This window comes from Muntiacus reevesi, chromosome 14 (assembly GCF_963930625.1).
Source record: "Muntiacus reevesi chromosome 14, mMunRee1.1, whole genome shotgun sequence".
NCBI lineage: Eukaryota > Metazoa > Chordata > Mammalia > Artiodactyla > Cervidae > Muntiacus > Muntiacus reevesi.
Genome location: NC_089262.1, coordinates 11,089,278 through 11,161,366, shown reverse-complemented (window position 1 = coordinate 11,161,366; position 72,089 = coordinate 11,089,278).

The following is a 72,089-nucleotide window of genomic DNA, read 5'->3' as shown; positions in this document are numbered from 1 at the left end:
TATGAGGGGTTAAGCCTGATGGATGCATATGCAGGGTGAGTGAATGGAGAAGATGTTATTAATTGAGGACTTGATAGAGGCAAGGGGTTGCAGAAAAAAAAAAAAGAGGAACACATGGAATTCTGAGTAAAAAAATATAAAATTAATTTTAGGTTGCTGATTGTATCATGATGCACCCTGAATCTCTGTCACTTCAAAAGTTCAATAAAAATTCTTTGCATAAATAAGTAGTGTTTCCACAAAACATTGTGAAAAATTCCTAAGTCAGTGAAGTCAATCCTGTAGCAGAATTCAATGGCAACAAAATTTATAGTAATAATAATGAGTGTAATTCTTCTGGGGATGCTTTTGAATAACAAATGATTTAAAACTGAGTTATTATATTTGGACTTTAAAAGGAATGTTTCACTAAAACAGACTTCTATAGGCACCAAAATCTTGGGTAACTTATGTGCACACATATATAATAGCATATTTCCATATATGTTATTGAATAACATATCTACCACACTCACTGCCGTAGTAAAAAGGACTTTAATAAAGATGTACCTGAGTTTTTAATACAAAGAAATGGTCTTAGGAAAGAATGTTGTTGCTATGCTTTCGCTAAATCCTGTCTGACTCTTTGTGATCTCATGGACTGCAGCACGCCACGTTCCTCTGGCCTCCACTATCTCGCAGAGTTTGCTTAGATTCATGTCAGACTCATTGAGTCAGTGATGCTACCTAACCATCTCATCCTCTGACACCCTCTTCTCTTTTGCCTTCAACCTTTCCCAGAATCAGGGTCTTTTCCAAACAGTTGGCCCTTTGCATCAGTCCTTCCAATGAATATTCAGGGTTGATTTCCTGTAGATTGGTTTGTTTGATCTCATTGCTGTCCAGGGGACTCTCAAGAGTCTTCTCCAGTACCACAGTTCAAAAGCATCAGTTCTGCACTCAGCCTTCTTAATGGACCAACTCTCACATCTATACATGACTACTAGAAAAACTGTATCTTTAACTATATGGACCTTTGTCAGCAAAGTGATGCAGTGTAGGATTGTCATAGTTTTCTTTACAAGGAGTAAGTGTCTTTTAAGTGTCTTTAAGGGTGGTTTTTGAAGTAAAAAAAAAAAAAAAAAAATAGAATCTGTCACTGTTTTCACTTCTTTCCCTTCTATTTGACATGAAGTGATGGGACCAGACAACCTGATCTTAGCTTTTTGAATGTTGAGTTTTAAGCCAGTTTTTTCATTTTCTTCACCCACCTCCTTCAAATCCTCTTCACTTTCAACCATGAGAATGGTATCATTTGTATATCTGAGGTTGTTGATATTCCTCCTGGCAACTTTATCCAGCTTGTGATTCATCCAGCCTGGCATTTCATATAATGTACTCTTCATATAAGTTTAATAAATAGGGTGACGATATACAGCTTTCTCTTACCCAATTTGGAGTCAGTTGTTCCATGTCCAGTTCTAACTATTGCTTCTTGACCTGCATACAACATTCTCAGATGACAGGTAAGGTGGTCTGGTACTTCCATCTCTTTAAGAATTTTCCAGAACTTGTTATGATCCACACAAAGGGTTCAGAGTAGTCAGTGAAGCAGAAGTAGATGTTTTTCCTGAAGCTCCCTTGCTTTCTCCAGAGTAGGAAAAATTAATTATTGCTCCTCTGGAACCTTGTAACTTAAAGTGTGGTCTGTAGAACAGAATCACTGACATCAACTGGAAGCTTGTATAAAATGTAAAATCTCCAGTCCTGGTGCCATATCACTGAAACATAATCTGGAATTTGTCAGTATAGCCAGGAGACTCAAATGGAAATTGAAGTTCCAAAAGAACAATTCATTTCAGCTGCCAGTGGTTGGTGTAATAAGTCATTCCAATGTTTAATGGCTTAATCTAAGATAATTTACATTACATTACTCCTTATGTTCTTTTTATTAGTAGTTTTATTGCAGTATAGTTACTTTACAATGTTATATTAGTTTCTTACTCTACAGCAAAGTGATTCAGTCATATTATACATATGTCCACTCTTTTTTAGATTATTTTCCCATATATGTCATTACTTAGTATTGAATAGAGTTCCCTGTGCTATACGGTAGGTTTTCATTTATTTTACACATAGCAGTGTATACATGTCAATCCCAATCTCTGAAGTCAGTGCACTCTCTTCCCCCAGCCCCTTGGTGACCATGATTGTTCTCCACATCTGTGACTCTATTTCTGCTTTGCAAATAAGTTCATCTCTATCAATTTTCTAGATTCTACATATAAGTGATATTATACAATGTTTGCTTTTCTCTTTCTGACTTACTTCACTCTGTATGATAGTCTCTAGGTCTATCCATGTCTCTGCAATGGCACTATTTCATTCCTTTTTATGATTGAGTAATATTCCATTACACACACACATACATACATACATATATACATATATATATATGTACACATATATATACACATATATACATGCCATCTTCTTTTGTCCTTTACTATGCCAATGAACTTTATTTATTTTGCCTTGATTGGTCCTCCTGCCAGACTTTTCAGTGTCTTTTGTGCCACTGCAGTCAGGTAAAGGCTGATCCTCGAACATGCAATATGGGTCTCACTGATGAGTCTGTACTTTAGTGGGAACAACTGGAAGCCTGAAGTGACTCCCTGCCTCTCTTCGTCCCTTCCTGTGGTTCATTTGGCTTATTTTTTAAAATAGTTCAATCCTAAGGACATTCTAGAGGAGAAAAAGTCCCAATGTAAATACAAGTGTGAAATTCTTACCAAGTTTCCACATATACCATGTTTATTTTTCATTGCTCAAAGTCAATCATAAGACTAAGGTCAGAGTCCTTGTAGGAGGCAGAAGTTTTTGAATTTCAATGTCATGGTTCATTAAGAAAAACTAAATTGCAGTCCACCCCACTGCTCTGAAGAATTTCAATTCACAAGTTCCCTTGCTCACTTATGATGCCAAGCAGAAGTAATGATGGCATATGCCCATTACAGACCCTCCTTTTAGTTAAGTCTGGAATACCAAGCAAATGAAATATCTGTACTGACCAAATCCTAAATGACCACAAGTAATTTTGAGGGCTAGCCCTACTTTCTTATGCAACTTACAAATCTAACTCCAAACAAAAAACACAAACAATAAAAATAAATGGAGTCACTGGGATAAGTAAATATCAAGCTTTGTGTCACTGCTTCATCAAATTAGTGAGCTAGTCTCCTTGATTTCACTCTGCTGATTATTGCTAGATCATAGCCAACCAGGTGGCAATACTTGAAAGAGGAAGGTGTATTGGCTAAAATATTAATTTTCAATTAATACATGGTATGTTTCATGAAAATAGTATTCTTAGTGCTAAAGTGCATGTATCAATTTTCTAAATGATGGATGTTGACCTTTGGCAATCAAAGTAATGGGAATATGAAAATCCATGCTTTCTCAAGGCAAGGAGATATGATTGAGACTCAAAGAAGGCTGTGTATAAACACATTCAAGAAAGTGGAGAAGTCTTTTGTCCTTTTAGCAAGTAAATAAATCTGAGTTTGACTGGAAAATTTAAAGCATTCTGAAACAAACACAGCTAGTTGAGATAAAATTAATTATGCATTCTAGATACTCATTTGGTCTGCAAATGTAAAATAGATAAGATAAACAGAGCTCTCCACAATTATTGATCACAGAGTCTAATAAGTAAAGGGAAATAGTATGGCATTCTTTAACAGAATTTGACTTCCACATAAGGAAGTCATTAGATTGAGTTGCCTCTAAGTCCAAGCAGTGAGAACATGAAATCGTCGATGACCCAGCAATAATTTTGCATTAATGTCTATAAGTAATTTGGCAAGGCTGTCTGAGCACTAGTTTCAGCTAATATAAGTCACAACCATAATATACTTTTGGAAACTTTAATACTTTGTAATCAGATCTGAGAACACTAATGGGCCAGTGGTGAGAAGCCTCAGTTATTGGCATATTCATTGTTCCATGACCAGAGATAACACATTAAAATTTATATACATGGGATAAGAACAGATTCATCCATCTCTGTAGTGGTAAAATTTAGTTAACAAACAACATTCCTCCACAGAAATATCTCTGGGAGATTAGCCAGTTTTGCATTCTTCTTATAACCTGAATATATGGTTGTATCTCTGTACATTTGCATCACAAAATAAGAAATCAAATACTCTAAATGTTATAATTTCTCAAACAATGGGTATTTCAGATCTCTCAGAAGCTGAAGTGCAATGTATGCCATTCAAAGATGCAGAATAAGAATAGAACTTGTAAAGATGCCAAGGTCATACAGAAAATTGATAGAAAATGCTCAGATATTGAGATAAAGGAGATAGAGTTTTAGTTCTGTGGAGCCAAGGGAAGTCCTTCAATGTGAAAAAAATTTACATTTGCCATTTTACAGCTAGTCTATCTAAGGATCTAGTATGACTTTAACAATGCTTTGAGGGTTCTGGGGAAGAGGGACACTGAAATTAACATGCTATAATATGTCTGTAGGACTGTCCTGAAAAGTTTATACATTTGTTTGCTTGATGTAATTGACCACTGTGAAATTTACAAAAGAAAAACTAGAAAATCTAAGATGATGTATATGATATATAACAAGTAAAGGGAACACATTATTATTATTATTTTTAGTTGCAACAGAGAAATTCCCAGCCAGGTGGCTTCACTAGTGAATTATGCCAAGTGTTTAAACATGAATTAACATCAATGTTTTAGAAGTTGTTCTGAAAAATTGAAATGCAGACAGTACTTTTAAACTCATTCAATGAAGCCAGTATTACCTGGATACCAAGCCAAATGAACATATCACAGCTCATCACAGGATTTTATCTTGTGGCTCTTTCTCCAAATTTGGTAACTCCTTCCCATAATATGGGCTTCCCTGGTGGCTCAGACAGTTAATAATCCACCTGCAATGCGGGAGAGTTGGATTCAATCCCTGGGTTGGGAAGATCCCCTGGAGAAGAAAATGGCAACCTGCTCCAGTATTCTTGCCTGGAGAATTCCATAGACAGAGAAGCCTGTTGGGCTACAGTCCATGGGGTCCTAAAGAGTCAGACATGACTCAGCAACTAACACTTCCACACTTTCACTTCACTTTTCCATAATATAGATCAATTCTCAGTCAAAGAGTCTAAGGGTCTCCTGTAGAGATCTCTGTTGTTTTTACCTCTATGGCTTGATCCTCTCTACTCTGGGTTGAAAACTAAGACAATCTGACCCTTCTGGACTTGGACTATGAAATCTTTATTCAAATCAGCAAGACCACAAGCCTCTTTTGATTTACTCTCTGCATTGAAATCAAGAAGCTCTTTTTAAATAAGAGTCTAGAACTCTCAGCAATCAACATGCTGTGCTTTTGTTCGTGCAATGTCTGAAAGCCATCATTTTTTAGATTTCATTTGGTTTTCTAGTTGTTTGAAGAAAAAGGGTAAATCTAGTTTCTACTATCTCTTTGTTGATATAAAAGGAAATCTGTCCAAATTTCTCAAATTTTTGTCCTCTTGTTCTTCAGAGAGGGTAGTTTCTTTCAACCAGTCTTCAAAGTTACACTTAAAAAAAAAAAAATCCCTAATCATCTATAAGCATAAATAGCTTTTTAAAAAATTTTTATTTGTTCTACTTTGTTTTCCTTTAATGTTAAAACTACTGCAAAATTGCACTCACCTAACACACTAGCAAAGTAATGCTCAAAATTCTCCAAAGCAGGGTTCAACAGTACATGAACTAAGAACTTCCAGATGTTCAAGCTGGATTTAGAAAAGGGAGAGGAGCCAGAGATCAAATTGCCAACATTAGTTGGATCATAGAAAAAGCAAGATAATTAAAAAAAAAAAAATCTACTTCTGCAAAAGACTTTGTGTAGATCACAACAAACTGTGGAAAATTCTTAAAGAGATGGGAATATCAGACCACCTCTTCTGCCTCCTGAGAAGCCTTATGCAGATCAAGAAGCAACATTTAGAACCGCACATGGAACAACAGACTGGTTCCAAATAGGGAAAGGAGTACGTCAAGATTGTATATTGTCACCCTGCTTATTTAACTTATATGCAGAGTACATCATGCAAAATGCCAGACTGGATGAAGCGCAAGCTGGAATCAAGTTTGTCGGGAGAAATATCAATACACAGATATGCAAAGGTCACTACCCTTATGACAGAAAGTGAAGAACCAAGGAGCCTCTTGTTGAAAGTGAAAGAGGAGAGTGAAAACGTTGGCCTAAAGCTTAATATTCAGAAAACTAAGATCATGGCATCCAGTTCCATCACTTCATGGCAAATAGATGGGGAAACAATGGACACAGTGACAGACTTTCTTTTCGTGGACTCCAAAATCAGCACAGATGGTGACTGCAGCCATGAAATTAAAAGACACTTGCACCTTGGAAGAAAAGCTGTGACCAACCTAGACAGCATATTAAAAAGCAGAGACATTTTTTGCCAACAAATGTCCATCTAGTCAAAGCTATGGTTTTTTCAGTAGTCATGTACAGATGTAACAGGTGGACTACAAAGAAAGCTGAGCACCAAAGAATTGATGCTTTTGAACTATGGTGTTGGAGAAGACTCTTGAGAGTCCCTTGGATAGCAAGGAGATCCAACCAGTTCATCCTAAAGGTAATGGAGTTCTGAATACTCATTAGAAGGACTGATGCTGAGGCTGAAACTCCAATACTCGGGCCACCTGATATGAAGAACTGACTCATCAAAAAAGACCCTGATGCTGGGAAAGATTGAAGGCGAGAGGAGAAGGGGATGACAGAGTATGAGATGGTTGGATGGCATCACTGATTCGATGGACTTGAGTTTGAGTAAGCTCTGGGAGTTGGTGATGGACAGGGAAGCCTGGAGTGTTGCAGTCCATGGGGTCGCGAAGAGTTGGACATGACTCGGTGACTGAACTGGACTGAAGTGATTTTCCTTTATTTTAAAATATATTTTCCTTTAATTATTTAAACATATGCATAATAGCTATTTTGAAGTCTTTGTTAAATCCAATGTCTGTATCAATATGGTCTGTTTTCCTTTTCTCTTTTTGTCAATGTATGATTCATCTTTCTATTTCTTTACGTGGCTAATAATTTCAGTTGAAAATTGGACATTATTGAACATCACTTTAACAACTGCCATTCTAGATGGAAATTATCATTTTCCTGGGCTCTAATAGTAAAATCTTTCTTCCCTTCATTTCACAGAAACGGATCTATACGGTTTCGCACTATTTCTATTCATCCCAATACGCTGGGTTTCTCCCCCCTTTCTGTGTTCTTTACACCACTCTATGAGCTTCAGATTGTCATCTTACATTATAAAATCAGACGGCTTCTGCTTTCTGAGCTACAGACTTTGGGAATGCATTCAGAGAAGCAAAATCTCTCTGATCTCACCCCACATGGCTCTGTTTTTCAAGCTTCCAGACTCTTCCTACATATTCTGCTGGGCCATAGGTCTCACTAATGTGTGTAATTCATATAATATCAAGAGATTTATGAAAGCTATCTGCTCAAAATCTGTGGTGTTCTCCGGTGATATGCATGCTACCAGAATTTTCTCTTTAAATTCTCCACTGTAAACACCTTTTTCTGGCACCTTGAATGTCTGATGCTATTGTTTCCAACGTTATTTTTCATAGTCTTAGGGAAAGGGAAATGACAAGGGCTCTTGGGCTGGAAGGCCTCAAAATTCTCTTTCCTTTCCAGCTGTATTTTTATGAAAGTAAACTCATGCTGACTTCTGCCTGCTATTGGATGCTACCTAGGGCCTGTTTTTCTTTAACTTCTTTTTTTTAAAGAAGCCACATAGCTTATTTCATCCAATTCCCAACCTTACTAGAATACTACAGAAAAATAAATTTAATTCGAGTATGCCAGTCTCATCCTAATGCAAAAGAAGCGACTTGTTATGAGAACTAAAAAGGAAGGCTTGTGTTAGAAATCTAGAAAAAGCAGAACAATGGAAAGGAAACTAAGATGAGGGAATTACTAGAAACAATAGTGAAATTAATGAATCCCCACAGAAATGGTAGACTAGACAAGTAATGACCCATTACTTTGAAAAAACCAATTATTTATTAGAAAAATTGCTGACGACCCCAATATAAGAATGCAAAAACATGCAGGAATACACATGTTGAAAGAGATCAACCACAAATGCACGAGTATCACTACTAATTATTACTATCCAATCCCATGGTGATATGTTGGAAACTTGAAAATACACTTTGTAAAATATAAATTACTATGAAGAATCCTCTGTACTATATGGCATTTTACAACAACAACAAAAAAAAAAAATCAGAAAGATTTAGCATGCTAAACTATACCTAAGAGTTGGACACAACACCTGGTGACTCAATGGCAAATTTGCCTGCCAAGCAGAAGACACAGGTTTGATCCCTCGATCAGGAAGATCCCGTGAAAAAGAAAATGGCAACCTACTTTAGTGTTCTTGCCTGAAAAATCCCATAGACAGATGAGTCTGGCAAGCTACAGTCCATGGGGCCCCAAACGACTTAGCGACTAAACAGCAACAGCAAACATGCCCCTGGACCAGAGAACTTCACAACAAACTTAATTGGAATTTTAAGAAGCAAGCAATTGAAAATTCTCCAGTTTGTACCCAAAGTTAGGAGTCTCCTCAGTCAATTTTATAATGTTAAAGCAGTTTTAAAAGTATGATAGATAAAGTAGCTTAAGCAGGGGTCATAAAGACATGAATTTTATCCTCCCATTTTATTGACAAAACTGAACCTCAGGAATGGTTATCCCACCTCACTGGTCCAGCTCTTTCAGCTTGACAGAAAAATCTTGAAGCTCAAGAGAGACTCAAGGACCTTAAACCTAGGGGACATGTCAATTAGTGGAAGAAATAGGAGAAGGGAAGAATTTCCAACCTGGTTCTACAGCACAGGCACTTCTGCTTCCACTGAGGCTTGGTTATCAGCTGGAAAGAAAGAATGGACAAGATGCTCCCATCATTCTGAATTAATCATCTCCATAGCAGCAAGAAGCTATAGGTATCTTCTTGATAGACGATACAGGGAATTCCCCAAACTTGTGCATGATATCACCCATTTAAAAAGCAATTTCCTCAATGTGTATCAGGCTCTTACCAAACGTCATACCTAGCCCTACATTTAATGTGCATAATTTAAGGGGAAAACAGACTGAGTATAAGAGAAAGATCAAATGTGTTCCTTCTAATAAACCAGTATTTGGGAATTAAGTGCTTGCCTCTCTGCTAAGGCAGGAATGTGTGTCTGTGTTTAGTCGCTCAGTTGTGTCCAACTCTTTGGGATTCCAGGGATTGCAGCCCACCAGGCTCTTCTGTCCTTGGGATTTCCCAAGCAAGAACACTGGAGTGGGTTGCCATTTTCTTTTCCAGGGGAACTCTCTGACCCAGGAATCTAACTCACATCTCCTGCATTAGAATGTGGATTCTTTAGCACTTCACCACCTGGGAAGCTCCAAGGCAGGGATATTGAACAGGAAAAAACAACTAAGCAAAATAGTACCTAGTCCAAATATATAATTAACCTTACAGTGCAATTGAGTTACTCTTTTGGTTGGTTAAAGTGAATATTGTTTACTTTTTTCTCAGAGTTGGACATTTAAATTCACAATGGGATGTCCTATATTAACAAAATTTACATGTATTGTTAAATAAATTTGGTACTTTACTACTCAAATTAGTATTGCAATATTTCAGAGATTTATTTGACATCACCTAGAAAGATGTTTCACCCTTTGAAACTAATTTATGAGCACATGAAAAGCACACCTTGTATTTCTTATCACATATTCAGCTCCCCTCTGAACAGAAGATCTTTTTTTGAATGAAATACTGTGGAATTGTTCTTATAACTACTCAAAAACCAGAACAGCTGTGCATGATTAATGTTATTATAATAAATATTATAAGAATGTATAACAAGTTGTCAACTGCCATTATCTGTGACCAAAATAGTTTATTGGTTTTTAATTTCTTAATTCATAATGTATAATTACCAACCTAATTAATCCCTCATAAGATTACTCAGTTCATTAGCAGATTTGTTTGGTTCATTGGTCAGGCCCCAATATGTATATAAAAGCTATATTTTAAGTTTTTTCCTTTGCAACAATGGGCTTTTGACTTAATATGTTATTCATGTAAATATTTTATGTCTATTCTTTTGAATCTTAATTAACCTTATTGAGATCTACAAATAAAAATTAACAATATCTTTATCCTAATATATCCGATAAGTGGGCATTACAGAAACTTTTATCCAGAATGCCAACAGGGTATTTCATTCATTTTCTAATCTTTTTTTACCTTCCAATGATATAGACAAAGTGCAATTTTTTCTAGTTTATGTGAAGAGTGGTAGTTGAAAGAAAGCTAGCTGCCCTGTTGTTTACTTTTTTGAGACATTATATTATCATTTAACTACCATAATTCAATGTCAAAATTTAAACATTTATAATATATACTAGGGTAAAATATTTTATTTATTTATTTTTTGCTACTTTATTTGTTTTAATTGAAGGATAATTTCTTTACATAATTTTGTGGTTTCCTATTATACATCAAGAATCAGTCATAGGAGAACCCATGTCCCCTCCCTTCCAAAACTCCCTCGCATCTTTCTCCTTCTTCCTCACAAATAATATATGGTATGGATCACATATTTTTTTTCTTCTGCATTCCCCAAAGATATATATACATATACCAAAACTAGATGTTTTCTCTGAGGCTTTTATGAGTTAAAAAAAAAAAATGGAATCAAATGCAGCCATTAATACAAATATGTACAAAATAGAAGTATAGAAAAAAAATCATAGAATTTTTGATAATATCTCTACAAAATTGCCACAGAGTGTGAAGTAATTATGTAAAACAAGAAAAGAATGTTAAGCAGTTCTCTATTTATGTACAAAACATTTGACTTTTTGTGTAAATTTCCTAACATTTAAATATGATCCTAAGATCTTCCAAGTGGTGCTAGTGTAAAAAATCTGCCTGCAATGCAGGAAATTTAAGAGACATGGGTTTGATCCCTGGATAAGAAAGATTCCCTGGAGAAGGAAATGGCAACCCACTCCAGTATTCTTGCCTGAAGAATCCCAAGGACAAAGCAGCCTGGAAGGCTACAATCCATAGTGACGCAAAGATTCGGACACAACCAAAGTTACTGAGCAAGCATGCATCATGCAAATATCTTATTTACCCTGGACATCAAATTTCTGACAAAAACTCTGTTCTGTGATTGCATCATGTAATTATCTGCCTCTACATGACACAGTTTGAGGATGTCCAACTGATACTTGGTATTAACTATATCAAGTAATTGGACTATAGGCTTTTCTGATAGCTCAGTTGCTAAAGAAACTGCATGCAATGTGGGAGACCTGGGTTCATTCTCTGGATTGGGAAGATCCCCTGGAGAAGGAAAAAGCTACTCACTCCAGTATTCTTGCATAGAGAATGCCATGGGCTATGTAGTCCATGGGATTGCAAAGAGTTGGACATGACTGAGAGAATTTAAAAAGAAAAAAAAAAGGCTATATGATTTTCCATATAGTCTAATTATTTCCTATAATTATGTATTATGTACATAATTATGTACTATGGTTTTCCAGTAGTCATGTATGGATGTGAGAGTTGGACCATCAAGAAGACTGAGCAGCAAAGATGTGATGCTTTTGAACTGTGGTCCTGGAGAGGCTCTTAAGAGTCCCTTGGACAGTAAGGCGATCAAATCAGTCAATCCTAAAGGGAATCAATCCCGGAGATTCATTGGAGGACTGATACTGAAACTAAAGCTCTGAAACTTTGGCCACTGATGTGAATAGCCCATGCACCAAAAAAGACCCTGATGTTGGGAAAGATTGAGGGCAGGAGGAGAAGGGGACTGCAGAGCTTGAGATGGTTGGATGGCGTCACTGACTCGATTGTCATGAATTTGAGAAAACTCTGGGAGATGGTGAAGGATAGGGAAGCCTGGTGTGCTGCAGTCAATGGGGTGGCAAAGAGTCGGACATGTTCAGTCAGACTGAGAAACAACAAATTGTACTATATATAAACTTGTAACTCCCAGGTTGGCAAACTGTGGGGCTTTCCACAATTCACTAAACCACATCTCTACTCTTTCATTTAACTTTTCCAACACAATATTTGTGTAGTTACAAAATAGCAAACTGTTTGATCCCATTGCACATAACATGCTGATAGGCTGATGCTATAGCAGGAAATCCCCAATATTAGAGTTGGGCCAGAACTCTTCATCTGTTAACACACCCCAGCATGGTGTTGGATAGCTGGAAAGATGTAGGGGTAGTGTGGGGTGTAATCACTGCTCTTTTCCTTTCCACTGTGTTCAATTAATACTATACTCCTCAGAAATTGGGTAAGAATATGAAATGATACATGAACCATGAACTTCCAGATATTCAAGCTGGATTTAGAAAAAGCAGAGGAACCAGAGGTCAAATTGCCAATATCCATTGGATCATAGCAAAAGCAAGAGAGTTCCAGAAAAATATCTACACCTGCTTCATTGACTATGCCAAAGCCTTTGACTGTGTATATCACAATAAACTGTGGAAAATTCTTAAAGAGATGTGACTACCAGACCGCCTGACCTGCCTCCTGACAAATCTGTACGTAGGTCAGGAAGAAACAGAATTGGACATGAAACAACAGACTGGTTCCAAATAGGGACAGGAGTAGGTCAAGACTGTATATTGTCACTCTGCTTATTTAACTTACATGCAGAGTACATCATGAGAAACGCTGGACTGGAAGAAGCACAAGCTGGAATCAAGAGTGCTGGGAGAAATATCAATAATGTCAGATATGCAGGTGACACCACCCTTATGACAGAAAGTGAAGAAGAACTAAAGAGCTTCTGGATGGAAGTGAAAGAGGAGAATGAAAAAGTTGACTTAAAATCTAACATTCAGAAAACTAAGATCATGGCATCTGGTCCCATCACTCCATGGCAAATAGATGGGGAAACAGTGACAGACTGTATTTTTTTGGGTCTCCAAAGTCACTGCAGATGTTGATTGCAGCCATGAAATTAAAAGATGCTTACTCCTTGGAAGGAAAGTTATAACCAACCTTGACAGCATATTATAAAGCAGAGATATTACTTTGCCAGAGGTCTATGTAGTCAAGGCTATGGTTTTACCAGTTGTCATGTAAGGATGTAAGAGTTGGACTATAAAGAAAGCTGAGCACCAAAGTATTGATGCTTTTGAACTGTGGTACTGGAGAAGACTCTTGAGAGTCCCTTTGACTGGAAGAAGATCCAACCAGTCCATCCTAAAAGAGCTCAGTCCCGAGTGTTCATTGGAAGGACTGATGTTGAAGCTGAAACCCCAATACTTTGGCCACCAGAAGAGCTGACTCATTTGAAAAGACCCTGGTTCTGGGAAAGATTGAAAGCAGGAGGAGAAGGGGACAACAGAGGATGAGATGGTTGGATGGCATCACCGACTCAATGGAGATGAGTTTGAGTAAACTCTCGGAGTTGGTGATGGACAGGGAGGCCTGGCATGCTGCAGTCCATGCGGTCACAAAGAGTCAGACACAACTAAGTGACTGAACTGAACTGAACTGAACTGATGAAATGATCAGATGCAAAATGGCTTCCATTTGCTCTCATTCTGAATCCATGAATTTACTCAGATTGATGACAAAAATTAAATAAAATCTCTATTAGAGTTGACAAGAAATTTAGTGTTTGATCCTCATTAAAAGTTCTATTGAAATATCTGTATATAAGTAATTTTTGTGTATTATTTAACTTGCAGTATGATTTTATGACATTAAAAAATGCATGTTGTTTCTATTTGCTGCTGTTTATGTTCAAGTTAAAGTATCTATAAGCACTTCATTTCCCTGAATATATTATTAAAGTGAGATTAATGTTTCTCTCATTAATATGAAGATGAAGACATCTAGGATTTTTTTCTTTATATATTTGTCATTAAACAATAATTTAATATTCATGAGAAGCGTGAAAGAATTCCCCAGACACGACATAGTGTAATGTTGTGGAATTCCGGTTTAAAAGCATGATGTGCTTTAATGTTTTATGCTTACATGCACATATGTGATTCATTTCAGTTCAGTTCAGTCGCTCAGTCGTGTCTGAATCTTTGCGACCCCATTAATCGCAGCACGCCAGGCCTCCCTGTCCTTCACCAGCTCCCAGAGTTTACTCAAACTCATACCCATTGAGTCGGTGATGCCATCCAGCCATCTCATCCTCTGTCGTCCCCTTCTCCTCCTGCCCCCAATTCCTCCCAGCATCAGGGTCGTTTCCAATTAGTCAGCTCTTTGCATGAGGTGGCCAATGTATTGGAGTTTCAGCTTCAGCATCAGTCCTTCCAATGAGCACCCAGGACTGATTTCCTTTAGGATGGACTGGCTGGATCTCCTTGCAGTCCAAGGGACTCTCAAGAGTCTTCTCCAACAACACAGTTCAAAAGCATCAATATTTTGGCACTCAGCTTTCTTCACAGTCCAATTCTCACATCCATACATGACCACTGGAAAAACTATAGCCTTGACCAGACAGAACTTTGTCGGCAAAGTAATGTTTCTGCTTTTTAATATGCTATCTAAGTTGGTCATAACTTTCATTCCAAGGAGTAAGCGTCTTTTAATTTCATGGCTGCAATCACCATCTGCAGTGATTTGGGGGCCCAAAAAATTAAAGTTGGACACTGTTTCCACTGTCTCCCCATCTATTTCCCATGAGGTGATGGGACCAGATGCCATGATCTTAGTTTTCTGAATGTTAAGCTTTAAGCCAACTTTTTCACTCTTCTCTTTCACTTTCATCAAGAGGGTTTTTAGTTCTTCTTCACTCTCTGCCATAAGGGTGGTGTCATCTGCATATCTGAGGTAATTGATATTTCTTCCAGCACTCTTGATTCCAGCTTGTGCTTCTTCCAGCCCAGCGTTTCTCATGATTTACTCTGCATGTAAGTTGAATAAGCAGGGAGAAAATATACAGCCTTGATGTACTCCTGTTCCTATTTAGAACCAATCTGTTGTTCCATGCCCAGTTCTAACTGTTGCTTCCTGACCTGCATACAGGTTTCTCAAGAGGTAGGTCAGGTGGTCTGGTATTCCCATCTCCTTCAGAATTTTCCACAGTTTATTGTGATCCACACAGTCGAAGGCTTTGGCACAGTCAATAACGCAGATATAGATGTTTTTCTGGAACTCTCTTGCTTTTTCGATGATCCAGCGGATATTGGCAATTTGACCTCTGGTTCCTCTGACTTTTCTAAAACCACCTTGAACATCATTAGGATCATATAATTCATATGATACCAATTCATTTCATTTTATCAGATTTATTCTGAAATAAAGTTATTATGACCAAATATATCACTCTTTTTATAGTTTAAAAAAATTGAAATCAAAATTTAGTTGTAGTTCTGTGTCTGTGTGCGTGTATGATTGTGTTATGTAGCACAAGTCTTAGGAAATGCTTTCTGATCATTACCCAGGAATGGATAAATTAGCATTTCTTTCACTAATACTTTGCTATTATCAGTCCCAAAGTCATGTCTGACTCCTTATGACCCCTTGAAAAGCAGCATATTTTGCTTCCCTGTCCTTCACTATCTCCCGAGTTTGCTCAAACTCATATTCATTGAGTCGGTGATGCCACCCAAGTATCTCAACCTCTTGGCCCCTTCTCCTCCTCCTCAATATTTCCCAGAAACAGGGTCCTTTCCAACTAATTGGCTCTTGGCATCAGGTAGTCCTTCCAATGAATATTTAGGATTAATTTCCTTTAGGATTGACTGGTTTGATCTCCTTGCAGTCCAAGGGCCTCTCAAGTGTCTTCTCCCACACCACAGTTCAAAAGCATCAATTCTTCAGCACTCACCTTTCTTTATGACCTAACTCTGTACATGAGTACTGGAAACACCATAGCTTTGACTATACAGACCTTTGTTGGAAAAGTGATATCTGTTCTTTTTAATATGCTGTCTCTGTTTGTCATAGCTTTGACAAAATGAATTCATGAAATCACAAATCTCATTGCCCATGAATACTTGGCAACATTTTGAAATATCTGTTTCACTCAAGGGGTGCTTTCTATTTCATTTTTACTCCATATAATTTTTCTTGTAATCTCATGTATTTTTAGTTTAATTTTCTAATGTTATACAGAGAGAGGTGTTTAGTAGGAGCATATTCCCTCAGTTATAGGAAAATTTTAAATGCTGAATGGAGACAATAAAATCACTCTTCACATTTCCTGCAACTGTGCCCTTTAAGTGTATGTGGTTTTCTTTTCAGATCTGTACTCTGGAATTAGGATGTTGCCTTGCTTAAATGACATTTTAAAAATAGCATATAGGATATTTTCTCAGATGTTAAATTCTGACTTCATGGAAATAAAGTAATGACCAAACCATTTATTAGTATGTGTTTGGAGGACTTTCAAGGAGTTAAGGACAAGAAGAAAAACTTCATTTCTCAGAAAGTTTCATGACTATTCCAGTGATAAAACCATGCTGCAGTGAATTTGGTCAATAGGAATATACCAAAAATCTGGCCATAGATAGACACTATTTGCTGGACATTTTTGGCAATATATTTTTTACTCTTAGGAAAGACATTTGGGAAGTCAGAAATTCACTTCTTGTTTGATGCATGGTGAGTTGTTTTAGTTGTGTCTGACTCCTTGCCACCCTATGGACTCTAGCCCTCCAGACTCCTTTGTCTACAGGATCTGCCCAGTAAGAATACTGGAGTGGGTTGCCATGACATCTTCCAGGTCTTGCTAGATGAGAAAGCAGACGTTGTATGCCTTGATCACCACTGGTGACCATCCTACAAGCATCAGGTGAATTTATCTTATGATGAACTTGGAAAAGTGGCTGATAGTTCCAATAAGGGACAGCATGAATAAACAGAGGTAGTCATTGATCTTGAGAAAGTTATAATATCCTGCAGCTATTTGTCATGGTCAAACTCTAAAACCTAATTCTCAAAGTGAGCTTAACAATCCCTCTTAGGAGGTAATTAATTTAACTTAGTTCTAATTCTGCAAAGACTAACAAATATATTTCCATTGCCTTTCCAGAGAGATCCTTCTCAATTCAGTTCAGTTCATTTGACTCAGTCGTGTCCAACTCTTTGTGACTCCATGAACTGCAGCACGCCAGGCATCCCTGTCCATCACCAACTCCGAGTTTACCCAAACCCATATACATTGAGTCGGTGAAGCCATCGAACCATCTCATCCTCTGTCATCCCCTTCTCCTCCTGCCCTCAATCTTTCCCAGCATCAGGGTCTTTTCAAATGAGTCAGCTCTTCACATCAGGTGGCCAAAGTATTGGAATTTCAGCTTCAACATTAGTCCTACCAATGAACACCCAGGACTGATTTCCTTTAGGATGGACTGGTTGGATCTCCATGCAGTCCAAGGGACTCTCAAGAGTCTTCTCCAACATCACAGCTCAAAAGCATCAATTCTTTGGCTCTCAGCTTTCTTTATAGTCCAACTCTCACACCCATATGTGACTACTGGAAAAACCATAGCCTTGACTAGATGGACCTTTGTTGGCAAAGTAATGTCTCTGCTTTTTAATATGCTGTCTAGGTTGGCCATAACTTTCCTTCCAAGGAGTAAGCATCTTTCTTTCTATTATGCTTGGATTATTATTTTGTATTAGGAAAGCATATTGTCTGTCTAAAAATGGTTACTTTTTTTTCTTAGAAAAATGTAGGTTCAGTGGGAATAAAAGTTGAAAATCCATTTGTTTAAAAATGACTTTGCAGTGTCCCTTAGCTGTCTTTGTTTTATGTTATCCTCACCACCACAATTCTTAGCTGAGTCATCAACTCTTATTTAGCATTAAGGAAAATAAATTTCTCCAAGACATTTACTAAGTTGGTGGCATTAATACGGGATTTTAATGTATTTACATTTTTACCATATTTTCATAAAATAGCTCTCATCTCAATCACTGACCATGACCTACTCTCCTCTGACAATGAGAGTTGAAGAGAACCCTTTGCTTTGGGCATTCTGTGTTCTTTGGTTCTTATATTTCGGGATTTTCTTGAAATGGGTAGCTATTATTGAATTTCCATTAAACTTCACATAAGTCAATATCTCCATCTTATCATTTAGCTCTGTTTTAACTGTAAGTATTACTCATAATAAAAGGCATTGAAATAATAAAGTCAGGAATAGTGATGATGTAAAAAGAACAGAAAATGAAATTTTGTACATTATTTAGGAGTTTTTGATTGTAATGGAATTTATCATAAGTAGAAAATCATTCAATTGTTTAGATTTTTGCATTATTTATTGTGTGGTCTTGGAAACAAGTTAAGGGCATAGCCCTTAATATTAGTTGACTATATCACGATATAAACAAGCGTTCTAATATCATGTAGCATTCTGTAATACATGATTTTAAGGGCTTTGCTTAGTTTTTAAATGTCCTTTTCCTAAACAACAGTCTTTTTTTCCGCACACATCTCTCTGAAGATATAATGAAACTGGGACAGCATTTCCCTGGAGAATATTTTAAAGTATTGCAGTGGCTAGAAATTAGGTATAATTGCCAGTACCAATGACTTCTGATGCAAAAGTAAATACACCACACTCTCTAGTGGAAGACATATCACTGCAGCAGCCACAGCAGAGTCATTAATGTCTTCATTTATTTATGCAACAAAAATAACCAAGAGCTGAATATACATCGGAAACTATTTTCAGAATTAGTGATGGTGAAAAACAAGGTGAAGTCCATAACCTCATAAAATATTCTGTGGTAGAGTTGACAGTATAAATGAATAAACAAATGTGTATTTATTGCAGGGTACCTGCAAGGGGTATAAATAAAAATAAATCTGGGTGAAAATTGAGAAACTAAGACATTGAGAGTGTTGGAAGATCTTTTTTTTTTGAGAAATTAGTCAAAAAATGAATTTCTGATTCTATGGAAATTGAGTAAAAACTATCTGAGGTAAAAAATTGATCAATGGCAATGTGTAAATATGTAAATATTTTAGTTCATTCTTTGGGATTGTTTTTGTTTCCCTATATACAGCCCCTCTATGAAAAGAAAAAATTCTATTTTGACCCCTGGACAAGGCACAATCTCATGCTTTCCTCTAGCTGGCAAATACTTTGTTTTCTAAAGTAAAAACTACTCTAGATGAAAAAGAAGTGTATATATTATTTCATGAGGAAGTAGAATGTGTTCAACACCAAGTCATATCTTTCCTGAGAGGTGAACTAGGTGTATATGTTGCTCATTTTGTTACTTAATAATGTTACTTCTATTTTGTTTTCTAAGAACACTTGTTTCATTGAAGAATTCTTTACTTACAAGTATTCCAGATTTATTTTCTACTGGCCTGCTGAATTTCTCTCCATTAGAACTTTCACAATGATTTTGGTGAGTTGATGAGTCACGTGTATAATCTGTTCAATAATTTGTCTCTATTCCTTAACCCCTCATTTTCTGGTAATTGCCACTTATTCTATATCAGTCACTCACTTCTATACAGCCTCCAAAATTCCTGACCTCAAAGTTCCACTCTCTCAACATCATCCCGTATCTTTACAAATAAATGTATGCACACAAACTTCATCATGCCTCAAGATTATCTGGACAATATGCTATTAATAAAAAGAGATTTCTGGACCTTTACGTCAAAGTTCAGTAGGTCTAGTGTAGAACTTAAGAATTTGTTTTCCAAAATGTATTTAGGTGATACTAATGCTTGTGATTCATAGACTATATTTTTTTTTAATTTATTTTTATATGGAGGATAATTGCTTTATGATATTGTGCTCTCTTCTGCCATATAACAACATGAATCAGCCATGTGTATGCATATGTCCCCTCCCTCTTAAACTTCTCCCTACTCTCCACCCCATTCCACCCCTCTAGGTTGTCACAGAGCACCACATGGAGCTTCCTGTGTTATACAATTTCCCATTAGCTATCTATCTTACACATGTCAATGTGTATGTTTAATGCTGTTCTCTAAATTCATCACACTTTCTACTTCCCCTGCTGTGTTCAAAGTTTGATCTTTATGTCTGCATTTCTATTCCTGCCCTGAAGATAGGTTCATCAGGACCATTTTTCTAGATTTCATTTATATGCATTAATATATGATATGTTTCTCTTTCTGACTTACTTCAATCCGTGTAACAGACTCTAAGTTTATCCATCTCACTAGAACTGACTCAAATATGTTCTCTTTATGACTGAGTAATATTCCATTGTATGCATGTACCATAACTTCTTTATCCACTCATCTGTTGATGGGCATCTGGATTGTTTCCATGCTGCAGCTATTGTAAATAATGCTCTTTATTGGAGAAATGCAAATCAAAGAGATATCACCTCACACTGGTCAGTATGGCCATCAAGAAAAAAATCTACAAACAATAAATCCTGACGAGGGTGTGGAGAAAAGGGAACTATCTTGCATTGTAGATGGAAATAAATTCATACAGCCAAAGAGTATGGAGAAGAAAATGGAAAAGATGAGCTATTTGGATAGCATCACTGACTCAATGGACATAAGTTTGAGCAAACTCTGGAGACAGTGAAGTACAAGGAAACCTGATGGGTTGCAGTCCACGGGGTAACAAAGAGTCAGAGGCTGCTGAGTGACTCAACAACAACAACATGGAGATTCCTTAAAAAAAGAAAAAAATAAAAAAAGGAATAAAACTACCATATGCCCCATCGATCCCACTACTGGACATGTACCCTGAGGAAACCATAATTGAAAAAGACACATGTACCTCAATGTTCATAGATCACATTTTGAGAACAATTGCTCTAGACATAGCCCCCTCTCACCCCATAAACACACACACTTCAGACATCCATCACCTGCTTTCCCATAAGTGCTTGGCACATCATCACTCCTACTGCTATGTGAATACCTGTGCTCTCTAAGCTTCACCTGAGCAGCACAAAATGACAAGTGAAACTGTCTGGTCCAGCCTCAGTTCAATTTTTTTCTACTCAACTCACTCATTTACTTTCCTAAAATATTGGTTTCTTTTCCTTTCTCAATCCCTTCCTTGAACTGCAAGTTGTTCCTGCAAAAATAAAATTATATTAAGATTGCTGCAACTTTGACATCTAAAGTATGGTTCAATCATAAAAAATGAGCATAGAGGCCTGGAAACTGCAGATCTCTGAGTAAAAAGATAAATGTAACATGGACCCCAAAACCACAGAGATTTTTCTTACTAAAGATCCTATGTAATGCTTCATTAGATACTCTGGGGAATTTCAAGTAACTTTCAAATCCTGGAAGCCTCTTTCAAATTGGGAGAAAACTGAATTAGGGAATGGATTTCTAACACAATTTAACTGCATTTGATTCTATCAAATAGCGGTTAATATTAACCTAAATATCTTAAGAAACTTTAGTAATGTCAAACTATCTAATCATTTCAAGTGATCTGATTAAAAAAAACCACTGATTTTTAGAAAAAGCTGGAATCCCCAAAATTGAGCAATGTGGATGAAAATTTGTCTTTATGTCATCATGAAATTTTATCTAACTTAAATTGGTATGTGCTTTGCCATTCAGTTGTGTCCAGCTCTTTGTGACCTCCTGGATTGTAGCCTGCCAGGCTACATGGGGTATCATCCAAGTAAGAATCCTGGAGTGGGTAGCCTATTCCTTCTCCAGGGCATTTTTCCAGCCCAGGAATTGAACTGGGGTCCCCTGCATCACAGGCAGATTCTTTACCAGCTGAGCTACCAGGGTAGCCCTAAATTGGTATACTTTTACATTAAAATATTACATCTTGATCTCTCAAGATGCATACCTGATGTATACAAGATGCGAAGCATTTGAAATACATTCAAGTTGCATTCAACATACAAATCAAAGTTAGTTACTGACATAAGAAAGTCATTAAACTGCAAGCATTAATTCAAACCATCATTTCAAAACTCACATGTGAACTTTGAGAATAGTGGATTTTAGAGTGAAGAAATACAGTATTGATTGCTTTCTCTGTCTCTTTTTATTTTTTACAGCACATTGAAATCATATAAAACCAGTGACTGTGATTTACATTTTAAAAAATGAATCAAGATGAGGAAGAAAATTATTGATAATTAACTTAAACATAATAAAATAGTGTGTGGAGTGACACGTAATCAGACATGCATGCATTCTCCTAATGGCGACTTTGTCGCTATACTTATCTCTGGTGTATCAATACACAAATGAATACTCTCTACATTCTAGTTTACAGAATCCTGTATCTCCAATTCTCTCTATAAGGACAATATATATCAAGTATTTTGCTCAAGTATTAATATTTACCACCACTGTACCAAGCATTGTACGTTCAGAGTCTCATCTCACTCTAATATTTTTCATGTGTATGTTAGTCGCTCAATCACGTCTGACTCTTTGCGACCCCAGGGATTGCAGCCCGCCAGGCTTCTTCTCTCTGTGAAATTCTTCTGGCAAGAATACTGGAGTAGCCATTCCCTTATGCAGGGGATCTTCCCCACCCAGAGATCGAACCTGGGTCTCCTGCATAGCAATAGGATTCTTTACTGTCTGAGACACCTAGGAAGTTTTTTCATGAACACAGTCTAATTTTTTCTGTCATACAGTATGACATTAATATCATAGAACCACAATCAAGTCATTAGATAAAAAAAAATTTTCTCCAAAACTTGGCTTTGCTTTTTCGTCTGAGACTATTTGTCAAGACTTTTCAACTCATTTTATGAGCCTCTCACCATAACTGTAGCTTTTTCCCATCTTCACAAAGGAGAGGATGACTGAACGATAGAACCCTAATTTTCTCCTCTTTCTCTTCTTTAGCTACTAAACTGAATGCTAATATAAAAATCATGATTTCACTCTTATCTTAGGAAAATTCAATAAATTAATGAAAGAGAAATCTTGCTTGAGTGTTACACAAAATCTGAGGTTGTTTTTGTAAAACCTACTATCATGTCAGACTTCTGACAGGTCCCAGGGTCACTTTTGCATTAAAATTTGTTTTTTTACATATTCATAAAATTTTCATAGTTTTATGGTTCTACAACATCCCTTTATTAGCAGGTTGACGTGTCAACAATTACATATTTGCATTCTGTCATATGTTAAGCCTGTTTACTTTTAAAGTGCATTACTATTTAAGTAAAAATTAGTGATACATAATGCTTTATTTCTTTGACTTTAAGATGACATTTAATATTTATCACTACCTGAAAAAAATACTTCCAATTAAAAATATATACAACTTGATGTCAGAAATGTTAACATGATGGACTTCTCTGGTGGTCCATTGATTTAAGATTCTGTGCTCCCAATGCAGGGTGCATGAGTTCGATCCTTAGTCGGGGAACTAAGATCATGCATGCTGCATGTTGTGGCCAAAAAAAAAAAAAAAAGGTTAACATGAATATATGTGTCATGAAACTGTTAAACTCTGATTCAGTTGTAATTAATATTCAAAAGATTAATCATATTCTGAAAATACAATTAAGAGCAGCAAACGAAAATTCAACACATTTTTTAAAATTTCAATGATTGAAATAACTAAGAAGTAAAGTTTCATTAAACAAATGTATTGTGATTAACTGAAAAGCACACTTCTTCTGAAGATTTTGCAAACTTGATAATAAGGTTTAGTGTAAATATTCTAAAATTTTCATATAAAAACCTCAATTAATCTTTTATTTCAAATCTGTGAACTGTATAGAAGCAGAAAGGCTAAACTATTTGCAGACTGGTTTCTAGTCTACCAATGACCTATAGTGAGTAGTCAGAAGTGGATCCTGAAATTGGGACCCTAGTAATCCAGCTGAGAAGACACCTACCTGTCCATTAAACTTATTTGCCAATCCCAGAAAATGCAGGTTTTAAAAAGGGATTATCCTTATGATCAAGAAGTTTAAGTCATGATAAGAACATTGGAAAAAGAGTGAATGGGTCTAGAGAATTTATTTCCTTAGAGTTATGGGTGTTTTAAGGCTGAGTAGCCATATGCCATCCACAGATCCAAACAGAAGAACCATGCACAAGGGTAAACCAATCTAAGAGATTTTGATACTTCATGTATAGTGAAATAAGATATTCAAAGAAATAAAAAAGCAAGTTTTATGTAGTATAGTTTGAAGAGATACAGAATAGGATTAGAAAGCTGAATGACTTAGGACTTTTATCTGTGAGTAGTGACAATCTTTTTTATATTAATCCTGGATGTCTTTTTTGCAGCCTCATGTCATTGAAATCAAAAGATAGTACAGTTAGCCCAAGAAATAATGACTCTATGTTGCCAACATGCCATAGGTGAGGTTGTTCTAGGTGACCTTATAAACCAAGTCAGAGATCCTTTCATACATCTGGTACTTGATTGTTAGTGTAAATATGCATGAGTATATAAAAGAAATATTTTATTTTTAATTTGCTATGATTTATTTCCATTAGCCATTTTATTTAGTTGATCTTAAATATTTTTTAGAAGTGTTTCTCATCTTCCCAACAGTTATATAAAAGTAAATGGAAGTGGTGCATTTTGTTATGCTCTTTTATCAGCATGCAAAATAGAGTTGAAATAATATTGGGGAGCAAGGGGAGATTTATAATAACTAAAAAGCTGAGTTGTACCAGGAAAATATTATAACTAAAACTTTCCTGGCCATTTTGATAGATTAATAAGTATTCCCATTTTCCATTCTGAAAAATAAATTGAAGTTTCACAATGAATTTGTGTATCAACAATTCCAAACTTGGCATTTGGGGAAAACATATGCTTAGAAAAGGGTTTGGCTGAAAGTCAAATGTAAGCTTTTCTGAGTTATTAGGGACTAGGGATCTGTTCTAACATATAAAGTGCTTATGGGGAAAAACATTAAAAATAAATACCCCAACAACTGTGGGAAGGTTAAATGAATCCATCCCAGGAGTACACCAGTCACAGTTTGTAGGACCTGCAAAGTATCAAGGAGAAATTAGAAAGCTGTGAGGAAATGAAGAAAAAGAACACTTTTAATCTCAATGTGAAGTCAAAGTTAGTCACAGTATAAAAATCAGTTGTGCATGAAGCATGAAATTATACATTTTTTAAAGCATCATGATGTATAAAAAGTATCGATTTTGTATGTTTGCTCACTTGCCAAGTAAAAACAGGCCAATTGTTTTAAAGGTAAAGAATTCTAATTTATGTACATTTCAAACTGAAAGAATGAGTTGTAGACTTCCAAAGATAGCAAATCTCAACTTTATAATACTATATATGAAATCTTTAATTAATATACTTTAGTCATAAATGTGCAAGACTATAACTTTAAAACTATTTTATATTAACATTTTTTTTCAACTTTTTGGAAAATGTATTTCAGACTGTTACACAGAATCACATGATCCTCAAAATTCAAGTTTACAACAGATCTTCACAAGAGCCTTATCCATATACACAATAGTTATTCAGAAGGAAAAATTCGATACAGTATTTTAGTAGTTACATAATTTGTAACCAATACTGAATTACTGAAAGCTGAAGAACTCTCAATGAATTACATATATTAACATTTTGGTTGCAGACACATTAATTACTAATTTCACTTTCATCTGCATTTATGAGTATAAGTGCTATCATCAATACTTAATTGAAAAAGTTCCTCATTTGTTATAATGAAGATATGTCTTTAAATCAAAAAAGTTAAAGGGTCAGTTAATTAGCTGATCAATAGTCTTTAATTTAAGACATTTAAATTCAGTTCAGTCGCTCAGTCGTGTCCGATTCTCTGTGGCCCCATGAGCTGCAGCACACCAGGCTTCTCTGTCCATCACCAAGTCCCCGAGTTTACTCAAACTCATCTCCATTGAGTCGGTGATGCCATTGAACCATCTCATCCTCCGTCGTCCCCTTCTTCTCCTGTTTCAATCTTTCCCCACATCAGGGTCTTTTCTAATGAGTCAACTCTGCATCAGGTGGTCAGAGGACTGGAGTTTCAGCTTCAGCATTAGTCCTTTCAATGAGCTCCCAGGACTGATCTCCTTTAGGATGGACTGGTTGGATCTCCTTGCAGTCCCAGGGACTCTCAAGAGTCTTCTCCAACACCACAGTTCAAAAGCATCAATTCTTCGGCACGCAGCTTTCTTTCTAGTCCACCTGTCACATCCATACATGGGCGCTGGAAAAACCTAGCCTTGACTAGACGGACCTTTGTTGGCAAAGTAATGTCTCTGCTTTTTAATATGCTGTCTAGGTTGGTCATAACTTTCCTTCCAAGGAGTAAGCGTCTTTTAATTTCATGGCTTCAATCACCATCTGCAGTGATTTTGGAGCCCAAAAAGGAGCCGCAAGCGGCGGCTGCGCAGCATAGGAGCTGCGAGCTGCAGAGAGCAGATACCCCACGTTCAAGGTAAGAGAAACCCAAGTAAGACTGTAGGTGCTGAGAGAGGGCACTGTGGCTGAGCGGCTAGTGGAGGTTGGACATCGCAGAAGCGGCAAGCATCAGAGAGGAGATACCCCACGTCCAAGGTCAGGAGCAGCGGCTCCGCTTTGCTGGAGCAACCTTGAAGAGATACCGCACATCCAAGGTAAGAGAAACCCAAGTAAGATGGTAGGCCCTGAGAGAGGGCATCAGAGGGCAGACAGACTGGAAACCACAATCACAGAAAACTAGCCAATCTGATCACACGGACCACAGCCTTGTCTAACTCAATGAAACTACGCCATGCCGTGTGTGGCCACCCAGGATGGACAGGTAACAGTGGAGAGGTCTGACAGAATGTGGTCCACTGGTGAAGGGAATGGCAAACCACTTCAGGATTCAATGAACATTTAAATTAGGTGAATATAATTTCAACTACATATATGAGTTGTACGAAATTTAGACTGAAATATCTTCTCTTTAATGACTTCATTATGAGTGTTGAAGAAATGTTGATAATTGATTTTTTAAAATATGTATTTATTTGGCCATGCCAGGTCTTAGTTGTGACTTGTGTGATCTAATTGTGATCTAGTTCCCTGACTAAAGGTTGAACCCAGATCTGCTGCATTGGAAATGTGAGGTCTTAGCCACTGGACAACAAGGGCAGTCCAAAGAATTGCTTTATATAGGGTCACATTGAAAAGAAAAAAACTTTAAAATTGTGCAGAAGATGAAGAGTCTCCTTCTGCTTCAACTGTAGGTAACAATGAGGAATATAGGAGATTTATCTCTAAAGGTTGCAAAGGATTCAAGTGTATTTTTTTGCATGTAGACTGATCTATTTGACAATGCCAAAATGACTGTGAACTTACAAGCACATGAATTACCTGAACACTCAGACTAGTCAATGGACACACTATTAAAATACACAAACCATCCCTCAGAGAAAGTATCAGGCATGCCCTCTTTTGCTACAGAAATAAGACCCTTAGAGAAATACCAGGTGAAGTATAAAATGACACACGCTGGGAAAACCAGAACCAAACACAATAGGTGTCATTTTTTTCTAGTTACATCTCCATTTGCCACGTTTTCTTACTTTAAGAGTTAAGTATGCATCACTGCATTTTTTTTAATACAGAGATGAATAGAAATTGGTAACTTGACTCACTGTCTTTACAGTCTAGTGTCCCGTAGTAAATTTAAAACATGCCTTCAAATTATTTGTCACTCTTCTCACTGAAGTTTTACCCTCAAATTTGGATGGATTTTTAATGAGCATAACCAATAGAGAATAAGGAAAACAGCACAATCAGATTCCCAAGGCCAGGTTAGAAAAGACTATGCTTTCTTCAATCTTGTTTATTTGAGTATTTGATCCAGAAGAAGCCAATTGCTATATCAGGAGGAATCTGACTCTCCAGTTTGAGAACCCATGTGCTTCCATTACATCTTTCAGATGTTGCATGTTGGGTAAGTCTTCCTGGGTATCCGTTTTCCAGCCAAACCTTCAGATAAATGCAAAGAGCTGACATCTGCCTGCATCACTCAGACAGGTTCTTCCCTTTATGTGCTTCCCTGACAGTAATTCTTGACTGTCAGAGAGAGAATTCTAAAATGCTTCCTAAGTACATCCACTCTGGAGTTCACACACTTTAAATTCCACTCCTCCTGAGTGTAGGCAAGAATTGTGAACATGACAGGATATTAATTCCCATGATTATGCCACATTATGGAAGACAAAGGTAATAAGGCAGTGACTCTTGTGATTATCTTACATTTCACAAGATTCTGTGGTAGTATAGCAGAGAGAAGTCTTCTACTGGCTTGGAAGGTGGAAGCTGTCTTGTGTGACCCTGAGCAGAGTCCAGCTATTTTTCATGATCAGACTCCACACACACAGAACTCTGTGATAATAAACGACTGCTGTTTTAAGCTCCTATGTTTCTGGTAATTGCTCAGTAATCAAAATGACTATACTGGTCCACAAAATTATGAGAAACATAAACTAGTTGTTTTAGGCTGTTAACTTTTTGCAATTTGTTACAATCATCAGTAAACAGATTGAACTTGGGATGATTTGTTATGCAGCAATAGTAAAGAGGAGAGTTTCTTTTGTTACAACTTTCTTCCACTGAGAAAAGTAGAAATATCATTCACCAGTGCCTCCAACACTAAGGAAAAATGGGATAAATTGGAGTATTACTTTAAGATTTAGATTGGTTCATGGAACTGTAGCATAAAGATTAAGACACGAGGAAATGCTGGTCACATATTGTCTATGAGTGTTGACTTAAAACATGCACAATGTGAGAGTTGCAAGCTAAATTTTATTTGGGGCACAATGAGGACTGTAGTCTGGGAGACAGCACCTCAGATAGCTCTGAGAATCCGTTCCAAAGAGGTAGGACAGGAAGATCAATGTAGATGTGATTTTGGTTAAGGAGGAAAAGTGCAATCAAGCACATATTTTCTCAGAAGGTTTCTACTAATTTCGCGAAACTTTGCTAGTCAGTCATCACCATGAAGGATTTTAATGTTTTTCTAGATATGAGGAGATAAAATAATTGGGCTTATAAAATCAACTCCTAAACATATCTAAATATCCAAAGACCGTCCTGCCAGGTTTTCAGAGCAGAGTGTCTCACTTCTGCTCTCCACCCTGAACTCCTTTCAGGTGTAGTTGAAAATCAGCAGCTGCAAACAGCGTGTGAGTTAATTCTTGTAGAGGTAGATGGCAAGTGTCTATTTGTAGTTGACATGTATTTGCCATGGAAATTTTTGAAAATACCTTCTTTAAGTTTATCACAGGGAAGGCACTGAGTTCCTTAATTCAAGGACTTATGCCCTCTAGCTCCATCAATACTTCCAAGTGTTTCTTGCACTGCTGTACACACAGTGACAATCTCTATGAGGATGTACATGTCCTGGTGGTTTTCTTCATCTCCCATTTCTAATATAATCTCATCACTTTTCCTCTGAACTTGCCCAAGTAGGCTGCTTCCACACCTTCTGTGCTCTGAGTGACCTTGCTTTTATCTTAATGACCTCAAAAGTGTTTGATTATCAAGCAAAGTATCACCAGGGTTTAAGTCAATATCTATTCAACAAATGGGCTAATAATATGTGGGACATATATATATAATCTCTGTGGTTTCTATAGATAAAATTATAGGGTATTTAAAAAAATACTTGCATTGTATTAACATATTAGAATTTGTTGTCACATTCTTTCTCTATGGCAGTTGTGACAAATTACAAGCTGAATGGTTTGAAACAAAATAAATTTATTATCTCACATTTCATGCACTGTACCAATGCTAGAAGTTTCAAATCAAATGTCAGAGCCTGGCTCTCTCTTTAAAGTTTCCAGAAGAGCATCTATTTCATGTCTTTCTCTCAGCTTCTGCTATTTTTGGCAATTGTCTGTAGATACATCATTCCCGTCCTGCCTCCACTGTACACTGACATTCTCCCCATGTGTTCACATTGTCTTCCCTCTGTGTCTCTGTGCTCCTGTCTTTTTAAACCCCTTCTCCTCTTCTCATAAAGACAATAATATTATGGATTAAGGGCCCAGTATGACCAGTATGGGCTTCCCTGTTGACTCAGACAGTAAAGAATCTGCCCACAATGCGGGAGACCCAGACTGAATTCCTGGCTGAGGAAGATCCCCTGGAGAAGGGAATGACTGGTATATGACAAGTATGACCTCATCTTAATTAATATCTTAAATACACCTGCAAAGACCCTGTTTCCAAAAAAACTTAATACTCACAAGTACCAAAGGCAAGAATTTTGACGTATCTTTTGATGGGGTATAATTGATTCTATGAACTTTCCTGGTGGCTCAGTGGTAAAAAATCCACCTGAAATGCAGGAGAGGCATGTTCAATCCTCCAGGTAGGAAAGATCCCTGAAGAAAGGAATGGCTACTCACTCCAGTATTCTTGCCTGGAGAAGTCAATGGACAGAGGAGCCTGGTGGGCTACCATCCATAGGGTAGGAAAGAGTTGGAAATGGCTGAAGCAACTGAGCACGTATGCGAGTAGTTCATTCTGCAGCGTGACCGTTAGATATGTAGCTGGTTGAAGGATAGTGTTAAGACTTAGGCAATACTGTGAATAAATTGTCTGCACCTTCAGTGAAGGGGAAACTTGATAAGTGGAGGATAAAGGACACCAGCAGCATTTTAATTTAATCAGTACTACCCTCTATCAAAGACACCTCTCCCCTGGGAGCGCTCTCTGTTCGTCCTTAGTCTGCCTCATAAGGTCATTTGTGTAGTATTAAATTTCATTCTTATTACTAGTATCCTAAGAAGCCAAGCATAACTTCTGATTATAATCTCTTGAATATACTTTTGAAATTTCTACAATAAAGTAGGAGAAAGGCAGTAGAATGAGTAGTAAAATGGGCAAAAACAGTAGCAGCCACTTCAAAACAAATGCTGTCACAGTGATAAACATATGGGCTTCCCAGGTGGCTCGGATGGTAAGGGATCCACCTGCAATGTGGGAGACCTGGGTTCCACCCCTGGGTGGGGAAGATCCCCTGGGGGAGGGCATGGCAACCCACTCCAGTATTCTTGCCTGGAGAATTCCAGGAACAGAGGACCCTGGTTGACTATGGTCCATGGGGTCACTAAGAGCTGGGCATGACTGAATCGATTTATCATGCATGCATGTGCAATAACTTATACAAAAATGCATTTTGGGTTATTTGTTTATTTTGGGTACTATACTGAAGGAAACACATATTTTTATTAATAAAGAAAGCTGTACTCACTTTAGTAGATATGAATTTTAATCCTTGTAATTATTCCCATCATGATTAGTTCAAACTCTTTATTTTGAAAGAAAATATTTTAATTCATGAGCATGGTATGTATACAGAAACATGTCATCATTATTTCTTACTTTATGCATTTTGTCTTAAATATTCTGATGTTAGATTATTGGAAACTGTGGAAAGTATGATACATGAGATCACTGGATAAGTCAGCTTCCTTATGATGAAGCTTGACAAGTCAAACTGCTCTTTCTGATCCAAAGGCGGGGGCGGGGGCGGGTGGGGGAGGACATGGAGAAACAGTGAACACTAAATTCTAACACTGGGTATTTGGATATATCCTGGACCTTATGTGTTTCAGCACCAAAGACTTCAGTAGTTTGGGGTTAGAGTAATTTCATTTTATAGAAATACCCCTGCTTGCCTGAGGAAGCCTTGGCAAATGTATAGCCTGATGCTCCCTAATTCTGGATGCGAAATGTTTTCATACCGAAGGAGAGGTTTGCTGCTTGATGTCTGTTTATTTAAAGTGGATATGCAGAAATACATAATTTAAGCTGACTGGGATGTTTGTGTGCCCATAAATATTTGAGAGGAAACTGTCTTCCCATCCATATGCACATAATATACACACAAAAGCACAATATGTAAATTACTTGCCAGAGTAGTTGCCATCTTTATGTTATTGCTAATCTTTTCAGGCCATTGTTTTCCTGGTGCCAAAGTTTATCTTGACTTTGCAGCTTTCGCAGGTGTTCCGTCTGCCACCTTGCATTATTGTTATTTGAAAGCTGCAATCATAATTGTTTCTGAAGCACCTTCTCCCATGAAATCTGTGATGGAAAAACAAATTGTATTTACTTCAATTGTATTCTCGTCTATTAACATTTCAAGCTGTTAAATCTTTGATAGAGCTCAACTTTTAGAACCCACTGAAAGCAGTAGTTAAAAAACATAGCTTTTCCCTTCCAAACTGCTGCTATAGTATATTAAAGAACTAAACTCATTTTCAGATAATTGAACTTTAAATGTTAGATGGAGCCATTATTTTTTTCTAGAAGGAAATGCTAACTTTTCTCCTTTTTCTTCTTTCATAATGATTACTGCCTCATCTTTGCACAATTAATGAGGTTTTTACTCTGTGGCTGTTATGTGTATTGATTTAAAAATCTTTAATTGCTTCCTGTAAAGAACAACTAAGGTGAAATTGCTTTTCTCTTTTTCCATGTTTTCTTGTCTTGAATAACAATTTCAAGCAAGGAGAAGGGTGATTCTAAAATATACTAAGTATTATAAAAGGTGGCATTTTGTCACTATAGATTACCTCCTTACTAATATAAGAACTGTGTAATGTGACTATCTCAAACAAAAACAAGGATCCAGGGTCAGTTATAGAACAAGTTGTATTCAATGTTTGATTAGAAACTATTCTTCTTACCTGCCTCCACAGAATGAATTTTTCATGCTAAGATTTTAACTTTGCTTTTTCATTTTCTTACTTTTATAATGACAGCATAAATATCTTATGGATTTATTATAAATGGGAAAATCAAACTTTAGTAATATATTTTATTTTGCATTTCACTTGTTTGGTGGAATGGAGGTGGGAAGACAGAAACTAAAATCTGTAAATTTTCTTTCAGGTGTATTAGAGGGAGAAAAACTATCAAATTTCCTTTATTATCCTGATCGGATCATATTTGACTTTTTAACCCGTGTCATACCCTGTCAGTTATTCATCCTCCTTAGCATTGGAGAGGCTTCATTCTATAGTTTAGATAATTGCAAGGCCAACTGAAGTGGAGAGATAAGTATATTGATCACAGACCTATCTGTACTTTTCATTTTTTTTAAGCTTACATTTATTCATTTATTTATTGAATGATGATTTGCAAGGAGGTCCACATAATATTTTTTCTAATTTTGAAATTAACAATATATTTAATTTTTTGGTAATTAATTTTTTAATTGAAAGAATTGGGCTTGCTTCTCCTGAATTAAGAAGTGTTTGGGGGCTAATTTCAATGATCCAGTTTTCTATTTATTTATTTATGTTGAAGTATGGTTGATTTACAATGTCATGTTAGTTTCAGGTGTACAATGTAGCAATTCAGTTATATATATATATATATATATATATATATATATACACACACACACATATTTTATATATATATATATGATATATGTATAATATGTGTGTGGGTTGTTTTTGTTGCTCAATTGCTAAGTCGTGTCCAACTCTTTGCAACCCCATGGACTGCAGCATGCCAGGCTTCCCTGTCCTTCACTATCTCCCAGAGTTTGCTCAGATTTACATCCATTGAGTTGGTAATGTTATCTAAGCATTTCATCCTTTACTGCCCTCTTCTCCTCCTACTTTCAATCTTTTCCAGCATCAGAGGCTTTTCCAGTGAGTTGGCTCTTTGTATGAGGTGGCAAAAGTACTGGAGCTCCAGCATCATCCTTTCAATGAATATTCAGGGTTCATTTCCTTTAGGATTGACTGCTTTGATCTCCTCGCAGGAGACCCAGGTTCGATACTTTGGTTGGGAAAATCCCCTGGAGAAGGGAATGGCAACCCACTCCAGTATTCTTGCCTGGAGAATCCCGTGAGCAGGAGAGCCTGGCGGGGTACAGTTCATGGGGTTGCAAAGAGTCAGACACGACTGAGCATGTAATGCTTTCACCTTCAGCTTTCTTTATGGTCCAGCTCTCACATCTGTGCATAACTATTTGGAAAACCACAAGCTTTGACTATATGGACCTTTGTAGGTAAAGTGATGTCCTTGCTTCTTAATACACGGTCCAGGAATATAAGTATATATAGATGTGTGTGTGTGTGTGTGTGTGTGTGTGTGTGTGTGTGTTTTAGGTTCTTTTACTTACAGTATAAAAGGGAACAGTCAAAATTGACTCTTCCATACTAGATCTGTTTCTTTGACTTTAATGCTTTTTTCTTCCGCTTTTGTTATTATAGTCACACATAGTAGCCTGCCTAAGGGGATCCTGCCCCTCTGTCTAACTGTTAAGCCAAAGCACCTTTGTTCAGGACCCTGTCCACATATGGATGGCAGGAAAAAGAAATTAACACACTCCTTTCCTAAGGGTTGCCATTCTAGGAGATATTTGCCGGTTAATGGGCTATTTTACGTTGTTTGCTCATCTCCCTCACCGCATCTCTGATCCATAGAAGAATCTGAAATGCAGACTCTGACAAGATGGTTAGTCTACCATCTTCTCCATCAGCCAGCTTTCTGAATAAAGTCGTATTCCCTGCCTCAACACCTTGTCTTTGGATTCATTGGCCTATTGTGCAGGGAGCAGAGCAAGCCTGGTGTGAAAAACAATAGGCTATTACAAAATATTGAGTGTAACTGCCTAGGTTATACAATAGGTCCCTTTTATCTATTTTATATATAGTAGTGTGTAGCTATTAATATCAGCCTCTTAATTTATCCCTCCCTTTTCATTGCCCTTTTGGTAACCGTAAGTTTGTTTTCTATGTCTGTGAGTTCTTTCTGTTTTGTAAATAAGTTCAGTTGTATATATATTTTTAGATCATTATTAATGAGCATTTGGTTTTCTCACTTGGAGCTACCATAAATAAAGCTGCTGTGAATATTTATTGTGGATGTATATGCAAACTTTTTCATAAAAATGTAAGATAAAATTTCTGAGCTACTATTGTCAAGTTTTCAGCTCTATTAGAAAGTGCCAAGTGTTTTCCAAACTGGCTTTAATCATTTCCACTTCCTCCCCCACTCCTACAATTCTCCAGCAAGGAACGAGAGTTTTAGCAGCTCTACACATAACCCACCCTAGAAAATACACTTCTTAGTCTTTGCTTATCTGCTGTGTGTTATGGTATTCCATTGATGTTTTAATATACATTTCCCTATTTTTATTGAGACTGGGCTATTTTCATTAGTTCACAGACAACTTAGCTTTTTTCTCTTTGTTAAGTGCCTATTCAAATCTCTTGATCATTTTAGAGTGTCTTTCTCATATTGAATTGCAAAAATATCTACATTTGTTTATTATTGCCTTGTCAGCAATATATGTGTAAATTGATTAATTTCTGGGGCTTGTCTTACCATCTCTCTGTTAGTTCCATTCCCAGTACAAAAACAGTCTTTCTCATCTCAGATCACTCTACTCACTTTCTGGATCTTCACCATTTTATCCACTCTATAAAGTTCTCTTTTTTTAACTTAGTCATTCTCTTATGCATAATTACTCTATTCCTTTTTGATGAATCATTTCTTCAGTTTTCAAACGTGTTTCAATACCAATATCTTTCCTGGTCTCTGTTGAACCAAGTAGAAAATGTGGAAATGTTGGATTTGAAATAATTTCTGCTGCTTTCTTTAGAAGTCAGATTGTGGCCAGTGCACTTATTTGGTATTCCTTTTTTTCTCATCTATTTAGATATGTCTTTTTACCATTTTGTTGTTATAAGTTTAAACCCAAAAGTGAAAAAATAAAATAAAATCTGAAAATCTCATCTTGTTGCATGAAACTAAAGATACTTGTGAATGAAAAATATTGCCTAACAGTAAACAAAGGATGTTGCAGTCATCAAGCCATCACATTAAAGCCATGGAAAGATGCGCCTTGAGGGTACTCAAGATGGAAAAACATAGGATACTGCCCCCAGAGAGCTGAGGTGCATATCAAAGGAATGATTTCAGTGAGCCCACTCTTGCATCTTCCCATACAAAGAAAAGCACTAAATTTCTTAACTTGAGATGTCTGGTTTTCTTTAATTAACAGTAATCTTTTGATGTTCCAACTACTTGGTCTTTGTTGCAAAAGCTCCTATATATCCTCCCCTCTTGCATCTATGGAGCAGACCCTCACTGTGATTTGAGTGTCCTGTCTCCTAGGCATGAAATCCTTAGAATGTCTGCTAAATGAAACATAATTTTTAACTTGTAGATTGCACATTTTTGTTTGAGTTGGTATACTGAATTTCATGAGATAATGGAGAAAGAGGTATATACACTTATCTTAGAGATACATACATATACATTTTTTTCTTTCTGGGTAAAAATGCAAGGTATCAGATTGTAGGATGTTTCTTATTCACTTTCTCTTTTATAATATTTTGGAGAATTTTATCACTGACTATCATTTGTAAACAGCATGCTTAAACTTTGGCAATACTAAAATAAAGAGCACACCATCATTTGCCCAGAGAGATACACTTTAGAGGATGGGGAAACTGTGGCTAATAGAAAATGTGAGACAAAAAATTTTAGGGTTATGCACCAAAAACTAAAAGAGTTGGGAAGATGGAGGATGTTTGGAGAAAGGAAAGAAGTTGCAGAAGTGAGGCTATCTGAAAAGTCTAAGTGGTTCAGTTGAGAAATTTCAGTGAGGAAATATTGCAAGGCTACTTCAGGTAGGAAAAAAACAAAAACAAAAACAGTGTAGTTGCACAAAGCAAGAGTCTACAAAGTATGCATAAGTGTCCTAGATTTTGTTTTGGAATAATGGTTCTCAAACTTGAAAGTACAATAGAGTCAAATACTGAGAACTAGCAAAGCAAAGATTCTGAGCCCTAACCCTCAGGGTTTCTGATTTAATGGTTCTGGGATAAGGCATGAGATTTTCATCTCAATTTCCCAGTTAACTATGATCCTACTGGTCTGTAGACTTACTTTGAGAACCATTGCTGACATTTTGTTGCAGTTGCTTTTCACTTCATTTGTCTCAAATGGCAGCTTTATAAAATATGGATTTGAAAGGGACAATGGAGAGAAGGTGGAAAACTCAATCAGAATTGTTCCAGAAAGTTTAGAAGAGCCTGAGTAGTATCAATAGACATGGAGGTAGAAGAATGCGTTAGAAAAGGAAGATGTAAGAATTTCTTGGTCATCAGAAAAAAGGATAAGAGAGAAATCTAGGGTAGCCTCACAGCTTCTTATTTTACATGAGAATATTGTGGCATATTCTGGAAAAAAAATAAATGAAATACAGTCAACTGGCACATTTCAAAGAGAAAGAGGTCAGTTAAATATAACTGTATTTATATAGAAATGTGTAAGGATATTCCCAATAACCATGTCCTTCAGGGAGCTGGATATTAAAATTTAAAGCTCAAGGACATTATGGGAGAGTATTGTATATATTGGATTGATAAGTAGAGATGACACTTCAGTTCAGCTCAGTTCAGTCTCTCAGGCATGTCCGACTCTTTACCACCCCAAAACCGCAGCACGCCAGGCCTCCCTGTCCATCACCAACTCCCGGAGCCTACCCAAAACCATGTCCATTGAGTCAGTGATGCCATCCAACCATCTCATCCTCTGTCGTCCCCTTCTCCTCCTGCCCTAAATCTTTCCCAGCATCAGGGTCTTTTCAAATGAGTCAACTCTTCGCATCAGGTGGCCAAAGGATTGGAGTTTCAGCTTCAGAATCAGTCCTTCCAATGAACACCCAGGACTGATCTCCTTTAGGATGGACTGGTTGGATCTCCTTGCAGTCCAAGGGACTCTCAAGAGTCTTCTCCAGCACCACAGTTCAGAAGCATCAATTCTTTGGCGCTCAGCTTTCTTTATAGTCCAACTCTCACATCCATACATGACCACTGGAAAAGCCATAGCCTTGACCAGACAGACCTTTGTTGGCAAAGTAATGTCTCTGCTTTTTAATATGCTATTTAGGTTAGTCATAACTTCTTTCAAGGAGTAAGCGTCTTTTAAGTTCATGGCTGCAATCACCATCTTCAGTGATTTGGAGCCCAGAAAAATAAAGTAGGACACTCTTTCCACTGTTTCCCCATCAACTGGCCAGGAAGTGATAGGACCGGATGCCATGATCTTAGTTTTCTGAATGTTGAGCTTTAAGCCAACTTTTTCACTCTCCTCTTTCACTTTCATCAGAGGCCCTTTAGTTCTTCTTCACTTTCTGCCATAAGGGTGGTGTAATCTGAATATCTAAGGTTCTTGATATTTCTCTCAGCAATCTTGATTCCAGCTTGTGCTTCCTCCAGCCCAGCATTTCTCATGATGTACTCTGCATATAAGTTAAATAAGCAGGGTGACAATATACAGCCTTGACATATTCCTTTTCCTATTTGGAACAAGTCTGTTTTTCCAGGTCCAGTTCTAACTCTTGCTTTCTGACCTTCATACACGTTTCTCAAGAGGTGGGTTAGGTGGTCTGGTATTCCCATCTAATTCAGAATTTTCCACAGCTTATTGTGATCCACACAGTCAAAGGCTTTGGCACAGTCAATAAAGCAGAAATAGATGTTTTTCTGGAACTCTCTTGCTTTTTCGATGATCCAGAGGATGTTAGCAATTTGATCTCTGGTTCCTCTGCCTTCTCTGAAGCCAGCTTGAACATCTGGAAATTCACGGTTCACATATTGCAGAAGACAGGTTTGGAGAATTTTGAGCATTATTTTACTAGCGTGTGAGATGAATGCAATTGTGCAGTAGTTTAAGCATTCTTTGGGATTGCCTTTCTTAGGGACTGGAATGAAAACTGACCTTTTCCAGTCCTGTGGCCACTGCTGAGTTTTCCAAATTTGCTGGCATATTGAGTGCAGCACTTTCACTGCATCATCTTTTAGGATTTGAAATAACTCAACTTGAATTCTATCACCTCCACTAGCTTTATTCATAGTGATGCTTCCTAAGGCCCACTTGACTTCGCATTCCAGGATGTCTTGCTCTAGGTGAGTGATCACACCATTGTGATTATCTGGGTCGTGAAGATCTTTTTTGTACAGTTCTGTGTATTCTCGCTACCTCTTCTTAATATCTTCTGCTTCTGTTAGGTCCCTACCATTTCTTTCCTTTATTGAACTCATCTTTGCATGAAATGTTCCCTTGGTATCTCTAATTTTCTTGAAGAGATCTCTAGTCTTTCCCATTCTATTGTTTTCCTCTATTTCTTTGCATTGATTGCTGAGGAAGACTTTCTTATCTCTCCTTGCTATTCTTTGGAACTCTGCATTCAAATAGGCATATCTTTCCTTTTCTCCTTTACCTTTCACTTATCTTCTTTTCACAGGTATTTGTAAGGCCTCCTCAGACAACAATTTTGCTTTTTTGCATTTCTTTTTCTTGGGGATGGTTTTGATCCCTGTCTCCTGTACAGTGTCATCAACCTCTGTCCATAGTTCATCAGGCACTCTGTCTATCAGATCTAGTCCCTTAAATCTATTTCTCACTTCCACTGTATATTCATAAGGGATTTGATTTAGGTCATACCTGAATGATTTAGTGGTTTTCTCCACTTTCTTCAATTTCAGTCTGAATTTGTCAATAACATAGTGACCAAAAAGAGAGGGAGGAAAAATGTCTTTAAAATGTTACAGTAGAAGGGGAAAATTGAGGGAGGCAGAGAAAGCTTAGAGTAATGAGTGTCATAGAAGACAAATGAGTAAATAACTCCAAATGGAATGAATGGTTTCAAAGTATAGGAATATAGTGGTCATTGGCTGAAATTGTTAGAGCAATTTCTAGGAAAGTAAGAGGAGAAGTCAGGATTTGGAAAAAAAAAAAATGAAGAAGAAAAGAATTGGGAGAATCTACTAAAAGGCCTATAACTGTTAATGAAAGCAGAATACAGGACAGAAATATTCTTCAGATAAATAGAATGGTTCTTTAAAATATTAAGTATTCTCTCTATACTTTGTAAGTATAAATATCTGGTATGGTAGTTGTTCAAAGACTTGTCCTTGAGCAGGTACATACAAAGAATCAAGTTCAACACTCTACATTTGATATTGCATGCATTTCTCTATTTATGGTGAATTTGCATATGCAAAATGCTTGCAACAAACAGCCTTCTGAGAAACTTGGGTACATATGTTGTGAACGCCAAACAGCAGGGTAATTTCAATACATTCTGCAATAGATTACCCTTGGATTCATCCAATTAAGTTAAAACTGAATTGGCTTCGCTCTGCTTTGAGACCCTTCTGGTGTTAGGCTATGGGAATTTTGAGAATGTTCTTTCCATAGCTACTTTACCTCCCAGAGCTGGTCCATCAAGATTCTTTGCTTATCTTAAAATTTAGAAAGAATGTATGTATTTCCTACATTTTATTATGGCAATTTGCTCACCCTACTTTAACTCATTTAAGCAAAATTGAGCAGAAAACTGGGAGGCCAGAGAGAGGTAAGTCTAAATCGTACTTATTTTTGCATGTACATTTTCAGTAGCTCTGCTGAAGCAAAATTAGCTGTTCCTACAACTTGATTTTTTTAGTGTTGCTTTATAGTTACTTTTATTGTTGCCACAATCCTCAAGATGCTAAAGACTTCACTAATTTCTAATTTCAATGTGCACTTACATTTTACTGCCACCAGGTGTTATAGATGCAAGTATTTTGCTAACTGTCTAATAACCTTGGAGACACTGGGATTCATTTGGCCCAGGTGTACTGGTATTTGTTTGGCCCAGGTGCAGAGAGATTATATAAGTTAGAAATTAAAACATCCAAACCTTAAACAGTTTATGCAGAAATTAATAAACAAGATAAGAGAGACCCATATAACTTACTCTGGCTATCAAACCACAACGATGTAGGGAAAGCATATCAATTTAATATCAACTATTGTGTAATTAAATTATATTTTATTGCAGTTCTTAAATATTATCACCTGCAATATACTTTTATTCTCCAGTGGAAAAAAAATTGTGAAGAGAACTCAGTAAAAATAAATAAATTCAATAAAATGTAAATGTCAATAAATTTATGTATATATTTATAATTTGTATTTAATGATGTGCATGGTGTTAAATCTGAGGTGCTTCTATTCTATCTAAAGTTTCTTCTTTGTTCAACTTGTATAGGACAACATATAATGATACTATGTCCTGAAATTACATTTAAAATAAGCTAATATGAATCATCTTTTTTAAAGAAGACCTGATGCAGGAGACCTGTTGATTGACTATGTTGCATTGTAATGGAAATGAGGTTTTTGACTTTACTCTCCGCTGAACAACTCTCATGGTATTGAAAGTGTCAAGACATTTTAAAGAAATTATTTTAATAATAAAAAGTTGATTTTTAAGGAAATTGACCTTTTGTATGAATTTGTGAAAGTTTCACTAAAGGCAATACTATGGAAAATAAAACAAAGTGCATAATACATCAATACTTAGTAGAACAATGCAGACTCAAACCCAAATATTAGCTCATTATTTATTAGACTGATTAAACTTTTATTATTTCCCTGAACTTGAGCTGTACTCCACCCAATACTTTATTCCAGAAACTTTAAACACCATGTCTTGTGTGGGGCACCAGGGATTCAGTGGAAGAAAGGATACCCTTTGTATTTTTCATGGTATTTTAAAGATGTTTGCAGGCTCATAAGGAAAGATAGAAGAGCAAATGTACAATTGTCATACAGTATGATGGGCTTTCTGCTAGAAATAATCATGGAAAGCGGGCCTTACCCAACAAATTAGCAGGACTATGGTATCTGTCATATTCCCAGGAATAAAAAGTCTTTTTCACACTATTTCTAACCACATTGTTCTCTAGTCTAATACTGAGTCCAAATGATGATAAAATAAAGGTAAATAGTTTGGGCAAATCAAGTCCTTCTCGGGAGTTATAAATTCAAGTCTTTGGTTGGTCTACATCATACTCCTGCCTTTGCATTTCAAGAAGAAAATAATTCAAAGTTTGTAAATTATTTTTTTTGTAAATTATTTTAATTTATTACATATTCATGATAAAGGAAAATATATGTAATCCCTTTTGATCCTAAGGAAATACATTGTAACAATAACAGCACTTTTAGTGATCATACAGATATCACTGTAAAATGAGCTCTGTAACGAGGATTTTTTTTTTTCTGTAGTATTCACTTTAAACACCTTTTTATGCATTGTATAACAATGAAATGAAGCAGAAAAGACTTTATGTGTAGCTACTACCAGTATTTAGAATATTACCTTATTCAAAATGGAGTCATAAGTATTCAGAACATGCATCATACTGTTTATGTAGTTTACACAAACTTTATTGTACCTAAGACGTGAATTTTCCTTCTTTGCCTATTACTTTGTCAAGTGTCTTAACAACAGGACATGTTTGATATGTCTGTTCTTGTAGTCACAGAAACATGTTACATTATTTATTTTGTTGTCTTAATACTTTCTTCTCTATTCTTCACATAACAAAAAGACAAGTAAATAAGTGACTTCAATTTGTCATAAACAGGTTTCCTTTTTTATATTTTTTTCTCCATAGGCTTCTTGTAAATGTTTTCTTGGAAAAAGTAAATGTCTATGGAATAAATCTATTGAGTTATCAAAATTACTGAAAGCAGTATAATTTCAAAAACATGAAACCGACTATTTTTCAGATCGTTATCTTTTTTTTTGCCCTAGATGTATTCTACAAAACAAGAATAACTACTGAGTGTTTGCGTGCTGGACTGGCAAACTATTCAGAGATCAATTTCCATATGTTCATTTAATTTTGCTTACAAAGCACCAGGCTTTAACAGGATTGGCACTTGTGATCTGGATAAAGTCATGGTTACCTGTTAAATGATGGCAATCTCATTGAACAAGAACATTGCAAAGTAGAAAAATTTATGTGTTATACAGAACTTGGTTAATTATAAATGATGAGCTTTACAAAGATGGGTATCGGGAGCTGATGCAAGTATTCTACAGAACCCCCGATGATAACCAGTCATGACAATTATTTTTATAGAAGTAAGTGACTTTTGATAATATTTTAGAAAACTATGAAAATAGAAATCTGCGTGCATGTGTGTGCACTTAGTCACTTCCATAATGTCTGACTCTTTGTGACACTATGGACTGTAGCCTACCATCTAACAACTTCCAAAAGATGTGGTCCTCCTATTTCATGTGTCAGAAGAGGAGTCATAACAAGATTCAAGTAAGTATTCTGTTCTAATTAGTCACCAAATTCCTATTTAGTGGCGGTATCTTAACCCATATTCTTAGAACATTTTCCAGGATCAATAAGCACATATTGAGGCCTAAATCTTGAAGCCAGATGCTACTGTCAAGTTCCTATTGGACTAAGTGATCTCTCAGGGGTGGGTGACATCTTTATGCTAGAAATTTGATTTTTTTAAGTCAGAATCTAATGCTAAAGAGAAATATTTATAAACAGCTGTTGGCCCTGTGTTTGTATAACTGGAGCACAAGAAAGGATCTACATATTGAATAACCTGTTCCCTTTGTGGACTTCTGTTCACTGACACAGACAAAGTTTGCTTCTAGCAAAAATTCTTAAAGGTTAAGTGGAGTCTATATTCTATCCATGGTTTTTTAATGAACTAGAGGGTAAAATTAATGTATATCCAATACACACTTTACTTTGCACAGGCCTCTTTTAATAGAGGTATCTGTATTTCAGCAATTATTTATTAAGTTCCTATTGTGTTCAATGTTCTGCCTATATGGTAGGGTAATGGAATGATGATTATAATATAATGTGTGTTCTAAACTAAAACCAAAATGCCATATTAACCAGGAAATATCAGTTAAATAATTTATATAATAATCGCAGTGAAATTTCAGTTCTCTTCAGAAACAGAAGCACCATCTGTTGGGTTTCTTTTGCCAGATAAATTATAGAATATGTGGTATTGATATCAAGAGGCTTTCTTTTATTTCTATTAATTATTTCACCAATAAACCTTGAACATCTATAATCAACAAGACACTGAAAAAATCATGCAGGACTTAGAAACACATTTTAATAAATAATGGCTTATTCTGGGGACTTGTGCTCTTTTAAGAAATTTAGTCTCTTAAATCCTTTGCAAAAGCTCTTGGGTAGCAAAAGCACTGGGTCTTATTTTGAGATTTGCTGTGAGCTGATGAAATGATTTTATCATACTGTCTTCCTTAAAGATTTTGAACCATTTGAGAAGTAGAGTGCTTAATTTAAGTATGACATTGAACAACACAGTATCTCTATTACCAGTACAGTTAACTAGAAAATGTTGTTTGGACAAGAAATTAAGATGAAATTCCGACATATTTCCCCCTGAATTGAACTTGGTTTCCACAGTTCATGCCTTAGTGACCTTACCTCAAGGGAACGCAAAGACAGGCTGTCAGAGAGAAGGAAGATCAGAAAGCAGGCATACCTTGACCTAATCTTGTGCAAAGTACAACTGTTTTCTACAGGAGGATAGAAAGGAAGTAACTTCATGATAGTAGACTAGGATATGAAGACAGAAGTGTCTCCTTAAAAAAAAATATATATATATATATATATATACCATTAAATCAAGGTATATCAGAAAACCCAAACCAAAAGCTAAAAGTTTTAGGAGTAAAACAACAGTCACTGGAAAGAAAATATTATGGTTGTTATTTGTCACTACCCCAATTTTAATGAAATACATCCAATATTAGGGAAAGAATGACAATACACTTTGAGAATAATCAAGAGTATTATTTCCCTGCATTCTAACTACATGTTCCAAGGATAGAGATAATTTCTTTAATTCAAAAGTCTTTCAACAGTATCAAATAATCCAATTGCTTAGAGGTATAAGTGCTTTTTTAATGTTGTTTTGTAGGAATATTGACAGATAAAATATCACCCATAAAATCTGTTATTTAAAAATCAATTGCAATCATATAACTTTACAACTAGAACTATCCAAAAATCAATATATCTTAGTTATTTTCATTTTAAAAATTTATATTTTTTAAAAAGCTACATGAAGAGGTTAAAATATTACAGCTAAGCTTGTAAAAAATTTGGGGTAAGCTCTATTCAATAGCTTTTAGATAATAGCACACTGAATATTTAACTTTTAAGCTGTTATAAAGATTCATATATACATATACACGGAAAAATTGAAAAATAAAGCAATGATGGGAGGGAGGGAAGGAGAGAAAAAGAGATTAAAGGAAAGACAGAGGAAAGAAAAAAAATGGAAGGAAGGAAAGAAGAAAAGAGAAAGAAAGAGGGAAGGGAGGGAGGGAGAGAGAGAGAATGGGAGAGATGGTGGAAGGTAGGGAGAGATAACTAACGGCATATGAGTTGTAGAAAAGATAAAATATGAATAACATTTTAAAGGCAGAATATACTATTCTTCTATACTGCACACATCAAATGATGATCCTTTTTTCATGGTTGTGTTTACCACTTGACCTCAGTGAGACAGAATTCTAGAAAATTGACGATGGCATTTTTTTATAAAAAAAACGTAGCTTTACTGAGTTGTATGCAGTGGCTCAGCTCAATAAACCCTGAGTTATATGTTGGAAAGAAAATATCCAGGTAACTTTGACTTATGAAACTGAATACTTATTGTGTTACCTTTCCCAAGATGACTTGGGTTGATATCTAGAACATACGCGCACTGCTTCTTCTGTGACAGAGAACGCAAGAAAAAAATATTAGAATCCAGATGTTATAATCTTGGTAGTGAGAGAGCTAATTCTTAGGAAGGTTGATAAGGAGTCCAGGGCCCTGGAGGAGGAGGAAGGAACAAAAAAAAAAATTTTTTTTTTCCTACATTCCTTTGCTTTAGTCACATTAAGACTGTTTTCTTAAGCTCTAAGTTGCTATGGCAACAAATTTATTTCACCAAAGACTAAATTTCTTTTAGCCCAGAGTTAATGATTATATAACAAAATAATAGATATTGCTCAACAGTATCTTTTTCCTTGAGCTCTGTGCTCAAGGATAATACATAACAACAATGAGTGTGGCTGGAGGACTTGTTTCTCCTTTTAACAGGAGCCCTGTCCTTCTCCCTAATCTTGTTTTCTTAAGATGTATTTGTGGCAGTGAATCTGGTAGGACTTAAAACCTTGAGACATTTTTTGACCTATTGTTAATAACCAATTGAAAAAGTAAATAAATGCCTTGCTAGACTAGCAAGGGGACACCCTTTCTGTCCCCTTCTGTTGTCTGTGTCAGAAGATTTTGCTCTCTCTTTTCATTTTAATAAAACTTTTGCCACATGAAGCTTTGAATGACTGAAGCTGTAACTTAGGTCCTGAAGAAAAATTTTCTCCTTTGGAGATCACAAATTCAACACTGCTCACCATAAGATATAAGTATCATAAGCTTTTAGACACGAGACACGTTGTTCAAATTTTGAACTAAAATGGCTTTTCCTTTGTAATGGAGAGTATTATAATACTTAACGCAAAGTTGCTGTGATAATTTTAAAAAAATGTATATGGATAACTTGGGAAGGTGGGCTACCAGAAGAAGCTGAATAAGAGGTTACATAAGATTTTAGTGCTCAGAAATGAGTTGATAAGGTGAGTATGATCTAGACCTGTATGATGGGATGTGTCTTTATGAGAGGCTTGGTTTATTACCAATAGAGTAACTAAGGTCCATTTAAGATATTTACTTGTTTAGTGGTTAAGTCATGTCTGACTCTTTTGCAACCACATGGATTGTAGCCTGCTAGGCTCCACTGCCCATGGGATTTTTCCAGGCAAGAATACTGGGGTGGGTGGCCATTTCCTTCTCCAGGGGATCTTCCCAACCTAGGGATTGAACCAGTGTCTTCTGCGTAGAAGACAGTCTCCTGCACTGCAAGTGAATTTTTTACTGCTGAGCCATGAGGCAAGTTCTTATATTTTTGTCTTTTTTTGAAAGGCTTGCTGTTTATAATTTGTTGAATATTAGAATTTGAATTGAGAAAAATTAAGAAAGAAGTGGTTGTAGATTATTTTGTTTAGATATTAAGTCCACTTCAGATTTAGGTTATTATTTTGATCCATAGACATTCTCCAGCATTTTTGTTTCTAGTATTTTTTAAAATAAGTTAATAAATGGGAAAATAAGCTCTGAATATCATGGCCACACCATGACAATTGGTTACTGATCTTATGCTGCATCATAAGTAATAAGTAATAATACAAAATAAAGAAGGAGCCTCTTACAGAGGAAAAACAGATTATAAAATCATTTTGACAATTTCATGTATACTTTGCAGCTGACTCTTTTTATGCATGCTAAGTCACTTCAGCCATGTCCCACTCTTTCCAGCCCTAGGGGCTGTAGTTTGCTATGCTTCTCTGTTCAAGGGCTTCTCCAGGCAAGAATCCTGGAGTGGGTTGCCATGCCCTCCTCCAGGGGACCTTCCCAACCCAGAGATCAAACCTGTGTCTTGTCTTCTGCATTGGCAGGTGGGTTCTTTACCTCTAATGCTACCTAGGAAGCTCCCGACTCTAATTATACTGTAGAAAATAAAGGAAACACTTTAATTTGACATTCTAATAAATCATTTAGACTTACATAGCAGTATTTACAACAAAAATAATTTGAAAATAAATGTTTTGCAAATCTTAGTACTTTTTAAAATTGAAATATCATATTTTAATTTTCTAATTTAAATATGTGGCTTCCCTGGTGGCTCAGATGGTAAAGAAACCGCCTGCAATGAGGGAGACCTGGCTTCGATCCCTGGGTTAAGATCCCTGGAAGAAGGAAAAGGCTACTCACTCCAGTATTCTGGCCTAGAGAATTCCAATTTAGATACAGAGGAATAAGATGATTACCAGTCCAGATTTTTGAGTTTAAAATGTCTTGTTAGTAGGAGAATCAGAAATCAGGAATCTGATTATGTTTATTGATCTGAAGAAAATTATGTTAAAGTTAAAAAATACTACCTTGTAGTTTTAGAGCAAGCTCATTAAAATAGATATCTCAGGGACAAGAAAATGTTAAAATACACTTATTCCCCTTGAGCAATCATTCTAATGTAGTTTTATATACTCTAGGATTACTTTGCTGCAGACAAGATAAGGAAGTATAAATTAGAATGTAGAATGTATCACTGAAAAAAAATGTTTTCATGACGCATCTGATACACTATAATCTTATTAACCTTCTCGTACTAAATCTAAAGGGAAATAAACATGTTTTGTGGTATTTTGTAAGTGAGTTTTCCCTAAAAAAAATGTTTGAGGCAACTCTTTAGATGAAGTGATGGTTTGGTCTATGACAACTGAAGGTAATTATCTTACTACAGGATTTAAAAGCATTGAATTAGCCAAAAACTCACTAAGATTTTTCCCTAATAGCTATGGAAAAACCCAAATGAACTTTTTGGCCAACCCAATATCATTCAGTTGTACTGACATTGATGGCAAGATCCATTATTATAAAGTCTAGTCTCAAAGAGCATTATTCCATTTTACTTAATAATCCTCAATCAAATTAGAACTAGGAAATTTTAAATAAAAGAAACTCGCCAACTGGAATTCTCTGTGGTCCACCACAACTAAACCTGATAATACTTTCCCAGAGCATGTGGCTCTGCCTAGGTCTATTCCCAACTACTTTCAGAGATTAGTGCTATACTTGCCCTTTTCTTGATTTAGTAGCTAAATCTCATTCTAGTGTAAATGACTTTGAAAAAATCAAAACAGTCTTCAAGCTATACCTCAACTAACCCAAATTTAGCTATTTTCCCCATCTAAGTGCAGCCTTAAAAATCCCCCTGCTGAATAATATACTCACATCCTCAATTATTCCATCATTCAGGCTTGTTTGCATTCTATGTTTGCTTTGCATAATTAAATATTTAAAATGTTATCCTAATTAATTAAAAAATAATTCCATGCAAAAATGTTACACAATAATCCTTGGCAAACAGGAAGCTTCCTTTTCACAGATTTTTTTTGTAAGTTTTTTTCTATTTATTTTATCATAGAAATGAGGCAACAAGGTGCATTAGATTCAATTCTCATGGTGCTCTTGAGAATATATAGAAAAAGTGAGAATAGGATAAAATTAAAAAGTAGACAAAAAATGGAAGAAGGAGAAGTAGAGACTTGTGAGAAAGCTTTGAGAAAATAAAATAGGGAGGTTATATTCAGAATTTGAATTATACCCTGTAGATAGCTCTAAAGGATAAACAAAGAAATGTGCATTTGAGAAGAATGGTTTGATTTAATTTGTATATAATCTTGTATGGAGATTACTTATATCTATTAAAATATACATACACACATATATGTGCATGTATGTATATACATAAATAGCACATCACTGATTCAATGGATATGAGTTTGAGCAAATTTGGTGAGATACTGAAGGACCAGGAAGCCTGGCATGCTTTAGTTCATGGGGTCACAAAGAGTCAGACACCAATTTGTCACTGAATAACAATAGTTTCATATATATATGCTTCCCTAGTGGCACCATTGATAAATATCTGCCTGCAATGCAGGAAATCATCTGCAATGCAGGAGATGCAGCTTTGATACCTGGCTCAGGAAGTAATTTTCCATTTCACACATTTTGAGAGTCCATGGATTAACACAGCAGGCATCATGGAACGTGAAAGTAGAAATTTGGAAATTCCTGGACTTGTAGATTGACTCTCGGTTCAGTTCAGTTCAGTCACTCAGTCCTGTCCAACTCTTTGTGACCCCATGAACTGCAGTAGGCCAAGCCTGACTGTCCATCACCAACTGTTGGAGTTGGCTCAAACTCATGTCCATTGAGTCAAACATGCCATTCAACCATCTCATCCTCTGTTGTCTCCTTCTCCTGCCTTCAATCTTTCCCAACATCAGGGTCTTTTCCAATGAGTCAACACCTCACATCAGGTGACCAAAGTATTGGAGCTTCAGCATCAGTCCTTCCAATGAATATTCAAGACTGATTTCCTTTGGGATTGACTGGTTTGATCTCCTTTCTGTCCAAGGGACCCTCGGGAGTCTTCTCTAACACCAGTTTGAATGTATCAATTCTTTGATGCTCTGCCTTTTTTATGGTTCAGCTCTCACAATTGTATGTGACCGCTGGGAAGACCATAGCCTTAACTATACAGACCTTTGTCAGCAGAGTAATGCCTCTTCTTTTGAAAATGCTGTCTAGGTTTGTCATAGCTTTCCTGTCAAGAAGCAATCATTTTCTGATTTCATAGCTGCAGTCACCATCCACAGTGATTTTAGAGCCCAAGGAGAGGAAATCTGTCACTATGTCCACCTTTTCTCCTTATATTTGCCATGAAATAATGAGCCTGGATGCCATGATCTTAGTTTTTTTTTTTTTTTAATATTTAGTTTTAAGCCAGCTTTTTCATTCTCCTCCTTAACCCTCAAGAGGCTCTTTACTTCCTTTTCAATTTCTGCCATAAGACTTGTATCATCCACATATCTGAGGCTCTTGATGTTTCTCCTATCTATCTTTACTACAGCTTGTAACTCATCCAACCCGGATTTCTCATGATGTACTCAGCGTATAGGTTAAACAAACAGGGTGACAGCAGATAGCCCTGTCGTACTCTTGTCATTTTAGAGTTTATGAGATTTCAAATGTCTTGAGACTTCAAGTGTGTGCTTAGTCGCTCAGTCGTGTCCAACTCTTTGCGATCCCATGAACTGTAACCCACCAGGTTCCTCTGTTCATGGGATTCTCTAGGCAAGAATACTGGAGTGGGTTGCCATGCCCTCCTCTAGGGGGTCTTACCAACCCAGGGATCAAACCCAGGTCTCCCACATTCCAGGTGGAGTCTTTATCACCTGAGCCACCAGAGAAGTCCAAGAATACTGAAGTGGGTATCTGTTCCTTCTCAGGGGAACTTCCTGACCCAGGAATCAAACTGGGGTCTCCTGCATTGCAGGCAGGCTTCAGGATGAAGTATAAGTTCAGCCCTACCACCAAAAATGTACAAATTCTAATAGATGTCTGAATTCTGAAGGAATTTATCACATTGGAGATCTTCCAATAGCTTTGTTTATTTGTTTCATGTTGTTTTCCACATTATACAACAGTTGCTTTTTTAATAGGTGCCAAGTGGAAGAAAATGTTCTTCAACAGATTTAGGTAGCATGAGGGTATGAAGCTCTGGAAAGCTGCACTAAGATGCTTTAGATTTTGAATAAGGAAGGGACTGCTTCTATACTTAACTATCCATTTATTTTGCAGGAACAAAACCAAAGACATTTTCTATCTTGTTATATGCATGGAAAAGAAAATGAGAATCCACTTCAGGATTCTTGCCTGGAAAATTTCTTGGGCATAAAAACCTGGCAGGCCATGGGGTCACAAAGGGTCAGACATGACTCAACAACTGAGCACATATATCTGAGGCATTGCCACAAGAAACTAAGAGACCTGAGCTCTTCATTATTATTTGGAGAGTATTTGACTGACAAAGTTCTCAAGTTGGGTGATCCCAGAAAAAACCCAGCCTTAAGTGAAGTAGTCATGTATGACGTAGAGCTTGAGAAAATTCTGAAGGCAAACATGAGTAGAAAGAGCGAATGAGTTAGACTCCATGACAACGCGTGCTGCTATATTGACACTTCTTTTGTCCTCATTTATGCCTCTTCGAGATTTTTGCTGTCAGTGCATGAAGGACATGTTAGAAGAAAAGCATGATTTGTTTACCAGCAATTCCACACGTATGCAGATATCAACCAAAACGGGAAGACTGTGGCATTGCTGCTTCATACAGGCTCTTCCCTGAAGGACAGTGAGGAAGGGATGTAACCTCACAGGATGTAGGTAGTTATGAGTGGTGCATCTGATTATTCACTTTGCCTCAAGGAGACAAGGCAGCAGTTATTTCCAGCAGTCATTAGACATGTAGCTGAACAATCAGGGATCCAGAAAGGATAAGATAGGAAAATCAGCAACACCTTGGAAGGCTAGAAATAAAATTTGTGGATGAATCTCTGAGAATGAGTGAGGGTAAAAGGGTCTTTTCATTTTGTAGGAATCTCATTATGACACATTTGAGTGAATGTTCACCATTATTAGGAATTCAAAACGACTTATTGTATGGATGTTAGGTTGCCTTTTTTCAAACCATTCCTGTTTTTGCCTGAAGACACATGTAGGAGGTAGGTGTATGTGAGGACAAGTTTGTAGGTAATGCATGGTGTCAGCAATATCTGATCAGTCCAGTTCTAGAGACTGACCACTGAACAGGGAGCCATGCTTTGGAGAATAACCAGAATCCTGGTGCCAGATAAATTACACTGGACTCCATATTGAAAGAACAGCTATTTATTTTCTTTGAAAAAGATTTTTGTGCTTTGTATAATTTGTCTTTCTTCCTTTCAGTTCTTTTGCCAAGACTCCTCTCCATAAACTAAAAGATTCTCTTACTCATTGTCATATTTCTCCACGTCATGGAACTCACTTTATGGAAAGAAAGTGAGGCATAGACTCATTCATTCTGTTTTTAGTTCCATGTTTTAGAGAGATTTCAGACTTAGTCTTATAAATGTATGCTTCACTGTCCCTGATTTTGACCTTAATAAATTTTGACTCTTAATAAATGCAAGAGTTATGATAATAATAAGATTAAGACCAAGTGGATTTCTTTCTGTCTACATTATTCTCACCTTCTCAATTCTCTGAAATTTACAGCTATTTAGTTTCACTATTTTTAGGAACAGTGTGTTTGGTGAACAATATGATAACAGATTCAATAAAAGATAAAATCAGTTTTAACTGCCATTTTCTGACTAATAAACTGAGTACAATAAATTGACAATAAATCATGGTTCATAAAATATTGACTCAGTCAGTGTCTTTGTTAAGACTTCCTTAAATTTTTCCCCTTCTACCTTTCTCAAATACAAAGTGACACCACCCTTATGGCTGAAAGTGAAGAAGAACTAAGAGCCTCTTGCTGAAAGTGAAAGAGGAGAGTGAGAAAGTTGACTTAAATCTCAACATTCAGAAAACTAAGATCATGGCATCTGGTCCCATCACTTCAAGGCAAATAGATGGGGAAACAGTGGAAACAGTGGCTGACTTTATTTTTCTGGGCCCCAAAATCACTGCAGATGTTGATTGCAGCCTTGAAATTAAAAGACACTTACTCCTTGGAATGAAAGTTATGACCAATCTAGACAGCATATCAAAAAGCAGAGACATTACTTTGTCAACAAAGGTCTGTCTAGTCAAGGTTATGGTTTTTACAGTGATCACGTATGGATGTGAGAGTTGGACTAGAAAGAAAGCTGAGCACTGAAGAATTGATGCTTTGAACTGTGGTGTTGGAGAAGACTCTTGAGAGTCCCTTGGACTGGCAAGGAGACCCAACCAGTCCATCCTAAAGGAGATCAGTCCCGGGTGTTCATTGGAGAGACTGATGTTAAAGCTGAAATGCCAATACTTTGGCCACCTGATGCAAAGAGCTGACTCATTTGAAAAGACCCTGGTGCTGGAAAGATTGAAGGCAGGAGGAGAAGGGGATGACAGAGGATGAGATGGTTGGATGGCATCACCGACTCACTGGGCATGGGTTTGGGTGGATTCCGGGAGTTGGTGATGGACAGGAAGGCCTGGTGTGTGGCAGTTCATGGGGTCACAAAGAGACTGAGTCGACTGAGCGACTGAACTGAACTGAACATCGGAGCACAATGACCTAGGGTAGAACTTCTAACACTTTTGAATTGTATTGGTTAAACTTTTATGATCATCAGGATTCTTTTTTCTGAGACAAAGGTGTCATGGAAACCATGAAGAGTAGAGCACAAAATATATACAGCTCTTTTTAGTATTGGAACTTTATACAATAACATGTCTAAAACAAGGCTTGCATAATTATATTATTTAGTTCAGTTCAGTTCAGTTCAGTGGCTCAGTCATCTGTGGCTCTTTGCAACCCCACGGACTGAAGCACGCCAGGCTTCTCTGTCCATCACCAACTCCCGGGACTTACTCAAACTTGTGTCCATTAAGTCGGTGGTGCCATCCAACCAGTTCATCCCTGCCGCCCCCTTCTCCTCCTGCTTTCAATCTTTCTCAGCATCACAGTCTTTTCCAATGAGTCAGTTCTTCATATCAAGTGGCCAAAGGATTGGAGCTTCAGCTTCAGCATCAGTCCTTCCAATGAATATTCAGGATTTATTTCCATTAGGATGGACTGTTTGGATCTCCTTGCAGCCCAAGGCACTCTCAAGAGTCTTCTCCACAATACAGTTCAAAAGCATCAATTTTTCAGCACTCAGCTTTCCTTATAGCCCAACGCTCACATCCATACATGACAAATGGAAAAACCATAGCTTTGACTAAATGGACCTTTGTTGGCAACGTAATGTCCCTGCTTTTTAGTGTGCTGTCTAGGGTGGTCATAACTTTTCTTTCAAGGAGTAAGCATCCTTTAATTTTATAGCTGCAATCACCATCTGCAGTGATTTTGGAGCCCCCAAAATTTAGGTCAGTCACCGTTTCCACTGTTTCCCCATCTATTTGCCATGAAGTGATGGGACCAGATGCCATGATCTTAGTTTTTTAGAAAGCTGAGTTTTAAGCCAGCTTTTTCACTCTCCTCTTTCACTTTCATCAAGAGCCTCTTTTGTTCCTCTTCACTTTCTGCCATAAGGTTAGTGTCATCTGTTTATCTGAGGTTATTGATATTTCTCCCAGCAATCTTGATTCCAGCTTTTGCTTCATCCAGTCCAGCATTTCTCACAATGTACTCTGCATATAAGTTAAATAAGCAGGGTGACAATATGCAACCTTGACTTACTCCTTTCCCAATTTGGAACCAGTTCAAGTCAAGTTCTAACTGTTGCTTCTTAACCTGCATACAGATTTCTCAGGAGGCAGGTCAAGCGGTCTGGTATCCACATCTCTTTCAGAATTTTCCACAGTTTGTTGTGATTCACACAGTGAAAGGTTTTGGCATAGTCAATAAAGCAGAGTAGATATTTTTCTGGAACTCTCTTGCTTTTTCGATGATCCAGCAGATGTTGGCAGTTTGATCTCTGGTTCCTCTGCCTTTTCTAACTCCAGCTTGGACATCTGGAAGTTCACAGTTCACATACTGTTGAAGCCTGGCTTGGAGGATTTGGAAGGATTATTACCTTTTAAATGTTTGTTTTACCTACATGACAGTGTTTATCGGTTCAGTTCAGTTCAGTCCCTCAGTCGTGTCTGACTCTTTGAGACCCCATGAATCTCAGCACACCAGGCCTCCCTGTCCATCACCAACTTCTGGAGTCCATCCAAACCCATGTCCATTCAGTCAGAGATGCCATCCAACCATCTCATCCTCTGTTGTCCCCTTCTCCTCCTGCCCTCAATCTTTCCCAGCATCAGGGTCTTTTCAAATGAGTCAGGTCTCCGCATCAGGTGGCCAAAGTATTGGAGTTTCAGCTTCAGCATCAGTCTTTCCACTGAATATTCAGGACTGATTTCCTTTAGGATGGCCTGTTTGGATCTTCTTGCCACTCCAAGGAACTCTCAAGAGTCTTCTCCAACACCACAGTTTAAAGCATCAATTCTTCAGTGTTCAGCTTTCTTTCTAGTCCAACTCTCACATCCATACATGACCTCTGTAAAAACCATAGCCTTGACCAGACGGACCTTTGTCGGCAAAGTAATGTCTCTGTTTTTTAATATGCTATCTAGGTTGGTCATAACTTTCATTCCAAGGAGTAAGTGTCTTTTAATTTCAAGGCTGCAATCACCATCTGCAGTGATTTTGGAGCCCAGAAAATTAAAGTCAGCCACTGTTTCCACTGTTTCCCGATCTATTTGCCTTGAAGTGATGGGACCAGATGCCATGATCTTAGTTTTCTGAATGTTGAACTTTAAGTCAACTTTTTCACTCTCCTCTTTCACTTTCATCAATAAGCTTTTTAGTTCCTCTTCATTTTCTGCCATGTGGGTGGTGTCATCTGCATATCTGAGGTTATTGATATTTCTCCCAGCAATCTTGATTCCAGCTTGTGCTTCATCCAGAGCATTTCTCACGATGTACTCTGCATATAAGTTAAATAAGCAGGGTGACAATATACAGCCTTGGCGTACTCCTTTTCCTATTTGGAACCAGTCTGTTGTTCCATGTCCAGTTCTGCTGTTTCCTGACTTGCATACAGGTTTCTCAAGAGCTAGGTCACGTGGTCTGTTATTCCCATCTCTTTCAGAATTTTCCACAGTTTATTGTGATCCACACAGTCAAAGGCTTTGGCATAGTCAATAAAGCAGAAATAGATGTTTTTCTGTAACTCTCTTGCTTTTTCAATGATCCAGCGGATGTTGGCAATTTGATCTCTGGTTCCTCTGCCTTTGTAAAACCAGCTTGAACATCTGGAAATTTACAGTTCTTGTATTGCTGAATCCTAGCTTGGACAATTTTAAGCATTACTTTACTAGCATGTGAGTGTGATTTGTGTGGTAGTTTGATCATTCTTCTTATAGCATTTTGCTTAATTTAAATTTTATGACCATTTTCTTTATTTTGAGGCACTTTCCAATGCTGAAATCAAGTTAATATTACAGGGTTTTTCTTATTTTTTCAATAACTATTCACATTTCTCTATTTTGCATTAACCCTTGTTTTAGGCATGGGTTCATCTACTTCAAAAATGGTGAAGTATGTATTAAATAAAATGGCAATAAATAAATAGAAAACAGAGAATTTCATATAGAATATTTAACAAAATTTGTGTACAGTGGGCTGAATGTTTGTGTCTCCCAGAAATCTGAATGGTGAGAAGCTAACTTAGAAAGTGTGGGTTTGGAGATGAGGAATTTCAGAGGTCATTTAAGCCATAAGGATAAAGCCCTCATGAATGGGATTAGTGCCCTTATAAAAGAGACCCTAGAGAGCTTCCTTACTTTCTTTCTGCCACTTGAGGACATAAGGAGAAACCAGTCTTATGATTAAACCAGAAAGAGCTCTACCAGATCTGCATCACACTGACAGTTTTATCTAAAACTTCTAGCCTCCAGAACTGTAAGAGATAAACCTCACTGTTTATAAGCTATCCTGTCTTTGATCACTTGTTATAGCAACCCAAACTGACTAAGAGACAATGTAAATATGAAATGATAACAGACTGTCTTTCCTTCCCCCATGCCAGTTATATGAAGTACTAATATAACTGACAAAAATTGTATGTTAAGGTACAATGCATTGTTTTTACATGTGTATACATCATAAAGTTATTATTACAATGAAACTAATTAACATACTCATTACTTCCCATGGTTGTGATTATTTTGTGTGTGGTGAGAACACCTAAGATCAATCCTGTTAGCAAATTTCACATATACAAGAACTTATTGACTTTTCGATCCATCATTTAGATGTTCAATATTTATCAATTCTTACTGCATGCTATACAAAATAATTAATCCTAGGGACTTCCCAGGTGGCACTAGGAGTTAAGAACCCACCTGCCAATGCAGTAGACATAAGAGACGAGGGTTCCATCCCTGGGTGGGGGAGATCACCTGGAGGACAGCATGGCAACCCACTCCAGTATTCTCGCCTGGAGAATCCTATGGACAGAGGAGCCTGATGGGTTATAGTCTGTAGGGTCACAAAGAACTAGACATGAATGAAGTGACTTAGCATGCACATATGCAGATCAGTTGCACATCTAAATATAAAAGTAAAACAATAAAGATTCCAGAAGAATATATAGGAGAACATTTCCATTGTTTTAGTGTGGGAGAGGGGAGTACTCAATCTAAAACAGGAAGAAAAATGTTTAATCTTGTTTCTTGGATTATGCTAAGAAGATTTACTTTTCATCAAAAGATATCATTGAGGGGGAAAAAAAAAACCTCAAAGTGGAAGAAGATACTGTAGAACAAATATCTAACTAAATATTTGCATCCAAATAGTAAAAGCACAACTGCAAATCAATGAGAAAAATTCAGAAAATCCTGTAGAAAAATGAGCAAAATATTCAGGCAGTTCAGAAAATATATTCAAATCACAATAACCATGTGAAAAGTTACTCAACTTTATAAATCATCATGCAAATGCACGTTAAAAACACAATTCAAAGCATCAAAATGACTAAAATAAAAAGGAATATATTAACAAGTGTTAGTTATAAAAGAGAAGGTACCAGAATGCTCAAATAGTGAGGATATAAATTGCTACAATCTTTTGAAAACTGTTCAGCAGTATCTACTAAAGCTGAATTATTCATAATCAAAGACCTCACTATCCTCTTCTGCAATTTTCAAGAGAAGTGCAACACATGTTCAAAAGAATAACATACAAGGGTGTTTGTAGCAGCTTCATACAAAATTATGTCCAGATCAAAATAGTTTAAAATCCTTCAACAGTGAAATGGGTAAAGAAATTTGAGTGTGTTCACACAGTAAATCTGAAAACTGCAGTCAAACTGTATGAGCTATAATAACCAAAGGCATATGGATGAATTTCATAAGCTATTTTTTTAAGAAAAGGAAATGAACTGAGAATATAATCTACATGCAATTCATTAACAGGCAAAATTAATGTCCTTGTATCCTCAGTGTGCAGTTTGTAACATACGTTGATGATGAGAAGGGACCTGGGGAGCTCTCCAAGGATCAGGGATGGTTTACTGCTACTGGCCACACGTAGTTTTTGCTCAGTCACTTGGTTGTATCTGACTCTTTGCAACCCCAGGGACTGCAGCATGCCAGGGTTCCCTGTTCTTCACCATGGCCCTGAATTTGATCAATCTCATGTCTATTGAGTCGGTGATACCATCCAACCATCTGATCCTCTGTTGTCCCCTTCTCCTCCTGCCTTCAATCTTTCCCTACATCAGGGTCTCTTCTAATGAGCAGGCTCTTTACATCAGGTGACCAAAGTATTGGAGCTTCAGATTCAGCATCAGTCCTTCCAATGAATATTCAGAGTTGATTTCCTTTAGGATTGACTGGCTTGATCTCCTTGCAGTGCAAGGGACTCTCAAGAGTCTTCTCCAGCACCACAGCTTGAAAGCATCAATTCTTTGTTGCTCGGCCTTCTTTATGGTCCAACTCACACATTGTTACTTGCTGAGAATTCATTTAGATGTGTTCTTCCAGTGGTACACATTTTGTATATGTGTAATAATTAATTATAGAGCTAGTAAAACATTTGATGTAGCAAATTTGAGGGATGAAGAGATGAAATTTAAAAATAAATCCGTGATAGGAAAGAACTGGGCTTCCCAGTTGGCTCTGTGATAAAGATTCCACCTGCCAAGCAGTAGACACAAGTTCAATCCTTGGTTTGGGAAGCTCCCCTGAAGAAGAAAATGGCAACCGATTCTAGTATTCTTGCCTGGAAAATCCCATGGGCAGAGGGACATAGGGGGCTAAAATCCATAGGGTCACAAATAGTTGGATATGATTTAGCAATTAAACAACAACAACAATAGGAAAGAGTTACTCATTCTTGCCATGTCCATTAAATGCAGCAGAAATAGAGACAGGACAACCATATTTCTTTGCCTTAAGTAACAGTTTTCACATACTACCAAATGCTATTTGGTGTGCAAAATGGGAAGAGGTTCCTGGCTATTTTTCTCACAACTGATTTTTTACTTTTATAATTTTCTGTAGTTGAATCCTGTACTTTTCAGCAGGTAAATTAACTGTATTCTGATAAAGGGCAAATATTTAATGATCCATTTCAGGAAGTCATTTGCATTCATTTCCAAAAGATGACGCACTATCAGCAGTTGTAAATTAGGATTAATATAATTGAAAAGAAAAATGTACATACCAATCATGATACAGAATTGGCTCCTTGCTGATTTTAAAATAAAACTAACATGCAATGTTTTGGAGACCTAAAAATAGTGATTTATTCAAATACTTTAAAATAACACAAACAAGTATCTTCCACTCTCTAGGGCATTGGTATGCTCTAAGAGAAACTAATAGCAGTTTAACTTAAACATATATCATCAATCCATCACGTCCATCAAGATCATGAAATGATAAAGTAGTTTGTCAAACATTTTGTATTAGTGGAGTATTTATTTTCAAACTGATATATAATACCTATGGCTGAGATTAATACTAAGGATTCAGGTCAATTTAAAAAAATTTCTTTTGTGTTGGGGTATGCAGGAGACATGGGTTGGATACCTGGGTGGTGAAGATCCCTTGGAAAAGGAAATGATAACCCATTCTAGTATTCTTGCCTATAGAATTCCGTGGACAAGGGAGCCTGGAGGGCTACAGTCCATGAGGTCGCAAAAGAGTCAAACAGGACTTAGTGACTTAGCAATAAACAGAACAACAAAGTCAATTAACTATGATGTCATATTTTCAGATGAACAACAAAGGAACACATCAATACATATACATGAATTCATTTTCCCCCAAACTCCCCTCCTGTCAGGTTTGAACTTTTAAGACTAAACTCTGTCATGGTTTAGAAAATCTAGAAATTTCTATTCATTTCTTTTACTGAAAAACTCCTCAGAAAAATGAATGGGAGAAGGAGATAAAGTGTATTCATAATGCCAGGGGAAAGTGGGTAATAAGCCTATAACAAGACTAACCTGTTTTTTGACATAATCATAGAAGCCATTTTGAGTGAAGAACAGGAGAAAGCATCTACTGCCACTGTCTTCAGTCTCTAGGTCTTTGCCATATTCTTGTTTTCAGGGTTGGAAGATTTCTGCAGTTCTCTCAGAACAAGTTAGAGGAAAGGTCACTCTGAGTGTCTTTTTTATTTTTATTTATTTTTTTGTCTTTTTGACATGAACCATTTTTAAAGTATTTATTGGGTTTGTACAACATTGCTTCTTCTTCTTCCTCTTTTTTTTAATGTTTAAGATTTGGGGCCACAAGGCATGCAGAATCTTAGCTCCACGACCAGGGATCGAACCCATACCCTTGCACCGGAAGGTAAAGTCTTCACCACTGGATCATCTTGACACCACTACTTTTTCCACTCAACTCAGAGGTGTCCATACTTCCTCCAGGTCCCTCTTTCCCACACAATTTTTTTTTTCCCTTTCTGAATGGTTGATCCCAGGGCTGCATTTTTCCACCCTTTGTGAAAATTTAAAACAAAACAACAAAAAAGTCAGCCAGAGTTATCAATGATTCACAGTCTCATCCACCAAGCCCCTCCCCATCTCAACAATATTCTGAGTTACAAGGAGCTGTGGGAACTTTGCAGTTGAGGACACTGCTTTTAAACACCTGGACGCATGATAATTGTCTAGGATAGTCTCTTCATTTGTCTCTGTTGAAGGACTCTAAACGCTTCTGAAGTCTCCTCAGTTTTAATCTATTCAATATCCTTTTTAGCAACTATGAAAGGAAGTAAATTCCAGTATGTGTTTCCACATTGTCTTTTCTTTAAAATAGATTTTACATTTTAAAACAGTTTAGGTTCACTGCAAAATGGGACAGAAGGTATAGAGATTGCCCATATAGTTCCTACCCCTCCCTACATAGCTACAGACTTCTCTGTTATCCCATATCATAGGGGTACATTTGTTTTAATCAATGAACCTACACTGATACATCATTGTCACCCAAAGTCCACAGTTTACATTAGAGATCACTCTTGGTGTTGTACATTTTAAGACATTTGGACAAATATATCCACTGATTTCACTGGATACTTCATTGGCTTTTTCATTTGTCCCATTTTCCTTGACTGTAGAAGGGGCTGTGTACCTCACTGTGTCCCTTGACTCAAAGTTTAGATGGAAGATGCAGACTCTGGTAACAGATTTCTCCAGAACTCTAAGTGCTAGAAACGGAGCCCAAGCATTAGGAGACTTTAGTAAAATCCTTATATGACAATTGAGCCCAGAGCAAAGATTCTCAGTTTTTACTCTTGCATAGATGAACTACTGATTTAATAAGTCAGAAGGGTTATAGACTCTCAAGTGAGAATATGTGGAAATAAAGAGCAGGACTGTATATCTACTCTAATATATCTTTGTTTCTAATTTGTGGTTCAGTTGCTCAGTTGTGTCTGACTCTTTGTGGCCCCATGGACTGCAGCACGCCGGGCTTCCCTGTCTTTCACCGTCTCCCAGAGTTTACTCAAACTCATGTCCATTGCATCAGCGATGCCATCCAAACATCGCATCCTCTGTCATCCCCTTCTCCTCTTGCCTTCAATCTTTCCCAGCATCAGTCTTTTCTCATGCCTAGTTTATAATTGCTGGGCTTCCCTCATGGCTCAGTGGTAAAGAATCCACCTGTTAATGCATGAAACAGATGTTCAATCCCTGATCTGGAAAGATTCCCTGGAGAAGGAAATGGCAACCAGCTCCAGTACTCTTGTCTGGAAAATCTCAGGGACAGAGGATCCTGTCAGGCTACCTTCCATGGGGGTCACAAAGAGTCAGACATGACATAGCAACTGAATAACAACAACATAATGACATGTATCCACAATGATAGTATCATACAGAGTAGTTTTACTCCCTAAAACTCTATGTCGAGCCTATTCATCCCTCTCTCTCTCCAACACTGGAATCATGCAGTATGTAGCCTTTTCTGATTGGCTTCTTTCAAATAGCAGTATGCACTTGAGGTTCATCTCCATGTTTGTTTGTTTGTTTGTTTTCTGTCTTGATAGCTCATTTACTTTTAGCGCTGAATAACATTCCATTGTCTGGATATACAGCCCATTTTATCTGTTTTTCTACTAAAGGACAGGTTGATTGTTTCCAAGTTTTGAAAATTATGACTAAAACTACTATAAAATCTTTGTGCAGGCTTTTGTGTGGACATGTTTTCAACTTCTCTATGTAGATACCAAAAAGTGTGATTGCTGGATTATATGAGAAGTGGAGGAAACTGTCAAACTGTATTCCAAAGAATCATTTTGCATTCTCCCCACATAGTTTTTGAAATAATTTCTTGCATTCTTAACTGTATTTTGTATTATTCAGCTTGTCTCTTCTCCATGTAAAGGTTATCAGTTTTCTAAAAATAATAATATACTTTTTTTTTTTAATCTTTGCTATGACGGTAAAGAATCTGCCTGCAATGCAGGACACCTGGATTCAATTCCTGGGTTGGGAAGATCCCCTGGAGAAGGAAATGGGAACCTACTCCAGTATTCTTGCCTGGAGAATTTCAAGGACAGAGGAACCTGGAGGGTTACTGTTCATGAGGTCACAAAGAGTTGAACACGACTGAGTGACTGAACTGAACAGAGCATATTAAGTACTGAGGACTTACTTGCTATTTAACAATTATATTATTAACAATAATATTACACTTCATTTCAAATGGAAAAACAAGGCTTTTCAATGTTTGTGATATTTCATAATTAAGAAAAAGTTATGCTTCACAGTGATGTAATTATTTTTATGAGTTGCTTCAACAATTTTATTATGCATCAGACATTTTATTCTAAGTGGAGTTATATGGCACAATTTCCTAAAAATAATCCAGATTATAATTTTCAAAAAATTGTTTAAATATTTTATTTTTCTTTCAAAGTAATTATTCTATTGTTTCCAAGTTCTTTTTAAATTATAAAGTTTCTTTAAATAAGTGTATCTAAAATCAGTAATGAGTGTGACATTGAAATATATTACTGTTGACTTTATTGTCTACATTTTCTTTTATGAGTTATTTCTATAATTATAGTCTATATCTGAATTACAATCATTCTTATGTATTTCGTTTTAAACCCCAGTGTCTTTCTGGTCAAGATTGATTTTAATTTGAAACTGTCTTCAAATAATTTCTTTGTTTCTATAAATCTTCAACAGTTCCTAAAGATACTTCGTTTAAATCAGACCTTTTTAACTATCATAGTTTTTAAATGATATTTATTCCACAAACTATACATTTTCCACTGATCTAACAAATTCTTTACAATTTTAATACAGATATAAACTAGACTTAATTTTTGAACTAATGCTTGCTTTGTATGAAATTACAGATTATATTAAGGACAGACTCTGACAGGGTGATAATGGACAAAAACATAAGACCATTCTTATCATCAATAACAGTATGCCATTTCTGAAGTGCGTAAGCAGCAGGAATTCTTTCTCCTTGGCTCCGTTAGCCAAAATAACAAAATGATCACAGGCAAACAGATATGTGAATGTAATGACATTAAAATAATTCCAAAGTATGATGTTCAAAAAATTGAATTGTCAAAAGCAAAAGACCTTCATCGCTGGAATATAAATTAAAAACATTTATGGTGGTTTTCTAAGTAAAGCTTGTAAAGGGCTTTTAAATACATTTGCATTCTTTAAGAAATTAGCTAGTTAAAAACTTAGCCAGATACTAGGTGAGAGAATAAATTATTGTCTGAAAATCAACATAAATAATGCTACATGCTATGTTTTATTGTTTTAAATAAAGGCAGAGAATGAAAATCAGTTTGTAACCTTGTCTTTAAAATATTGTATTGTTTTCCTACCAGATTATTGTTCATATCTACATTAATATTTATAAGTATATTCATATCACTCTTAAGTATATGTTGTTATAGTATTTTCTAGTAATTTACAAATCAAGCTAAAAATCCTATTAACTATGCATTTGATATTGAGCATGAATTAATTTAGATACTGTTGCCTTTTGTCATTGATTTGTTATTCACATCAGTGAATATATTAGTAAACTGATAAGAGATACTTGGTTTTGTGCTTGGCACTTTGCAAGAGTTGAAAGAAAAATGGCATGATAACAATTATGAGCAAATATTTAATTATGGTTTCCCTTGTCTATACATGAACTAACATCAATATTCTTATTAACTTTTTGCCTCAGTAACTGATATTAAGTATTCAGGCCTTTCTGCTTCACCGTTATATATGATGAGTGTTGGTGAAAACTCTCTCATTGTATTTACATAAGTGAATGAAAGCTCTGTTACAAAGGGATTTTGCTTAGCAGTGTCCTTCAATACCAGGGGAGAAAAAGGAAAAGAATCATCCTAGGTAGGGTAGAAACCCCATTGCCCATTGTTGGATTATGGAACAGTCTGTGATATGAGAACTAAAATATTGCCTGCCATATCTGTGAACAAAGGGTGTTACATCGCAATATAGGCTTCCCTAATAGCTCAGTTGGTAAAGAATCTGCCTGCAATGCAGGAGACCCTGGTTCAATTCCTGGGTTGGGAAGATCCGCTGGAGAAGTGAAAGGCAATGCACTCCAGTATTCTGGCCTAGAAAATTTCATGGACTGTATAGTCCATGGAGTCACAAAGAGTCTGACACGGCTGAGCCACTTTCACTTTACTTCACTATAGCCACCCAGGCAGTGAGCCCCAAGGGAACTCAGGATAGAGATGTGGGGCTGTTCACTGCCAAGTCCAAGTCCAGTCAGCTGCTGCAGTCACCCCCAAAGATGTATCTGGGGAGACTCAGGATGAGAAACCACAGGACACTGGCCCCAAATAGCTGAGGCATATATCAAAGGAACGATTTCAGTGAACCCAGACTCTTGAATCTTCCTACGTAGAATAGCACTAAATTCCTCAATGTACCTGGAAGTGTTTACTGCTCAGTCATGTCCCATGAACGATAGCCCGCCAGTCTCTTCTGTAAATGGAGTTCTCCAGGCAAGAATACAGGAGTGGGTTGCTATTCCCTTCTCCAGGGGATCTTCCTGACCCGGGAATTGAACCCAGGTTTCCTGCATTGTAAGCAGATTCTTTGCCATCTGAGCCACCAGGGAAGCCCCTTATCTTATCTGGTTTTCTTTTAAGAATGATAAACCTTTGGTTTGCAACTAACAGTCTTTTGTGGAAAAATCTTTTATATATCATGTCTTCCTGCTTCTTCAGACAAGTCTCTCAGAGCTATTTGAGATGCTGTTTCCAGGGCTTGAAGTCTTAAAAAGTCTAATGAATAAAACATAACTCTTAAATTTTAGGTTGTGCTTTTTTTTTTTTCAAACTGACAGATAATCATGACTTCTTAGAATAATGACAATCAGCGAGGTAATGTTCAGAAGAGCAAGACGGATTTCCTGTTTTGGACTAGAGGCACTGAACAAAGTCTGTATTCCCATTTGTGTGAATGATCCTGAGATCAATAATGTAGGGGAGTCTACGGGGTTAAATTTTACCTGTGCACGTTTCTAAGTCATTCAGTCGTGTCTGACTCTGCAACCCCATGGACTGTAGCCCACCAGGATCCTCTGTCCATGGGATTGCTAAGTCTCCTGCATTGGCAGGTGCATTCTTTACCACTAGTACCACCTGGGAAGTCCAACTTTACCTATAGGAAAGGCTTAAAGAGATGAGAGGGCTTCCCTTATAGCTCAGTCGGTAAAGAATCTGTCTGCAGTGCAGGAGACCCGGGCTCGATCCCCGGGTTGGGAAGATCCACTGGAGAAAGAAATGGCAACCTGTTCCAGTGTTCTTGCCTAGAGAAGCCCATGGACAGAGGAGCCTGGCAGGCTACAGTCCATGGGGTTGCAAGAGTCAGACACAACTTAACGACTAAACCACCACCACCAAAGAGATGAGAGAAACTTGAAAATAAAATCTTAAATGTGTTTATCACTTATTTTGACATTCTGAGGCATGAAAACAATTACCTGAGAGGATTCTTTTTTACCTTCAAGAAGGAAAAAATAAGGAAAAGAAAAAGAGATTTCAAGGAAAACAGAATATTTTGCCACTTTTGTTTGTTGGTGAAAATACTCCAATGATAGGCATTCACCAAGAGTGTGTATATAGTGTATTATGTTTTATATTTATCTCTGTATTTTATTTTGTTTGTATATAGAATGAGTGAAAACAGTGTAATATACTGAGTTATATATGTCCATTTTAATTTTCTTCTTTAAATTTTAATGTAATATTTTATTTTGAAACATAGTATTTCAAATAAAATGTGTGATATTTAAAAATAGATTGTGTAGAACAGAAGGCTCCTTTATAGTGATCTAAGGGGTGTTGAAAGAGCAGCTTAACTATTCTAATATCCTTTTTTGTAAATGATAGGTTGTTCCACTGATTATTCTTTTGATGTTTTCTGGATGTCTTTTACCTGCTAGCTCTCTATCTATGTGTAATCTCTTTTGAAATATCTCTAAGGGTGTTCTTACAAGTTAAAATTTGACTTTTTCTTAGTTTAAGTGACTAGTGATAAACTAATTTTGGAAACAACTGTGCCAAGTGTGTATTATCTTCAAAGAGTTCCTCTGTTGACAAACACTGGTTGTATTGAGTTTTTGTGAACCACTTTAATACAAAGACAATAATAATAATGAAATAAAAATAAACAGATAAAAACAACCAACTATACCTTCAATTGTGTGGTGTGATGTAATGGATCGCGTGCTAGTCAAAAGTTAAGAGATCAAAAGTCCTTGCCTTCTTTGATACCAAATACTACTGTATTACTCAGGAATGTGTTTATTTTATCTGAATATAATTTCAATTTTACAATAAACATGTTTTTAGCCTATGTCTCCTAACCCCTTTAGACCTGACATTCTTCAATAATACATTAGCTAATAATACATTAGCAGGGAAAACATTATCACAGAGCCAATAGTAAACCTGAAGATGACAAATCATTTGAAACTAGAGAATATAGATTTTGGAGCCATAATATTGACCCCTGAACTCAAATTTCAGTGAGTACTTCCCATTAGGGAAAGAAGTAAGGTGCTTGTACTCTTGATCCCTGGTTCCGCTGAAATTCTTCTTTGGCCACCATAACCCCAAATGGATTAGTTAAAAATATTTTCACTTTATATTTGTATATACCACCTTAAGATTGCAAGTCAGAAATGGCAACAATGCTTTCTTAATTTTGGCCCTACCCTTTACAATAGTTGTGTAAAACAATAACAATGATCAAATATTCAAAGTGCCCTTTCACTGCACCTTCCAGGTAAGTCACATATTTTGTTCAGAATATTTATACAAAATATACTTCCATGAGACTCTACTTTGTCAAACTAAAAGTTCCAGATATATATGTCTTTTTTTGCTGATTTTGTTTTGCTTTATTTCCTATTTAAATATAAAACTTGCTCTGATTTAATTCTGAATTAACCAGTCACTGGGCAGTTAATCTTAAATACCATACTTCAGACAAAAGTTTAAAATAGTAGAAGAATATGCTTAAATTGACTGTCTTATGTAATCTTTGTGTTTCTTTGCTGCTTCAAACATTATTGTAAATTACTGTGCAAATATAAAAAATATTTCCCAAATGTAAATGTGAATAAGTCTATATTTTAGATCACTCTATATTGTGGGCCTTCTATAACATTGAATAGAAAATTAAGACTAGTATGTACATAGGGATTCTCAAAGAGTGGAAGAGATTAGAATATGAGTTAAGCTGGGAAATAGAGGATTCTCCCACCAGGAATTCTTTGAGAAACTGGTTTCATATGAGTCATTTACCGTATGGGAAACATATAAGCTGGCATTTATGGTTGATAAATAATTTACATAAATTTAAGCTATTTTCATCAAATATTTACTCAGCTTTACAATATACTTATTATGTGGGAATAGGGCTTTCCTGGAGAAGGAAATGGTAACCCGCTCCAGTATTCTTGCCTGGAGAATCCCAGGGACAGAGGAGCCTGGTGGGCTGCCGTCCATGGGATTGCAGAGTCGGACACAGCTGAAGGGACTTAGCAGCAGCAGCAGCATAGGGCTTCCCATGTGGCGCTAGTGGTAAAGAAGCCACCTGCAAATGCAGGAGATGAGACATGGGTTTGATCACTGGGTTGGTAAGTTCCCCTGGAAAAGGGCATGGCAATCCACTCCAGTATTCTTGCCTATTCTCTCTCCAATGGACAAAGGTGCCCGGCAGGCTACAGTCTGTAGGGTCACAAAGAGTTGGACCGGACTCAAGTGACTTGGCACATACTGTGCAAGTATATCCCTTCATGGATCCCTGTCTTGTTATGGCGAAGGGACTTGTGCAACTCAATGAAGCTATGAGTCATTCTGTGTAGGGTCACCTATGATAGTTGGCCATAGTGGAGAACTCTGGCAAAACCTCACTGGAGGGGGTAATGGCAAACCACTCCAGTTTACTAGCTATTAAAACCCCATGACCTGTATGACAAGACAAGAAGTTATGACACCAAAAGATGATCCTCCCAGGTTGAAAGGTGTCCAATATGCTACTGGGGAAGAGCAGAGGGCAACTACTAATAGCTCCAGAAAGAATGAAGTGGCTGGGCCAAAGTTGAAACAACACTCAACTGTGAATGTGTCTGGTGATGAAAGTAAAATCCCATGCTGTAAAGAAAAGTATTGCAGAAATAGAACTACTATATGACCCAGCAATACCACTTCTGGGCATACACACTGAGGAATCCAGATCTGAAAGAGACACGTGCACCCCAATGTTCATCGCAGCACTGTTTATAATAGCCAGGACATGGAAGCAACCTAGATGCCCATCAGCAGATGAATGGATAAGGAAGCTGTGGTACATATACACCATGGAATATTACTCAGCCATTAAAAAGAATTCATTTGAATCAGTTCTAATGAGATGGATGAAACTGGAGCCCATTATACAGAGTGAAGTAAGTCAGAAAGATAAAGAACATTACAGTATACTAACACATATATATGGAATTTAGAAAGATGGTAACAATAACCCTATATGCAAAACAGAAAAAGAGACACAGAAGTACAGAACAGACTTTTGAACTCTGTGGGAGAAGGTGAGGGTGGGATGTTTTGAAAGAACAGCATGCATATTATCTATGGTGAAACAGATCACCAGCCCAGGTGGGATGCATGAGACAAGTGCTCGGGCCTGGTGGGCTGGGAAGACCCAGAGGAATTGGGTGGAGAGGGAGGTGGGAGGGGGGACCGGGATGGGGAATACGTGTAACTCTATGGCTGATTCATATCAATGTATGACAAAACCCACTGAAAAATAAAAAAGAAAGAAAGAAAGAAAGAAAGAAAATAAAAATAAAAAATAAAAATACTGAGAAGCAATAGAAAAAAAAAAAAAAAAGAAAAGAAAAGAAAAGAAAAGTATTGCATAGGAACCTGGAATGTGTGGTCCATGAGTCAAGATAAATAGGATGTGGCCAAGCAGGAGATGGCAAGAGTAAACACTGACATCTTAGGAATGTTGCTGAAGCTCCAATACTTTGGCCACCTGATGTGAACAGCTGACTCATTGGTAAAGATCCTGATGCTGTGAAAGACTGAAGGAAGAACGAGAAGGGGATGACAGAGGATGAGATGATTGGATGGCATCACTGATTCAATGGACATGAACTTGGAGAAACTCCAGAAGATGGTGAGGAGCAGGGAAGCCTGTTTTGCTGAAATCCATGGGGCTGCAAAGAGTTAGGCACAACTTGGCAACTGAACACCATCACCATGCAGATATAAAATACACATACATTTTGAGGGTTCAGTTTTACCTATCGCCTGAACAATCAAAAATATCAGAGAACTGTTGTTAGCTTATCCTGTATACACCATTGATTTCCCCTATGTAATTTCAAGAGAAGGACTTGGAAATCCACTCCTGTATTCATGAGCCTAGGAAATCCCATGGACATAGAGCCTGGTGAGCTACAGTTCGTGGAGTTGCAAAGATTCGGACTTTGCTTAATGACTAAACCACCACCACCATGTACTCTCAATATCTGGTCACAGTTTTCCATATGTTAGAGAGCTACTAATTAGTTAAATTTTATTCTAAATGAAGTTTTGTGGCTGAAAATTTCAACAATTAATTATTGTAAACCTATTTGAAAGTTATGTAATATTGAAAATCCTTCATTGTGAAAATTTAGCTAGAATACCCTGTATTGTCTTTGAAAACTCAAAGAAGTACATTTTAGAAGACACGAACTTTTGCAAATCTATTGCCCAATATTGACATATATACATTTTAGACTATTCAAACACTTCCTACAAACATGCAAAAATGTTTTGTAACTGAATGGTGTCTATGTGGACCTTGTTTGAAGAAATATTGAGTTCAGTTCAGTCGCTCAGGCATGTCCGACTCTTTGCGACCCCATGAACCAGCCCATGAACCCAGGTCTCCCTGTCCATTATCAACTCGTGGAGTCCACCCAAATCCATGTCCATTGTGTCAGTGATGCCATCCAACCATCTCATCCTCTGTCGTCCCCTTCTCCTCCTGCCCTCAATCTTTCTCAGCAACAGGGTCTTTGCAAAGGAGTCAGGTCTCTGCATCAGGTGGTCAAAGTATTGGAGTTTCAGCTTCAACATCAGTCCCTCCAATGAACACCTAGGACTGACCTCCTTTAGGATGGACTATTTGGATCTCCTTGCAGTCCAAGGGACCCTCAAGAGTCCTCTCCAACACCACAGTTCAAAAGCATCAACTCCTCTGGAGCTCAGCTTTCTTTATAGTCCGACTCTCACATCCATACATGACCACTGGAAAAACCACAGCCTTGACTAGATGGACCTTTGTTGGCAAAGTAATGTCTCTGCTTTTTAATATGCTATCTGGTTAGTCATAACTTTCCTTCCAAGGAGAAAGCGTCTTTTAATTTAATGGCTGCAATCACCATCTTCAGTGATTTTGGAGCCCAAAAAAATAAAGTCAGTCACTGTTTCCACTGTTCCCCCATCTATTTGCCAGAAAGTGATGGAACCAGATGGCATGATCTTAGTTTTCTGAATGTTGAGCTTTAAGTCAACTTTTTCACTCTTCTCTTTCACTTTCATCAAGAGGCTCTTTAGTTCTTCTTCACTTCCTGACATAAGGGTGGTGTCATCTGCATATCTGAGGTTATTGATATATCTCCCAGCAGTCTTAATTCCAGCTTGTGTTTCTTCCAGCCCATCATTTCTCATGATGTTCTCTACATATAAATTAAATAAGCAAGTGAGAATATGCAGCCTTGACGTACTCCTTTTCCTATTTGGAACCAGTCTGTTGTTCCATGTCCAGTTCTAACTGTTGCTTCCTGACCTGTATACAGGTTTCTCAAAAGGTGGTCTGGTATTCCCATCTCTTTCAGAATTTTCCTGGGAAGACTGAAATGCCACAAATTTGTAATTTCATACATTTTCAAACTTTTAAAACCATGCTATATCCAAATACTAAAACTATATTAAGATTTTTTATGAAAAATTTTTCTTTACCCTGAGCTTGTAATAAACATTAATACTTCATAGTAAGATATCAGGAATAAAATATTGGATTCATTTTATG